The 72,089-nt window shown below is 41.6% G+C and overlaps 1 protein-coding gene across 4 annotated transcripts; it reads right to left on the bottom strand.

Moving 5' to 3' along the window:
* Window positions 1-14,761: 14,761 nt before the first annotated feature.
* LOC117529636 (proteinase-activated receptor 1-like) lies at window positions 14,762-58,316 on the bottom strand. 4 transcript variants are annotated; one of them, XM_034192473.1, is made up of 3 exons: window positions 58,155-58,316; window positions 28,392-29,696; window positions 14,762-14,784 (listed from the first exon to the last, which is right to left on the bottom strand). In XM_034192473.1, exons 1-2 carry the CDS (start codon window positions 58,210-58,212, stop codon window positions 28,435-28,437), a joined length of 1,320 nt encoding a protein of 439 aa, XP_034048364.1. In that variant the 5' UTR covers window positions 58,213-58,316; the 3' UTR covers window positions 14,762-14,784; window positions 28,392-28,434. The 4 variants fall into 4 exon arrangements, with proteins under 4 accessions (XP_034048364.1, XP_034048366.1, XP_034048365.1 ...); XM_034192475.1 differs by lacking the exon at window positions 14,762-14,784 and adding an exon at window positions 14,803-15,887 and having other exon boundaries at window positions 29,518-29,696; XM_034192474.1 differs by lacking the exon at window positions 14,762-14,784 and adding an exon at window positions 14,805-15,821 and having other exon boundaries at window positions 29,452-29,696.
* Between the last annotated feature and the right edge of the window lie 13,773 nt (window positions 58,317-72,089).

Raw genomic sequence — 72,089 nt, 5'->3', positions numbered from 1 at the left:
CTCTGGGAAACTCTTCCCACCCCTGCACAGTTGTACAATGGTTTAGGCCAGACACACAGGCGGCACGCTGCCACACACACACACACACACACACACACACACACACACACACACACACACACACACACACACACACACACACACACACACACACACATGTCCCAAACGGGATCTGACAGAAAGATGAGACATATTTAGTAGGGCTGAAACAACTAATCGAGTTAATCGATTAAACTGATTATTAAAATAGTTGTCAACTAATTTAGTCATCGATTAGTTGCTAAATAACTTTGTTTTACCGCTAATGTTTCGTTTCTTCCATATAATCAACTGAGCTTTGCTTTGAGTCTTGAACCAATGAAGGAGTGCTTCGAGCTGCTGCTTCTTTGGTTTCATTTGTTTTATTTCGCTTTATCTTAATTTTCCCCCACTAAAACCCTGAAGAGCATATGTCTGTGAGGAATATTTACCTTTTTATGTTAAACTGACCTGTTATGGTCTTCTGAAACAGTTGATAGATGTATTTTATAACCTAAAAATGGGACCGATGCTAACACGTTAGCATGTCTATGGTGTTTTCAATGTTAAAGTTAGCATTAAGCTGCTGGCATTTCAGCATGTTTGTGCATTCGTTTTCTGTATAATAATTAATGGCTCAGTGTTTGTTGTCGTAAAAAAGTCAAATGTATTACCAATTATAATTTTTTTTAATTTATATATCAATAATAAAAGCAACAATAATAATAGAGGGTTTTCAATATGTGACTGATTTGTTGCAGGACAGGTGCTGTCTCCATTCTGGATCACAAGGAGGCTGGCATGTGATAGAAAAATAGAGAGAATGTGCGGTTATTACGATGCTTTAAATAATTTTATTGGCAAATAAAATAAAATAAAATTCTAGGAGCAGTGGATTTCTGGTAGCGGCGGATCTCTCTCAGCGCCACGGTGCCGTGAGGCTTCTTCACACCAACTTTGAAGCTTCTGCAATTGTTCGCCAAATGCATGTAGCGTATCACAGCGGCCACCACGTCGTAATCCAGAATGGGCGCGGGACACAAAATTACGTGACCGATACGTCACATGAAAACCCTCTATAGTAATAATAACTAATAATGCTACAATACAGTTTTAGAGGAAAGAGACAAAAGAACCTAATAAAACAAAACACATCAGAAAATATAAAACCAAGTAACAATGAACATAAATAAATATAGAAATAAATAACTGTTTCCTGTCTCCACTTCATTCCTATTTTATTTAATTTTAATGATCAAACCACACCTAAGCTGTGTTTTTACACAAGAAACAATAAAATGCAGTAAACTGCACATTTGTGTCTTTTTTCATGAAAATATCTTATTAAAGATCACATATTACACTTTATTCAGGCCTTTAAAATACTTTTGTGGACTCTTGCTGTAATACACTCAACAAAAATATAACGCAACACTTTTGGTTTTGCTCCCATTTTGTATGAGATGAACTCAAAGATCTAAAACTTTTTCCACATACACAATATCACCATTTCCCTCAAATATTGTTCACAAACCAGTCAAAATCTGTGATAGTGAGCACTTCTCCTTTGCTGAGATAATCCATCCCACCTCACAGGTGTGCCATACCAAGATGCTGATTAGACACCATGATTAGTGCACAGGTGTGCCTTAGGTGTGCTCACTATCACAGCCCCAAGCGGCCATCGACAGGCTGGAACGAGCAGATCACTTCCAAATTTAAGGCTCTGTTGATGCAGGATGTTGTGAGAGAACAGAGAAGTTTCAGAAGAGGTTGGGATCAGCACTTTATCGGCACATTCCACTGTTAAAGGAGGTTTTGTATTGAAAGACGTGCGGACGGATTCGCGCGTCGCGACACAGCTGCTCATGGTGCGGGACAAACAACACCTCCATGTTGGAAGTCTCACAGGACAAGTTGCAACATGCCCAGCTGTTAAACAATTTCTCGGATACTCCCTCGACTGAAAAGCCACTGAAAGCCGTCTGAATCTTTCGAATGATTTCCAACTGGCTGTCTCTAACAGTTTCTGAAAAAAATTTAATGGAGCAAAGCTGCAGTCTCTCAGCCATTTCACTGACAATAAAAATCCGACGAGGGGAGTGGACCAGTGCTCACTCAAAGCCTGCCCACAGGCGAATGATGCAACCGACAGGCGTGGAAAAACTCACGCATGCGCACGAAGGTTCAAGCTTGGCTGATGCAATCGCACATGATTCAAATCCATATAGTTTTTGAAAAAAATAAAAAGGTCGGATACTTTTCTCACAGACCTCGAATAACATCATAACTTTGTTACAAGGTCAAACGTGATTTTGCGTGATAAGGCTTTTAATAATAACTCAAATAATGGCAAAACTCACATGTAAGTAAAAAAAAAAACAATTAATTGAAAAAATAATCAACTGATTGGTTGATTACTTAAATAATCATTAGTTGCAGCCCTAGTGTTTAGGCCACAATAAGACGTCTTTCCTAAAAAAAAAAATAAAAAAAAATCAAAGTCTGGATTTCAAAAAAGAAGAGAAAAAAGGACAGGAAAAGAAAACTAAATGAGGGAAAACAGTTGCTAACCAAATTCTTTGAAAAGCGAGGTGAACTGGAAAACTAGCAATATTGAGTGGTGCAATTTGGTCCCCCAGCTTTAATAAGGGTTCTGACTCCCAGGTGTGACCTAAGGTATACATGGTTTAGACCTGGTTTGCCTATGCATTACAAATTTGGTGTTTGTGTTATTAAAAGAACAGTGGGGGGCGGGGGGGGGGGTCAATACGGCTAGTACCGAGGACCCAGAATTTGGTGCTACGCCCCTGATGACAATGTGAAAAACTTTTTGAGATTTTTGCAAGTTTATTAAAAAATCACATGTACATAAGTATTTACAGCCTTTGCCATGAAGCTCAAAATTGAGCAAAATTGGTTCTGGACTTTAATTTTAACATCTCTGCTGCAGTGCTCGAAGCACCCCCCACTCCAAAAAAAAAAGAAACTGGCAATACTTGGACCGTAGTACCCATGACATTCTGAAATGTTATACTTGTTGAGGCACTCTTCAACAAAATAAATAAGATTTCATATAACATTCAGCTGTGCTTTGTTTAATTCAATATCTATTTATTGAGCATTTTTCAAATATAATTACAGAAACATAATTTTTCCTTTATTCATATAGCTAAATTTTCAACTCACTGGAGTAAGAATTGTATGATTATTCAACAAGAATATCTGTGTTTGGTGAATTTGGGAATACATGGCATTGAAGGAATAATTGTATGTTTATTCAACAAGAATATCTGTGTTTGGTGAAGGCAGAAATACATGGCACTGAAACTAGAATTTCTTCGTTAGCCTTCCAGGATTATCCTAATTAGGTGAACAAGAAGATCCAAGTTGGCAGAACTCTTGTCAGAACTTGTAAACCTTAGTTAACTCAACAACAGTAGGCAAGGTGAGAAAACTCAAAAATGTCTTGCATCACGTTGCCTTCATATTTTACATTTTTTCAGCTTTTTCTTTTTTACAGTGCAGGTGTCTCCTGTTTCCACTGATCATCCTTGAAAGCTGTGGAGCAGGTGTACGAGGTCTATTAGAAAAGAAACCGACCTTTTTATTTTTTTTTTTAAACTACGAGGTCTGTCCATAAAGTAACGGTCCTTTTTATTTTTTTTTTTTAAACTATATGGATTTGATTCATATGTTTTCACGTCAGACAAGCTTGAACCCTCGTGCGCATGCGTGCGTTTTTCCACTCCTGTCGGTGACGTCATTCGCCTGTGAGCACGCCTTGTGGAAGGAGTGGTCCCGCCCCTCGTCGGATTTTCATTGTCTGGAAATGGCGGAATGAAAAGGACTTTTTTTTCCATCAGAATTTTTTCAGAAGCTGTTAGAGACTGGCACCTAGAAACCATTAAAAAATGTATCTGGCTTTCAGTGAAAATTTTACGGCTTCACAGAGAATAAGGACTTTAACTACAGCTTTAAGGACCCCTTTAAGGATGGTCAGTGCGCCGCGCTGCAAGCTGTGACGATGCGGCACAAACCACTGGATCATTTCTAAGCTGATGGCTCTGTGGATACGAAACCGTCGTGTGCTCTTTCTCTGGTTATCACAAGACCTGGACATCAGCCATTTTCTGGCAGATTTCACTTTTAACAAGAGATTTGTCATGGAAAGCCGCGCGGAGGCTTCGCGCGTCATGACTGATTCGCTGATGAAGCGAGACAAAGGAACACCTACATTTCGGAGTGTTAGAGGACAAGTTGGGACATGTCCAGCTCTCCACAAGTTCTTTTATACTCGACTGGTAAGCACTGAAAGCCGAGATAGACATGTCCCAAATTCTGATGGAAAAAAGTCCTTTTCATTCCGCCATTTCCAGACAATGAAAATCCGACGAGGGGGCGGGACCACTCCTTCCACAAGGCGTGCTCACAGGCAAATGACGTCACCGACAGGCGTGGAAAAACTCACGCATGCGCACGAGGGTTCAAGCATGTCTCACATAAAAACATATGAATGAAATCCATATAGTTTAAAAAAAATTAAAAAGGACCGTTAATTTATGGACAAACCACGTATATGGATTTGAATCACGTGCGATTACGTCAGACAAGCTTGAACCCTTGTGCGCATGTGTGAGTTTTTTCACGCCTGTCAGTTGCGTCATTCCCCTGTGGGCAGGCTTTGAGAGAGCACTGGTCCACCCCCTCGTCGAAATTCCTTTGTTTGACTTCTTCCTGAGAGACTGGCGCTGTGCTTGATCAAAATTTTTTCTGAAACTGTAAGGCACATCCAAGTGGACACCATTCGAGAAATTCAGATGGTTTTCGGTGAAAATTTTAACGGCTGATGAGAGATTAAGGAGTGTTACTGTCGCTTTAAGGACTGCCCACAGAGCCGGACGGCGCGCCGCGCCCCGAGCCGCCGTCGTCAGCCTGTTTCAAGCCGAAAACTTCCAAATTTAAGCCTCTGTTGACCCAGGATGTTGTGAGAGAGCAGAGAAGTTTCAGAAGAGGTCGGGATCAGCACTTTATCCGCACATTCCACTGTTAAAGGAGATTTTGTAATGAAAGACGTGCGGACGGATTCGCGTGTCAGCACCCAACCACTCATGGCGAGGTGCCACAGCAAAACACCTCCGTTGGAAGCATTACAGGACAAGTTTGAACATGCCCAGCTGTTAAACAATTTCTCGGATACTCACTCGACTGAAAGCCTTCGAAAACTGCCTGAATCTTACAAATGGTTATCAACACGGAGGTGTTTTGCTGTGGCGCCGCGCCATGAGCGGCTGGGTGCTGACGCGCGAAGCCGTCCACACGTCTTTCATTACAAAATCTCCTTAACAGTGGAATGTCCAGATAAACTGCTGATCCCGACCTCTTCTGAAACTTCTCTGTTGTCTCACGACGTCCTGGGTCAACAGAGGCTTAAATTTGGAAGTTTTCAGTTTGAAACAGGCTGATGACGGCGGCTCGGGGCGCGGCGTGCCATCCGGCTCCGTGGGCAGTCCTTAAAGAAACAGTAACACTCCATAATCTCTCATCAGCCATTAAAATTTTCACAGAAAACCGTCTGAATTTCTCGAATGGTGTCCACTTGGATGTGCCTTACAGTTTCAGAAAAATTTTGATCAAGCAAAGCGCCAGTCTGTCAGGAAGAAGTCAGACAAAGGAATTCCGACAAGGGAGTGGACCAGTGCTCACTCAAAGCCTGCCCACAGGGGAATGACGCAACCGACAGGCGTGAAAAAACTCACACATGCGCACAAGGTTCAAGCTTGTCTGACGTAATTGCACGTGATTCAAATCCATATAGTTTTTTAAAAAAATAAAAAGGACGGTTTCTTTTCTAATAGACCTCGTATGTTTCTATGTTAACCAAAGGTACTGTAAAACCATAACAGTTAGAAAGGAGATATGTACGGCAGATGTGGAGCTACTGTCGATCTCCCTCCGCCCTTTTTACCCGCCTTGCAAATTCCAACAACTGTTTTACACTTTAGCTCAGCTGATTGCTGACGTCACACAACCCCTCGACTTGATTTGCCCAGATGCACCCAAATTCATTCTTGTGGATTTTAATCAGTAGCTCCGGTTACACGGACCACGAGTAATCTGACTGAACAATCAGATCGAACAAGATCAAAACCCCTCCATGTAAACAGCTCCATCTGATTAGATTCGCCCAATCTGATCCAAATTACGATTGGGTCAGAGGAGGTGGTGTAAGCCTGTTTGTAACCCGATTAGCTTCCATGTAACAGGCACGTCGGGTTGTGTCTGTTATGTCACATCACCATGTGACGCTTCCTGCTCTGTGTTCAATAACATGGGGGCGGCAAAACACAGCTGGACTTTACAAGAGATAACACTCCTCATCAATGTATTAAAAGAATTTAAAATAGTGGAAAAGCTCCACGGACGTAAAATTTGCAGCACAGACTTGTTGTGTCCGAAGTCAAAGGGTCAGTTGAGCAAATTAGCTTTTATTTTTTAAATTAGTTTTTATTTTTAAACAGATTGTTGTGGTCCTACCAGTTTCTTATTTTATATATGTATATGGAAGAAAGTTGTATTCACTTTCATTAAAAAGGAGAAAATGTGTTTGTTAGAGTTTTTTTTTAAATTTGTTATCCCTCTGGGGTCCGAGGGCATTTTTTTGGACAGTTCACTCGCCTGGCATAAATGTTTTATTATTGCTGTTAACAGCTCTCCCTGCATCCCACAATCAAATTTTATGTCTCTTTTTTTTCAGGGCAACCTGTGCATTCAGAATATATATGGTTTTGTTGTGTTTTTTGTCAGAGTTGTTCATTGTTGGACCTGAAAAGAACAACTCAGTTAACACAGAAAATAATCACGCAGGAGACACTGAATTTCTTTTCCTGATCAGGAGAGAGCGAACGAGCGTCACCCTCTGCCAACAACCGTCTTGTCTGCTCTGAAGTGCCCTGCCCATCTGCATCATATTTATTCATATAAAGATACATACAAGCATATAAGGGCGACAATATCACAAAACAAGAAAAAGACACAGAGTTATGGCTTTACGTCTTCAGTCTCCTAGCCTTCCCATAACAACGTTCAGCCCTGAACCAGTGTGCTGGTCACACCGCTCTTCCCTCAAGGTTGAACTGTTAATTAAAGACGCACATCTGCGCTTAGCAAAAACATAGCTTTTTAGCAAAACAGTCTGCACATTCACTAAGCCAAAGATCGTCTGTTCACTTTCCCGTGTAAGCAGTTGTAATGATTATTTGAACAGTTCAGTGTATGTGATTGCTTTAACAATAAGTGATTCATTAAAAGAGTAATGGTACATGGACATATATGTATATATTGTATAAAAATAGAGAACAGAATGAAAGACAAGATCAAAGACAGTACATCAAAGTAAAGACATTAATAATCAAAGTATAGACATTAATATATGATAATCATATTGCTGATATATAGAAAACCCTGTCATTTTACAAGTGTAATAAAGGTTTTCAATCAAAAATAGGCAAGGAAAAAGTAAAGCAAAAATAATTTCCCACACACATTTATTCAAAACACACAGCAAACTATAATAACAACTGTTTTGACACTTTATAAAGGTAATTTGAGGTCTTGTGTGAAAGGCCGTAGAACAGAAAGGTTCAAACAATAAACACAAATGCACATTTTGAACAATATATACAAAGTGGTCTATGCATTTTGTTGTCCATTGATATGGTAAACTGATTTATGCAGAGAAAGCAACAGAGTTATCCAGTAACATTCACATGCAAACTAGTGGAACAATCCTGATAGTTACACACTCTTTGTTTGAGCACGTGAGATTGTCATCAGAGGCTCTCCGTCTGCTCCTGCTTTTACTGATTACTGTGCATAATGGCGCAGGATGCACTGAGTATGTACTAATAGTATGTACTCATTGGAGCACCCAGGGGGCTATTCAAACGGGCCAACTAGTAACACATCACTCCTGAAAACAATCTTTGTCTTTTCACGTGAGGTAAATCTGCCCTACGATTGGATTTTGGAAAACCATGTGACGGTGAACCAATTCCGATTGGACACCCACATTGCGCACGTCATCACACAGCTTCTATGAGGAGAACAAAGATGGCTGATGGCTGGCTCGAAAGTCCACGGAGTTAACTTTTCAGCAAAAAAAAAAGTATGTTTCTATCTAATATCATTCAAAAGTTATTTAAAATTTAGTAAAGCTTGGTCTTAGCCGTCGTGTACGACGGAGTCGGCCCCAGAGGGTTAATGGAGATGACCATGTTGGAGAGGAAAGTGATTGGACATGTATTCATTAAGGCCCGGTCCCACTGAGGAGAGGATTAATTGCACATGAATTGAGTATACAAATTACGGACATTCGTTGTCGTCCGCAACAAAATTGGCCAAAAATGGCAAATGTCCCAGAATGAATTACGGATATATTAATAATGTATAGCTAATACATGATGAACAATCATGAAAAGAGAGAGTTCAGTGTGAGTTGCGGCTGTAACAGCAACTATTCCTTTTGTTGGTGTTAAATAAAAGTCCTGAAAGAGAACCGAGGTCCACGGCTGACTTCTCTGCAGCTGGGGATTTACAGTATGTTGTTGGATGGCAGCAGCTAATACGTCTTTGGGGATCCATAACTACATCTGTATGTCTCCACAGCTGGACTGGCACTGACTGGCAGATATGATGATTTCTGCCACATATAGTACTTTGGGTTTACGTGATGTGTTTGTTGTGCATTCGCAGATTGTCCGCAAATCAGATGCAAAGCAGACGTAATACAAACGCTTTATTCGTGGCCAATCTGTATGCATTCGCTACAACTTATTTTAGTCCGTGATGTGGACATGATGGGCACGCAATATATCCATTTTACACACTGTCCCAGTCCACTGCCAAGCCACAATTCCCCGTCAGTTGCAGATATCAGCAGATAACGGCGGAGATACAGCGCATAGCTTGAGTATGTATGGAGTATGTAAGGTGGATGTCATCCACAACCAAAATTTTGTGCAGCTCAAAAATCCTGGCAACAGAAAAACATGCCTCTGCGGATAATTGTGGACGTGTGCGGATGTCAGCCGACTCGTACAAGCATGTTTCATGGATATTGCAGATGTTTAGAGAATATGAGCTAATTTTGTGCACAATTCAGACGCAAATCTTCCTAAACGCCAGTGGGACCGGGCCATAAAATGTCATCCTTGTCCTGCTTCCACTGGAACTGCTCTGCATCCAGACTTGTGGTCCAGGCTCAGGAAATATGCCATCAAAGTGACCAGCGTTCTCCAACCACTTGTTGCTTGCATTGTTGCTCTCATTCTGACAAAAATGATGAAGTGCACAGCAGGTTGTTATCACAGCTGGTGAAAAGGTGAAGTGAAAATCGCTTCTCATCAGTAACACCCTCCACCTCGACTTCAAAATCCCTAAAGTGTTTTCTGCTGTCACACAGAGTGAGCTGAGGTTCACATGAACAGATTTCTCCTCTGGGCAGTGTTGTATAGTAACGAAGTAAAAATACTTCACTACTGTACTTAAGTACATTTTGGGAGACTTTGTACTTTACTTGAGTTTTTTAAATTCAGCTTACTTTCACCTTTAGTTCACTACATTTCCGACCTTAATTGCATACTTCTACTCCGATACATTTTCTATGCGCCATGCCGTTACTTGATACAAAACACACACACACACACACACACACACACACACACACACACACACACACACACACACACACACACACACACACACACACACACACACACACACACACACACAAAAAGTCGTGTTTTCACCCAGAGACACCACTGATTACTACTGACTGCAACGAAGTCAGGCCAATTTGTCATGAGTAATGTCCGATAGGCTTTTTTGCAGTTGCGCACTTGGGGGGTGTTTGTCAAGAAAATTATAATTTCTCTACATTGATTACAGACCTGCAGCGGGTCTGTAATCAACTTTTCTGCAGCGCGGCTTCACTTTGAACCTTGAACCAATCAAAGCAGTGATTCACACGTCGAAGCAGTGCTTCGATCTACGTTTCATGGATTTTATTTCGCTTTATCCTAATTTTTCCCGCTAAAACCCCGAAGAGCATATGTCTGTGAGTAATATTTAATATTTTTATGTTAAACCGACCTGTTATGGTCTTCTGAAACAGTTGATAGATGTATTTTATAACTTGCAAACGGGACAGATGCTAATGCGTTAGCATGTCTATGGTGTTTTCAATGTTAAAGTTAGCATTAAGCTGTTTGCATCAGCACGTTTGTGTTGATTTGTCTTCTGTATAATTAATGGCTCAGCATTCGTTGTCGTAAAAGAGTCAAATTGTAATTTTTTAATTTATTTTTATTCATATATTAATAGCAACAATAATAATAGTCTACATAATAGACAGTAATAGTCAATAATAATAGACTAATAATGTTACAATACAATTTTAGAGAAAGAGACAAAAATAACCTAATGAAACAAAACACAACAGAAAAGATAAAACCATGTAACAATGAAAATGAATAAATACATATAGAAATACGTAAATAACTGTTTCCTGTGAACACCTAGTGAGTATCCTACTCTCGTTTAGGTTTTGAAACCTTGTTTCTGAAGTGTTTTTGTTTGATGTGCACAATTTTCAGTATTTTGACTAATACTACCAGTCATTTACAAGCCGAGATAATGTTTTATAAAAAAAAAAAAAACAGTCCGTTTTTTATTATTAACATTTACTTGTACTTTTACTTCCAATACTTGAGTACATTTAGTTGTACATTACTTGTCATACTTAAGTACAATAAATACTAGATACTTTTATTTGAGTAGCATTTCAATCAGTGACTTGAACTTCTACCAAAGTCATTTTTTTAATGGGTATCTGTACTTTTACTTAAGTGTGATTTTCCGGTACTTTATACAACACTGCCTCTGGGGTCAGATGTGCAGAATTTATGCAGCCTTTCAGCAACCAGTCCAGGAGTTGATCGGCAGGGTCACCACTTATCTGTAGCCGTACGTCTTGTTTTTCACACCCTAAAACATGTTTTTTTTTTTTTATTCTTATGTTTAATGAGTCATTATATCCTTAAGAATAAATGAATCAAATCAAATCAAATCAATTTTATTTATATAGCACCAAATCACAACAAACAGTTGCCCAAGGCGCTTTATATTGTAAGGCAAGGCCATACAATAATTACGGAAAAACCCCAACGGTCAAAACGACCCCCTGTGAGCAAGCACTTGGCAACAGTGGGAAGGAAAAACTCCCTTTTAACAGGAAGAAACCTCCAGCAGAACCAGGCTCAGGGAGGGGCAGTCTTCTGCTGGGACTGGCTGTGGCTGAGGGAGAGAACCAGGAAAAAGACATGCTGTGGAGGGGAGCAGAGATCAATCACTAATGATTAAATGCAGAGTGGTGCATACAGAGCAAAAAGAGAAAGAAACACTCAGTGCATCATGGGAACCCCCCAGCAGTCTACGTCTATAGCAGCATAACTAAGGGATGGTTCAGGGTCACCTGATCCAGCCCTAACTATAAGCTTTAGCAAAAAGGAAAGTTTTAAGCCTAATCTTAAAAGTAGAGAGGGTGTCTGTCTCCCTGATCTGAATTGGGAGCTGGTTCCAGAGTAGAGGAGCCTGAAAGCTGAAGGCTCTGCCTCCCATTCTACTCTTACAAACCCTAGGAACTACAAGTAAGCCTGCAGTCTGAGAGCGAAGCGCTCTATTGGGGTGATATGGTACTATGAGGTCCCTAAGATAAGATGGGATCTGATTATTCAAAACCTTATAAGTAAGAAGAAGAATTTTAAATTCTATTCTAGAATTAACAGGAAGCCAATGAAGAGAGGCCAATATGGGTGAGATATGCTCTCTCCTTCTAGTCCCTGTCAGTACTCTAGCTGCAGCATTTTGAATTAACTGAAGGCTTTTCAGGGAACTTTTAGGACAACCTGATAATAATGAATTACAATAGTCCAGCCTAGAGGAAATAAATGCATGAATTAGTTTTTCAGCATCACTCTGAGCCAAGACCTTTCTAATTTTAGAGATATTGCGCAAATGCAAAAAAGCAGTCCTACATATTTGTTTAATATGCACATTGAATGACATATCCTGATCAAAAATGACTCCAAGATTTCTCACAGTATTACTAGAGGTCAGGGTAATGCCATCCAGAGTAAGGATCTGGATAGACACCATGTTTAAGATTTGTGGGGCCAAGTACAATAACTTCAGTTTTATCTGCGTTTAAAAGCAGGAAATTAGAGGTCATCCATGTCTTTATGTCTGTAAGACAATCCTGCAGTTTAGCTAATTGGTGTGTGTCCTCTGGCTTCATGGATAGTTAAAGCTGTGTATCATCTGCGTAACAATGAAAATTTAAGCAATGCCGTCTAATAATATTGCCTAAGGGAAACATGTATAAAGTGAATAAAATTGGTCGTAGCACAGAACCTTGTGGAACTCCATAATTAACTTTAGTCTGTGAAGAAGATTCCCCATTTACATGAACAAATTGTAATCTATTAGACAAATATGATTCAAACCACCGCAGCGCAGTGCCTTTAATACCTATGGCATGCTCTAATCTCTGTAATAAAATGTTATGGTCAACAGTATCAAAAGCAGCACTGAGGTCTAACAGAACAAGCACAGAGATGAGTCCACTGTCTGAGGCCATAAGAAGATCATTTGTAACCTTCACTAATGCTGTTTCTGTACTATGATGAATTCTAAACCCTGACTGAAACTCTTCAAATAGACCATTCCTCTGCAGATGATCAGGGAAATGAGGGGAAAAAAGCACAGGGTGTAGTGGATATGACATTTTTTCTCTTAAGAAAAGTTTGAAAGGTACCTTTGGCAGGAGATGAGCTCTTAAAAAGGTCTGAATGGCACAAAACACTGGTATCTTGGGCGTTTCTAGGCATTTTGCAACTGATGCTCCAAAATCTAAAAGCTAATACAACTTGCTTTAGTTGAGTAAAGTAAGTAGGAAATGTAAAAAGACCTCACACACAAGGTTTGTTTCATTTAATCATGAAACTGCTTTACTGTCATATTTTGAAATAGTTCATTTTTTAAAATAAATTGTGAGATTTCACAGTGGACTCTACCTAAAAGCCACAGAAAAAAATTTGCAGAAATCATAAAACTGGTAGACATAATGTTATTGATTGTGAGTCAATATATATATATATATATATATATATATATATATATATATATATATATATATATATATATATATATATATATATATACACATATATATATATATATATATATATATATATATATATATACATATATATAAATATATATATATATATATATATATATATATATATATATATATATATATATATATATATATATATATATATATGTATCTGTTGTGCAAATTTAGTGAGAATCCGTGAAGTAGTTTTGATGTAATTCTTTAAAGTCTATATAAAGTTCAATCTTGATCAAGAATCCGGATTCGGATCCAGATCCGGATCACCTCCAAAATTTGTTGGTGTATTCCTTGGCATAATTTGTATGTGTGTTGAAAATTTGGTGAGAATCTGTGAAGTAGTTTTGACATAATCCTTCAAAGCCTATATAAGGCTGGCCGTGTGTGTGTGTGTGTTCGCGCACAGGCGCTTTCAACCTAATGGCCCCAGTGACCTCCCTTTTGGTGTTCGTAGTTATCCTAGTTGGATGTGTAATCACTGGATACAACCCCATACAAAACACAGAATGTATAAATTCCATTATCTGTGGTTGACCATGAGGATCCACAAACAAATACAAGCTTATTATTTCTAATTGTGTTATACATTTCACTCAGTTTGTCCATTAAAATATTAATATTTGATCCAGGAGCTCTATAAACACAGCTTATAATTATATTTTTTGATTTTTTTTTTACATTTAATGGTTCCTGTCTCTGTGAGATCAAATTTTAAGGTTCTCCTACTAACGTATAAAATTATTCATGGACTGGCACCTCCCTACTTAGCTAACCTACGTAAACCCTATGTACCGGCCTGGGCTTTGCATTCTCAGGGTGCAGGACTATTTTGTGTCCCTAGGGTGAATAAGAAGTCTGTGGGTCACAGAGCTTTCTCTTATCGTGCCCCTGTTCTGTGGAATGATCTCCCTGTGTCAATAAAACAGTCAGATTCTGTGGAGACTTTCAAGTCCAGACTTAAGACGCACTTATTTTCCCTTTCGTATGGCTAGCATACTGGCATAGTATGTTACTATGCTTTTTACTCTTTTAAACTCATTTTATTAGTAAACGGAGTGTGCCGCGGCCTCAACTTTACCTAAATTCTGGGTCTTTTAGTGATGTTTAGGGCTAGTGGTCGGCAATCACCTTAGTATTTCCTGTTTTTGTTGTTGCTAAATGCTGATAAATTATACTGTATTTGTTGTCTTTCTGCTGCCTGATTCTCTTTTTTTTCTGTTTTTTTTTTCTGGTCTGCTTGAGGTTTCTTCCTCAAATCATCAGAGGGAGTTTGCTCTGGGGGGTTGGTAAGGTTGGACCTTACTTGTGTGAGGCACTTTGAGGCAAGTTTGTTGTGATTTGGCGCTATATAAATTGAAATAAGCTGATATTAAGTGCTTTTGTTGGCTATCCACATTAAATTAGAGCCTCTTTTTTCTTCTTCTTCAGAAAACGTATGTGATATCATGGAGGGTTTTTGGAGTATTTTATACAGTGGTTTGTAGAATTTGTATGTCTGCTGTTATTTGCTGCTTCATAGAATCATGTAGTTCAGTTTCTGACGTTGTCACACTCGCACTTTATTGTACTGGTTGTTTTTTGCTTCAAATTAAGGCTTTTTGGCTGCTGGAGTATTTGTTTTGGAAATGCTGATCATGTTGGACTTCAGAATTGTTCTGCTGGTGGATCTTGATGAAGACATCGCTGAAATCTTCTGACATCTTAGTGCAATGGATATCTGTCTTTGAAACTGGGACGATCCAAAGTAGTAAACCAGCGGGTCCAGGCAGCAGTTCAGACTTCCCAAACACATGCAGACCAGATATGCTGCATAGGTTCTGGCACGTGCCTTGGAGCCGACTGCACTCTCACCATCAGTAAAGTGCAGGTAGTGCACCAGCAGGAGACAGTTTGTTGGGGTGAAACAGAGCACAAATATCACCAGCACTGTTAAAGCCAACACCAGGGCTCTTGTCTTTCTACGTGAGCGTCCTTCAACTCCATGTGGGACCCTGCTTAGCGTCCAGATGACTCGAGTGTAGGAAGCTGCTGTGATGAGCAGAGGCAGGAAGAACAAGGTGCAGCAGATGGTGATAAAGTAGATCTTATAGTACCATCGGATCTCATCCACACGCTGGATATTGTGGCAAGTGATGATGCCCAAATCTGGTAAATCAACAGTTTGCTCTGAGAGGACGAGGGGCACCGAGCCCGCCAAGGCCAACACCCACATGAACACACAGGCTGTGATGGCAACCTGTGGATGCCTCCAAGACAGAGATTCAATGGGGTAGACGACAGCCAGCAGGCGGTCCACACTGATGCAGGCTATGAGGAGGACGCAGCAGTACATGTTACAGTAGAAGGCTGCCGTGACCACGCGGCATAACAGAGGACCGAGTGTCCAGTTGTTGCCATTAAAATGGTAGAAGATGTTGAAAGGTAGCAGCATGACGAAGAGCAGGTCAGCACAGGCCAGATTCAACATGTAGACCACTGCTGGTTTCTTGGGCTTGATCTGCAGAGCGAAGGTTACTATGGCGATGGCATTGAGAGGGACACTGAGGAGGCAGACGACTGTGTAGAAAGATGGAATGAAGATGGTGGACAGAGGACCAGTGAGAAACAGCACGGCCTCATCTGACAGTATCTTCCCCACTTTTGGCCGTATCTTCTTACTGATGTTGATGTGAATATCAGTGTGATTGTCAGTATCATTGTCAGTATCATTGTCAGGATCATTGTCAGGATCAGGCTCAGTGTCAAGTGTATACTCGAAGGTTCTGTCTGAAACTGGGGAAGAAAGCAAACATAAACAATTAGGAACTCAAATAAGCAGAAATGGATGTCTTGTGTTTCTTTTGATTCTTTTGATTGTACACTCACAGAAATATTTACCCTAACTTTTAAGATTTATGTAATTTGATTACATGACAAATTCCCATTTACTTTTTTTTTTAGATAATTTTAATACAAACCTACCAAATAAACCTTACATGATGTATATTGATTAATCTTATTTATTTGAAATGCATAATACTCAGCTTTATGTATTTAGTATTAATAAAATATAATTACTCTACATCAATAATAATGACATTACCTACCTAATAAATACTGTCATTATTATTGATGTAGAGTAATTATATTTTATTAATACCTACCTAATAAATACTGTCATTATTATTGATGTAGAGTAATTATATTTTATTAATACCTACCTAATAAATACTGTCATTATTATTGATGTAGAGTAATTATATTTTATTAATACTAAATACATAAAGCTGAGGATTATGCATTTCAAATAAATAGGATTTATTACAGTAATGACTATGCATCATGTGAGGTTTATTTGGTAGGTTTGTATTAAAATGATCTAAAAAAAAGTAAATGGGAATTAGTCATATAATAAAATTACATAAATCTTAAAAGTTAGGGTAAATATTTCTGTGAGTGTAGGTTTTAAGCTGCTGCTCATTACTTTATTGATTGATTGATAGATAGATATCTGTTACATATGTCACAGATCTGTCAAACAAGTTGTGTCAGGCCTAATTGATGGTTAAACAGGATAATTTGTGAGCACACTCAGTTATTTGAATTTGGAGATGGAAATTAAACATTAAACATGTTGGACAAAATCTAATGTTGTACAATGAGACCCCTTTAATAATGAGCTGATTTGATCAATGCCTTTTTCATTTTCAGATTTGCTCTTTCAACCTTAAAACCTGGATGAAAAACATCATTAATCAAACATTTTGAAAAGGTTTTCCATGTTTAAGATATCTGTAGGTGGGTTTCAATAATTAATTTTAAGGCCTAATAAATGTTTAAGCACAAAATCTGGGTGCTTAACACACACACACACACACACACACACACACACACACACACACACACACACACACACACACACACACACACACACACACACACACACACACACACACACACACACACACACACACACACACACACACTGGTCAGTTGAAACACTCCTAATGCCATTGTGTTCTCTTGACAATAAACATTTTCTAATTTCTATTTTGGTTAAATCCTTTGAACTGAATCTGAAAGTTTGCACAAACATACATTCTTAAAACTGTTACTGTGTTCTACTCGATTTTTTTGGTGAAACATTTTACACTTAAAAATATTGAGTAAATTATGTAATTTATTTCAATGAAATAAACTCAATTAATTGAATGTGTTTCAGAGATTTTATGAAGTCAGTATAGCTGTTTCTTACTGTGATATATATGAAGTCACTGAATTACGTTTTAGGGTGTATCTAATGTGGTGGTGTACAGAAGATAATTTACAAAAACAAATGTCCAAATGCTTAAACCCGAGTGTGCTGAGAAGCTCCTGAACTGGAGTTATGACCCCACAAGAGGTCAGTCGGCAGAGTTCAAGAACTGAGCGCAAAACACAAACCAAAGTTACGATTCCTCATATGTAGATTTCTATAATTGTATCGGGGGTCCATTCATCTTTCGGGTCTCAAAATGTCTTTCTTTATCAAGTGAGCGAGCCCAGTCAGTTCAAACATTATGTGACTTAATGATACATTTTCAGGGAGTCTTTTTAATGTAACTAATAAAATTATAACCTCCCACATATTATTCACAGAATCAATCTGAAAAGTACTGAGTAGATGAACTTGTCGTTTTATGATATTTCAAAGATTATCTGTGACTGATGTATCTGTAATACAGTTGACTTCACGTTGCTCTAATTGTTAATGTCTTTGATTTTATATTCTGTAATGTGGCTTATTTGTTTTGTACATCAGTAAAATAATTAAAGCAGTTGAAGCAGTCTTACCGTCTGGCTGCGCAGCAGGTGCAGAGACCAAAAGCAGCAGGATTTGGACAAACATCTCTGCTGGAAGTAACAGAAGCAGCTCTAAATCCAGATGTCTTCTGTTCCTGTCACCCTTGAGAATGTTTTTATTCCACTGATGTGGTCCAGACTGTCCCTTGTGTCCACCCCTTTTTGCCACTGGGATGATTCCTGGTCTCACAATTCATTCTGAGGACAGTATACAAAAATACGCCAACCTCATTCCAGTGAAAGTGAGCATTCACTGGGGACATGTTCTGGCTCCTCTATTCTGTGTTTCCATTTATGGATGTTGGGTCCGGCTGTGATGAACAGCAGTTTGGTCGGTTTGCTAGAGTTGGGTTCGTGGACAATGCTGTGAAGTTTGTGGGATCAGTGGTACACTGACTGCAGAAGTTTTGAAGTGTAGAGTTGATGTGTCTGGGTTTGTGATTGTCCTGGATCAAGACCATCCATCCATCCATCCATCCATCCATCCATCCATCCATCCATCCATCCATCCATCCATCCATCCATCCATCCATCCATCCATCCATCCATCCATCCATCCATCCATCTTCTACCACTTAGTCCAATTAAGGGTCGCGGGGGGCTGGAGCCTATCCCAGCAGTCATAGGGTGTGAGATGGGTACACGCCAGCGTGAGGCTGGGTACACCCAGCAAAGGACGCCAGTCTGTCGCAGGGCCACAAACACACAAACAAACACAGACACACCCACACGCACACCTAAGGACAATTTTTAAAGATTCCAATCCACCTAACCCACATGCCTTTGAATGTGGGAGGAAACCAGAGCACCCGGAGGAAACCCAGCAAACACGGGGAGAACATGCAAACTCCACACAGAAAGGCCCCGGGAATTGAACCCACAACCTTCTCGCTGTGAGGCTAACCACTAAGCCACCGTGCCGCCCGGATCAAGACCAAGATCCAGCATTTCATGACCAATTTCTTGAATAAATAGTTTTACAACTGCTTGAGCAGATATGACTTCAGTGCCATTACTGCTTGACCTTAGTGCAGATTTTGATACATAATTTACATATTTACATGATACATATATAATTTTTAAAGCTGATATTTTATTCTCAATATATATTGTAATGTATAATTTTTAGAGTTGGTGTTCTGTTTTTAGTATGTTAAAATTTTTTTATTTGACCATATTTTACTAATTTTATTTGACCATATTTTACTTATCGTGACATTTTACTTATGTTTAATCACTGGGAAATCAGTTCTGCATTTCACTACTGCATATGAATGTATGTAATAACAATAAATAATCTTGCAGGTGTAACGTCTAGCACCATCTGGCGCGACACAAAGAGCATAACAGTCAAACATGCCTGACATAAGTGGCTTCACAACACGTGCACTCTGCATGCACATATTTTCACATATTTGCACCACCTGCAGCAGTATAATGTGAATATAACGCTGTATTATGGCCAGTGAGGCAAACTAAAAACAGAGCGCTCTCTCTGATCTACTTCTGGGATATTCAACAATGAATTAAAGACAAAAAACATGATTATGGTCTATTTGTAACATTGGAAATGACTTATTAGGCTAAATATTTCAGGGAACATTAAAATAATGTAACTCACTACCTGTGACTGAAGGAAGTATCAATAAATTGCGTAAAGTGAAAGAAAGTCTTCTACTTTCTCTGACTTTAATTATATCCCTAATAAAATTAAAAGAGAGCTCATGAAAGATCTCAACACAAAACATTTCTCTCATAAATAAAGAAGATTGTGAGTGGTCCATCTTAATGGTGAGATGAGTTCATGCACTTGAATTATCTGCCTGAACAAATTATTTCTGTGACATCAAAACATGAGTGAGATATTATTTATTGTTTGTTGCATTGATATGTGGGTGTTTACATTAGTGATTTACAGTTATGATCATAAAAGGTGCTATTTTAATAAAGCCCACAGTCACGTCAGCATGTATAACTGTGCACACAGACTGCAGCAAAAATTATTACCACTTAATCTGACACACTAAAACAGCACTGATAAACTTGACAGGACAGGCAAAATTCTCCAGGAGGACCTCTGATGGATTCATCATGTGGATTTATTCGAAATGTATGTAATATGTTTGAATTAACTTTAGAGCCTGTTGATGTGTTGGGAGATTTAAACAACTAAAGAATTCACAGTTACTTCGTTTCTCGCATGTAAATGCATGCAGGTAGAATTTGAATATTACTTTTTCTGCCTTAGCAATTCTTGGATAAACTATAATTATTTAGGTTTTGTTACAGGCTTCAGTCTCCACAACAGTTAATTAATCCTTTAACAAGCCAATAATCCTTTCATTTGCTTTGTTTCCTCAATATCCTAGCTCTGTGTGCCTGCAGCACTCCAGTTTAAAGGGAAGAGCCAATACCACCCTGAATAAAATGAGAAAATTCCCAAACACTAACACACCCAACAACCCCAGCCCGTTTGTGTACAGTGCTGCGCAGTGGTACTCTCCCCAAATCTGCTCTCGTTCTCAGTGCAATCCTGTTTTACATCTGCTGTCAAGGTAGGGGCAATAACATCTTTTATTTTTGTCAGCGCAACAATCTTTGAACACTTTTTTAAAAAACCATTGCAACCAGAATTTCAGACTTAGCACTCCATGGAAACTGCAGTCATGAAAGGTATGAATGATGTTCTCCTTGCTTTGATATTATAATATACTCCATATTGTCATATATATTGTTTTAGCATTTCTGCTCATGTTCTTGTTTGGTTGACATATCTGTACCTGTTGACATCATAGCTGTATAATAACTACTTCTAAATCCTCAGCAGTAAAAAGTGTACCTCAGAGTTCTGTGTTTGGTCCATTGTTATTTTTGATTTGCCATGCAAGTCTTGGATAAATACTAGAAAGTGTTAGAATTACATTTTCCTGTTATGCCAGTGACACTCAGCTTTACAGTAATGCAAATAAACTCTCATATTAGGTTTTAGAAGATTATCTGTCTTCTGTCAAAACGTTGGTGGGAGGCAATTTTCAACTTCTAAACTCGGAGAAGAGAGAGGTGATGGTCATTGGTCTTGCAAGACATAACCACCAGTATGATCAGTTAATATTATCACTGGCTGCATGTGTCATTCGTCATAGTGATGAAGTTAAAAATCTCAGTGGGATCTTTGATCCCATGTCATCTTTTGGCTTGCACATTTGAGGAATTACTAACAGTGTCTTTTTGAATGGCATCATATAGCAAAGATTCAACCGATCCCATCCATGACAGATATAGAACCTTTGGTTGATGCTTATGTTTCACCATGTTCATGTTTCAGAAGTGATTATAATCATGTCTTACTTCCTCATTTGCCACAGACTAGTATTAGAAGTCTTCAGTTGTTTCAGAATGCGCTGCTAGATTTCTTACCAACAGAGGAATTTTTTTTTACCGTATTACCACAGTTTTGCTCAAATAGCCATGTTTCAGGCCGGGTGCAGTTTGCAACAAGCAGGTACATCTCCCTGTAGCTCCAGACCGGTGAACACTTTATGATGTCAAAGATTAATTTGTGTGTATATGTGTGTCTGTGTGTAGTGTGAAAATTGGGAACTGATTTCCGCACTGCAGTGGCCACCGGGCAGCCCGATAAAAAGCCAATACATGACTAACGTACAGCTCAATATAATAAGGTGTGAGGGACACCACATTTACTGACTGTATAAATGTTAGTCACAAAATCTAACGTACCTCAGGAAGTGTGCTGACGAGCGTGAGACCTCACCCCCTCCTCTTTCACAGACCGTGCATCAAACCCTGGACGTTCTCTGCATCCACTGATGATGAGATGGCTCCCGAGACGACGATCTCACCCGTCTGGTCACAAGGTCGAGTCTCTGGCAAATACACACTGTATACTCCAGTCTTAAATGCCACCATGTTCCAATCCATATAGATGCACCACAGCTGTGAGTCCTGACGAGCCGCAGGTGATCAGGGTGAGGTCCTGATAACCTCAGCAACACAGCCACTCAGTCCCAAATGCAAGCCACCTGGAAGGAAAAACAAAAGACAGAAACAAAAAGGCAGCCAGGCCCCCCAGCCATACAACAATCTGCAATGGACTAATGAATCATCCAGCTGCCAAACCTTGACTGAGATTGTGATGGATGCTATCACTACAGTCTAATCTTAATCCAAATTCAACTTGGCTTGTTAATGGTTTGCAATCATCATTATGGCCCTGTATCCCACATATTGTTAACTGAACAGTCACTACTGGAATTATTCCTTCTCGGTTTTAAAAACTGCTCTGGTCACAGCCCTTCTTACCAAACCCAGTGTGCTGAGAAACTGTAAATTTGTTTCTTAGCTACAGTTTCTTTGTTTTGCCATTTTTGGCTCTCCCTCTTCCCAAATGCTATGGGAAACTTTGTCATTTACAAGATGTTTGTTCCCATGGCTCCCGAGTCAACAGTGACTACATTTACATGCCATCAATACTCGGGTTAAGGTCAATATTCCGGTTTCTGAATCATTAGGAATAACCCGTTTGCATGCTTAAGCAGACAGAGTTACTCCTGTATACATGGTCAATGGTATCATTTGGAATATCCCCATCTAAACAGCGACACATGGACAACGTCCAGACGCACAGAGAATGTCATGACGCAAATATGTGTCATTTCCGTTTCTTCTTCCTCTTTCTACCCTCAGTAAAAGACATTATATTCATGTCTTTCACGATGCTAAGTATTCGGTTTCCTCCTTGCTCCAAAAGTGTGGTGCTGTGCTGCCGCATCTGGATTTTCCCATGCTTGTTTACCTCTGCTTCTGTGGTGTCCCGTGAGCTGCTCGCACCCACATACAAGTAGTTGCCTGTACTCAACAGACCAAGATTCCTTTGTGGATAGGACATGCGCAGAACACAAAACAATGTCCTTTTCTATGGGGATATCCTGATGCGCGTTTATATGACCTGATATTCCAGGTTAGGAAAAGGACTAACCCAGCGTCATATTCGGGTTTTTTAAAAATTGGAATATGAGCATATTCGGATTTTTTGTGGGTGTGTACCATGGTCGTGTGCAACCAGGTTATTGCTAATATTCTGGTTATGAAAGGGTTATTGGCTGCATGTAACGTAGTCATTGGTGTTTTTACTGAATTTAAGTGAAGGCGTATTTTGTTGGCAAGTGCTTGAAATTTATTTTTGCATTTCTGACTGTGTCATAGATCACATTGAGACTCCCCCCCGACTTGGGCGAAGGATGCTGGGAAGCACACGGCAACAACCAATGAAAACTGAGAGGTACGGTGACTTCAACGGGCTGCTTGCTTGAACAAAACAAATCAAGATGGGGGTAAATGCCCTGAAACAGCTTATTTCTGTATATATCTATTTTATTTCTCATATATTTTGTAAAAGTTAGCAAGAAATAAACACTTTTAAATCTAAAAATGCTGTTTTTGCAACCAGATAACATACTGAAGTGATTTACAAAATGTGTTCCAGATGTGAGCCTGCATGTCCCATGTATGCGCATCACACAAGGACAAAGGACATTTCCAGTAATTCAAAACCTCGTGCATGCACACATACTCAACATCCTTCTGGGAATTGAAATATCCTGGGAATTAAAATATTTTCTATGGAAGTCCCACCAGGTCAATATGTTTTCTTTATTAAAATGAGCCGTAACTTTGCAGCAAATGTGCAGCATAGTGATCCATAATGCTTACACTAGAAACTAAATTTGGCCAGTTTTGTGAAATTTGAAAGGCTGTACAGCTTTAATGAATTAACAACAACAAAAAAAATTCTCCATGCAAAACAGTTGGTTATTGGGGGTCACCCAGGATATTTACAGATCTTGGGAAAGACCAACACACACTCAAGACATCATCATGGGGAAGACGCGGACGTGACGAGGAGAAATGTTCCAACACGCACCTCAAATAAAGTGCATCCATGCAAGATAATTTAATTAAGTTGGGGGTACATACAGTAGTGTTCAGAATAATAGTAGTGCTATGTGACTAAAAAGATTAATCCAGGTTTTGAGTATATTTCTTATTGTTACATGGGAAACAAGGTATCAGTAGATTCTCACAAATCCAACAAGACCAAACATTCATGATATGCACACTCTTAAGGCTATGAAATTGGGCTATTAGTAAAAAAAAGTAGAAAAGGGGTTGTTCACAATAATAGTAGCATCTGCTGTTGACGCTACAAACTCAAAACTGTTATGTTCAAACAGCTTTTTTAGCAATCCTGTGAATCAATAAACTAGTATTTAGTTATATAACCACAGTTGTTCATGATTTCTTCACATCTGCGACGCATTAATTTTGTTGGTTTGGAACCAAGATTTTGCTGGTTTACTAGTGTGCTTGGGGTCATTGTCTTGTTGAAACACCCATTTCAAGAGCATGTCCTCTTCAGCATAAGGCAACATGACCTCTTTGTTGTGTGGGCCGCTGAAGAGGAGGTACTGCTGGCCCACAACCAGAGGGCGCCCTGCCTGAAGTGCGGGCTTCAGGCACGAGAGGGCCCGGAGCAACCAGGAGTGACAGCTGTCACTCATCATCACCAGCACCATAAAAGCCAGGCAGCAACTCCACCTCGCTGCCGAGATATCATCTACCAACTAGGTAATATTCTCTGCTGTGTCTGAACGTTGACTTACGTGTGATCTGTTTGCAGCCGTTGTCCTGTGGTGCCCTGTCAGCTGGGTTGGCGGTCAGTGAGAGTGCCGATGTCTTCGTCTCTCACTCCAACCAGATAAGTAGTAACAGGAGCTGCTATCGTGTTCCTATTTCGGAGGTGGAGGTGCTCCCTCCCGGAGGAACTGTTTCTGTGAGTGAGGATTTACTGGGTGTGTATCCACACACCCACCATTAACTGTCCCTGCCAGCAGTACCAGGTCTGACAGCTGGAGACGGTGGCCACCTGGAGATTCAGGACTTGTCGGCTCCGGTGTTCTTCAGATCCGTTGGTGGTGGAAGCCGTGTGGGACCCGGCTCTTCCCTGGATGGACGTCTTCTATCCTCGAGCCTGCCCACACGTCACTTTTCGTATAATTGACTATCATTCTCAAACTGCATTTGTCTGTATTCCGTTGTGCACAGTTTGCAACATTAAATTGTTATATTTTGGCTTATCCATTGTCCGTTCATTTACGCCCCCTGTTGTGGGTCCGTGTCACTACACTTTCCCAACACTCTTCAAGTATTTTGACATATCCAAACTGATCCATGATACCTGGTATGCGATATATAGGCCCAACACCATAGTAGGAGAAACATGCCCATATCATGATGCTTGCACCACCATGCTTCACTGTCTTCACTGTGAACTGTGGCTTGAATTCAGAGTTTGGGGGTCGTCTCACAAACTGTCTGCGTCCCTTGGACCCAAAAAGAACAATTTTACGCTCATCAGTCCACAAAATATTCCTCCATTTCTTTTTAGGCCAGTTGAGGGGTTCTTTGGAAAATTGTAACCTCTTCTGCACGTCTTTTATTTAACAGAGGGACTTTGCAGGGGATTCTTGCAAATAAATTAGCTTCACACAGGCATCTTCTAACTGTCACAGCACTTACAGGTAACTCCAGACTGTCTTTGATCATCCTGGAGCTGATCAATGGGTGAGCCTTTGCCACTCTGGTTATTCTTCTATCCATTTTGATGGTTGTTTTCTGTTTTCTTCCACACGTCTTTTTTTTTTTTTTGTCCATTTTAAAGCATTGGAGATCATTGTAGATGAACAGCCTATAATTTTTTGCACCTGCGTATAAGTTTTCCCCTCTCCAACCAACTTTTTAATCAAACTACGCTGTTCTTCTGAACAACATCTTGAACGTTCCATTTTCCTCAGGCTTTCAAAGAGAAAAGCATGTTCAACAGGTGCTGGCTTCATCCTTAAATAGGGGACACCTGATTCACACCTGTTTGTTCCACAAAATTGACAAACTCACTGACTGAATGCCACACTACTATTATTGTGAACACCCCCTTTTCTACTTTTTTTTTTTACTAATAGCCCAATTTCATAGCCTTAAGAGTGTGCATATCATGAATGCTTGGTCTTGTTGGATTTGTGAGAATCTACTGAATCTACTGGTACCTTGTTTCCCATGTAACAATAAGAAATATACTCAAAACCTGGCACTATTATTATTCTGAACACTACTGTATATAGCCCTAATCTAAGATCCCCAGGCTCTATTTTACCCCCACCCGTGAGCAAAACCCAAGATACCTCAACTCCTCCATTAACTCCGTCCATCTTTTTCCGACAGAGTATCATGGTCTTGGATTTGGAGGTGCTGATCCTCACCCCAGTCACTTCACAGTCAGCCTTGAATCTGCCCACTGCACATCAGAGCTCACACTCTGAAGCCAACAGAACCATATCATCCACAAAAAAACAAAACAAAAAAAAAAACACGTTCTGTTCTATGGACCACAACCAATCCTTGTTTATTGGAGAAATGTTTCATTATGTCTATCGTTAACTCTTGTTGTGGATATAGCTGAAGTCAGAGTAGAGGTCGGTCGCTTTATACATAATTTATTGTCATTTCATTCCATCACGGGAGAGGCTGGTCATTCTCGAGCATTGGGTTTGATATGACTTAATTTTTCCAACATTTATCCTGATAAATAATTTCCATTGTCCAAAGGACACCGTAATGATGTTCTCTTCCTTAGTTTATTGTTGAATTACACTGAACATGATGAGAGACAGAGCAACAGATAAATATGAACTGTTTTCTCCCTTCTCCTGTGATATGTATGTGTGTGTGCGTTTGTCTACAGTGGCCATAATACACCACTACATTCATATTACATGTGCAGGCAGAGTGTGTGCACGTTGTCAAGCCTCTGATGTCAGACATACCTGACAAATGGATGGCGCTGGACTTCAGACATCAAAGGCACAAATACACAGTAAAATCACCAGTGTAAAACTAATGCTGACAGTGTTAAATTAACACTGACAGTGTACATATGGTCCCACTCTGACCAGAGCAGAACCATATCTACACTGGCAATGTTAATTTAACGTTGATGATTTTACTGTGTACAGTATTTTCTGGTGATGGAAATATATCAACATACCAGCTCTGCACCTGAACACACCAGAAACGGGTCTGATTAAATGCCATAAATGCACACAGCTCCTACTTTGGGTGCACAGAGCTCGAATTATGCATTTCATGGACAGTGGAAGGTGCACAATCCCACATACATAGACTGACTCTCAACTATTATTATTATTTTACCTTGAAATTCATGTATTTCTCAGAGTTCCTTTAGTGTCTGTGCTAAAAATCATTTCTGTGTTGCTCTTCTTGTTCCATTTCTCACCAGCATGGTGTAGCATTGATGAACTGTACCAACACAGATTGCCTTGTTCTTCATGGAGTCAGTCAATTTGATTGTTCTTGCTTTACTTGTGTTAAAACATGAGCAAAATAATTGCAGACAGTGGGTGGTAAAATAAAACATTTTTAAAAGCAAAACATGATACACAGCTTCACAGTGCCTGAAAATATTCCTACATTAGTGCAAATACATAAACAGGAAAAACAAAAACAAAACAAAGAACAGTTTCTTTCAGTTAAAAACGTTAATCTGTTGCTACATTCAAAACTTTCACACATAAAAAGGTGTACAGACAAAAGCACTTCATGTGATTAAATGTTTACCACAGTTTCCCAGAAATACTTTGTTATTTCAAATTTCCTAATTTGAAATTTCCTAATCAGTGTCTGTTAGCTGCTGTGGACTCAACCATGTCTTTTGAAGTGTCTCATTTCAAATATCTGAGATAATATAGCTTGCTGTGCGGTTAACTGCAGTGCACCAACCAAGACGTCTGTGCTCCAGTATTTCTGTCGAGTAAAATTTTGCTATTATTTAATTTGTATGTCAACACTAATTAGCAGGTATAAGTTGCTTGGTGACACGCATGGTGAAACTGTTACAGAGGCAATATGTCAGTCATACTTTACTCACACTAATCCAATCATTATGAAAACTGGCACAGAGTCCACAAACATATGCATTTACCAAACACCCAAACCAAATTTAGTCTGTTAGCCTTAACTGGTTTGGTAACTTCAAGATGGCCGGGGGGGGGGGCAGGTGTTCAGGCTTCATTCATCCCACCCACCCAGGTTGACCACACTACCTCTTTACTCATTTATATGTTGGCTGGAAGTTAGGGGGACCCAGTCATCACAGAGGGTTTGTCCAGTATGCAGTCTGCAGTTTCAGTGGATTGTGTGTTTACTGTTTTATAAAACATGCACATGCAGTTGTTCAGTTTTTGACATTGTCACACAAGTAGTTTATTGTACTGGCTGTTTAGTTCTGCTTCAAACGAATCATGTTTGGCTATTGGAATATTTGTTTTGGAACTTTTTACAATGCTGGACTTCAGAATTGTTCTGCTGGTGGACCTGGATGAGCCTGATGATGAAGGCATCTCTGAAATCTTCTGACAGCTCAGTACATTGGACAGTTGTCTTTGACATTGGGATGATCCAAAGTAGTAAACCAGGGGGTCAAGACAGCAGTTCAGACTTCCCAAACACATGAAGACCAGATATGCTGTGTAGGTTCCATCAGGCACATCTTGGCCGACTGCACTGACCCCATCAGTAAAGTGCAGGTAGTGCACCAGCAGGAGACAGTTTGTTGGGGTGAAACAGAGCACAAATATCACCAGCACTGTTAAAGCCAACACCAGGGCTCTTGTCTTTCTACGTGAGCGTCCTTCAACTCCATGTGGGACCCTGCTTAGCGTCCAGATGACTCGAGTGTAGGAAGCTGCTGTGATGAGCAGAGGCAGGAAGAACAAGGTGCAGCAGATGGTGATAAAGTAGATCTTATAGTACCATCGGTTCTCATCCACACGCTGGACATGATGACAAGTGATGATGCCCAAATCTGGTAAATCAACAGTTTGCTCTGAGAGGACGAGGGGCACCGAGCCCGCCAAGGCCAACACCCACATGAACACACAGGCTGTGATGGCAACCTGTGGATGCCTCCAAGACAGAGATTCAATGGGGTAGACGACAGCCAGCAGGCGGTCCACACTGATGCAGGTTATGAGGAGGACGGAGCAGTACATGTTACAGTAGAAGGCTGCCGTGACCACGCGGCATAACAGAGGACCGAGTGTCCAGTTGTTGCCATTAAAATGGTAGAAGATGTTGAAAGGTAGCAGCATGACGAAGAGCAGGTCAGCACAGGCCAGATTCAACATGTAGACCACTGCTGGTTTCTTGGGCTTGATCTGCCGAGCGAAGGTTACTATGGCGATGGCATTGAGAGGGACACTGAGGAGGCAGACGACTGTGTAGAAAGATGGAATGAAGATGGTGGACAGAGGACCAGTGAGAAACAGCACGGCCTCATCTGACAGTATCTTCTTTCTGATGTTGGTGTGATTACTGGTATTAGTGTTCAAACGCCTCTGATCAAATCTTGAATGATTTTCAGCATCAAGTGGATCAAAGTAATGTTCGACGTCCAGTTTGTCTGCATCCTGGTCGAATAAACTAAAGGAAAAGGTTCTCACTCCCGCAGTGCCTGGGGAAGAAAAACAAAGAATTATGGATTCAAACAGAAGTGCAAGTCTGGTGTTTCTTTTGCTGCTGTTGTGTGTTGGGGGGTGTGGCTGGATGTTTTGGTGTTCTTTTCTTTTCTTTGCTCCTCAGGTGGCATGGAAACTGATTTGTCTGTGGAGAAGGTGCTGGCTGAAGAATCCTCACCCTCATCAACATCATGTGAAGCACCTGTGACTGGTGCTCACATGCAACCTTAAAGACTTTCAGCTGAAGCAGATAATTGGATGGCGTTCTGCTTTTAAGGCATGTGTGATTCAAGCAGAACTGCCGGGAACACGACCTTGTGATGTTCGTTTGTGAGACGCTGAGGACCGCACCTGGGTTTGACACATCGAGCCCGTGAAGCAAGGAAGGGTGAGGACACATGCTGTCAGCACACATTAAAGGTAATTAAGTATGTGACTAATTGTTGATAGTAACTTGGTGTTTTGTTACATAGTATACTTGAATTGTGATGAGAATTGTGCAGTTTGCTTCTCACTGCTGTGGCGTGCAGGATAAGTGATCCTCCACTTGTTGTGAGAAGCTGCTCATTTGCATAAAGATAAAAAGTACAGACCTGAATGTGTTGCTGATGGCGTGTGTCTTTTGAAAGATATTGTTGTAACTGCTGACTTACCTCACATCTTCTTTGCTTCACAGAGAGTCAGTTTGTCGTGTCCACCTGGGGGGTGTCTGGTGGTAGTGGGTCCAGGAGCGCCGGACTTCTCTCCTTGCGGGCGCTGGAGAGCGTGCCAACAGTCACTCCTCCAGAAGGACGTTGGTTTTGGTTTTGTACATTTTATTTAGGCACAGGTGAAAAATAAATTGTTTTTGTTGTTGGAACCGCTTTCTGGTTATTTTTAGCACTGGGTTCTGTCTCACGCAGGTTCGCTCCTCAATCCGCGTCGACACATAACAGTAGGAGGTCGTGTTCCCGGCAGTTCTGCTTGAATCACACATGCCTTAAAAGCAGAACGCCATCCAATTATCTGCTTCAGCTGAAAGTCTTTAAGGTTGCATGTGAGCACCAGTCACAGGTGCTTCACATGATGTTGATGAGGGTGAGGATTCTTCAGCCAGCACCTTCTCCACAGACAAATCAGTTTCCATGCCACCTGAGGAGCAAAGAAAAGAAAAGAACACCAAAACATCCAGCCACACCCCCCAACACACAACAGCTGCAGGCAGTAAGTTTTAAACCACTGCTGATACCTTATTGTTTCTACTCTGGTTGTTGTTTGGTATACTGAACACAACAACATTAATTCAGAATCAGAAACAAATTTATTGTCAAGTAAGTTCACACATGCAAGGAATTTAGTGTTATTTGTGCATAAACAATAAGAAAAGAAAAGAAAGAAAAATACTTCAAGAAATAAAAGAGTCCAATAGGCAAAACTATACTTAAAGTTTTACTGAAAACATTGGAAACACTGGGCCTCAGTGTCATACCAATCATACCAAAAAAAGTACAAGAAATTTAAGAGAAATTCCTAAAAATATTCTTGCTACTGAATGTAATTTCGAGGCTCCTGGACTGGAGCCAAGAATCACAAGTGGCCAGCCAGCAGACTTCAAGAATGACTGCAAAACACAACCAAAAATGGGATATGAATGACATAACACTGCTCTCATCGAGATTTCTATTATTCAGAGTTATGTTCTTCTATCAGTGGTCCATTCTTCTGCCAAACCTCTAAATTTCTTTTTTCAGTGAGTGAACCTGATCAGTGCTAAATATCACACGAGTGAAAGAGATTGAATGCCCATTTTTAGTTAATGTCGTTATGAAAGTGATAAAATTATAACCCAAGAAATAAATCATAGACACTACTGGAAAAAACCTCCAACTTTTTATCATATTGACAGTAAACACAAGTTCAGTTGGAATACCCTCTCAGGCCCCTTTTTTAACTGAGAAAAATCCCATTTAAAATGGGGATTTAAAGAGAAAAAGGTCTTGTTTTGTTGTATGTTTGGTTGGAACACTTATAGGCAGCTGACATAAACAGACTGAACAAGCTCATCAGGAGAGCTGGCTCTGTCCTGGCAGTTGAGCTGGAGTCTGTGTTGGAGGTGTCAGAGAGGAGGATGCTGAGGAAGCTGCTTTGCAACACCTCCCACCCTCTGCATACCACACTGACGTCCTGTTAGAGCACCTTCAGTTGTAGACTGAGACCACCGAGGTGCACCACAGAACTCCACAGGAGGTCTTTCCTACCTGTGGCAATCAGACTGTATAATTCCTCCCCCTTCTGCAGGATGAATACATAATGAACAGAGTTATTCAACTTACAAGCAATATTGTCAAATATCTGTGCAATATATCTTCCAGTCATTTTGCATAAATTTGTTGTACTTCTTGTACTTCATTTTATCATTTTAGGTGCTATTCTATACTTACTTTCTGAACTTGTATTCTAGTTGGCTTATTTTTTAATTTCTATTTAACGACTAACACCTTCTGTAATTGTGTATTTAATTAACCATTGTTTACTATTTCTGTACTCTAGCAAAATAGTTTCCTTTTGGATCAGTAAAGTTGATCTCTATCTTAATCTTTATAAGTTGGGAACTACTGGGCACAGAAAAAATATGCACACCCTTGGAATCAGCAGATCAACGTGCTGGTTTTTGGCTATAAAAACTACAGCACCCACAGAATGCATACAGCACTTAGAACTCTATACAACTTATAACTCTGAATCCAAAGGGCATAGAAAAAAAATCTGAGTTGATTTGATTTGAATTTATTTGGGAATAAAAATACTGCAGAGGATAACGCAAGAAAGCTTCCGATATAGATGCTTATTTACAGTGTGGTCCTTGAAAAAGAAAAAAAAAAAAAAAGACATACACAGAAATGAAATCCAGTAATAGAAAAAGCTCGACAAAATGTGCTGCGGAAATATGGGGGGGGGGGGGGGGGGGGGGGGGTTAATTTGATCGAAGCATTTGATCCACTGTCAATTTTGCAGGTTTTCCCACCTACAAAGAATGTAGAGGTCTGTAACTGTGAGAGACAGTCTTAAAAAAAAAAAATCCAGAAAATCACATTGTATGATTTTTAAATAATTAATTTGCATTTTATTCCATGAAAAAAAGTATTTGATCACCTACCAACCAGCAAGTATTCTGGCTCACACAGACCTGTTAATTTTTCCTTAAGAAGCCTCTTATTCTGCACTCTTTACCTGTATTAATTGCACCTGTTTGAACTTGTTACCTGTATAAAAGACACCTGTTCACACACTCAATCAATCACACTCCAACCTGTCCACCATAGCCAAGACCAAAGAGCTGTCTAAGGACACCAGGGACAAAACTGTAGACCTGCACAAGGCTGGGATGGACTACAGGACAACAGGCAAGCAGCTTGGTAGAAGACAACAACTGTTATGATTATTTATTAGAAAGTGGAAGAAACAGTCTGGGATTCCATGCAAGATCTCACTTTGTGGGGTAAGAATGATTCTGAGAAAGCTCAGAACTACACAGGAGGACCCGGTCAATGACCTGAAGAGAGCTGGAACCACAGTCACAAAGACTACATTAGTAACACATGATGCTGTCATGGTTTAAAATCCTGCAGGTCACACAAGGTCTGCCTGCTCATGCCAGTACATGTCCAGGCCCGTTTGAAGTTCACCAGTGACCATCTGGATGATCCAGAGGAGGCATGGGAGAAGGTCATGTGGTCAGATGAGACCAAAATAGAGCTTTTTGGAATCAACTCCACTCGCCTTGTTTGGAGGATGAGAACAAGCCCAAGGACACCATCCCAACCGTGAAGCATGGGGGTGGAAACATCATTTTTGGGGGGTGCTTTCTGCAAAGGGACAGGACAGACGCAGCGTATTGAAGGGAGGATGAATGGGGTCATGTATCATTAGATTTTGGCTAAACAACCTCCTTCCCTTAGTAAGAGCATTGAAGATGGGTCGTGCTGGGTCTTCAGCATGACAATGACCCCAAACACACAGCCAGGGCAACTAAGGAGGGCTCCATAAGAAGCATTTCAAGGTCCTGGAGTGGCCTGGCCAGTGTCCAGACCTGAACTCAATAGAAAATCTTTGGAGGGAGCTGAAACTCCATGAAAACTTGGTCAAGAACTACAGGAAACATCTGACCTCTGTAATGGCAAACAAATGTTTCTGTACTCATTCTTGTGTCTATGAATGTACAAGTGGCTCTACTCTATTTTACTCTTCTATTCTACTCTTCCTTTTTTAGCTATACCTTAGTATACACTAGTAAAGTTCTCCTCAGAATTGGTATATATTATAGAGACTTACCTTACTGAATTTCATGAACCAGACAATAATACTAGGAAAATAACAAACAATAAAAGTAATAAAAGGGTATTCTTGAGCAATAGCTCTAAGCAATTCACATACAGACCAAGCAGCTAGTCAAGAAAAACAACAACAATAATCAATCAATCAATCAATCAATTTTTTTTATATAGCGCCAAATCACAACAAACAGTTGCCCCAAGGCGCCTTATATTGTAAGGCAAGGCCATACAATAATTATGTAAAACCCCAACGGTCAAAACGACCCCCTGTGAGCAAGCACTTGGCTACAGTGGGAAGGAAAAACTCCCTTTTAACAGGAAGAAACCTCCAGCAGAACCAGGCTCAGGGAGGGGCAGTCTTCTGCTGGGACTGGTTGGGGCTGAGGGAGAGAACCAGGAAAAAGACATGCTGTGGGGGGAGCAGAGATCGATCACTAATGATTAATGCAGAGTGGTGCATACAGAGCAAAAAGAGAAAGAAACAGTGCATCATGGGAACCCCCCAGCAGTCTACGTCTATAGCAGCATAACTAAGGGATGGTTCAGGGTCACCTGATCCAGCCCTAACTATAAGCTTTAGCAAAAAGGAAAGTTTTAAGCCTAATCTTAAAAGTAGAGAGGTGTCTGTCTCCCTGATCTGAATTGGGAGCTGGTTCCACAGGAGAGGAGCCTGAAAGCTGAAGGCTCTGCCTCCCATTCTACTCTTACAAACCCTAGGAACTACAAGTAAGCCTGCAGTCTGAGAGCGAAGCGCTCTATTGGGGTGATATGGTACTATGAGGTCCCTAAGATAAGATGGGACCTGATTATTCAAAACCTTATAAGTAAGAAGAAGAATTTTAAATTCTATTCTAGAATTAACAGGAAGCCAATGAAGAGAGGCCAATATGGGTGAGATAATAAATGGACATTAATAATATAAAAAGATTCCTTGACTGAGTGCACCTGCCACTTAGAACTCTATACAACTTATAACTAATACTTATAACTTTGAATCCACAGGGCATAGAAAAAAATCTGAGTACACCCGCACCCCCCCCCCCCCCCCCCCAAAAAAAAAATAACATGCTCAGTGAACATAGTACGGCCACATGAATAAATTGTGCTGATCCAACAAAGCAAAGTTAAGTTGATATGTAACTGTACTATTTTTAAAAGTAGTTGTAACTACCCTATTAATTTAAGTAACTCATAATCATATCAAACAAGTGCAAATGGGCCAAAAAAAAATTACATCAGTGTGTTACATTTACCCTTACAGGGCAGGAGTGGTGGCCAAGTAGTAAGTGCAATTGGTTTCAGTGCAAAAGGTTCCCGGTTCAAACCCCACCCCTGCCACATTTCTCCACGTAATGTGGAGATGTGTCAGGAAGGGCATCCGGCATAAAACCTGTGTCACTTCAACATGCAGCTCCACCTTGGATTTGCTGTGGCGACCCCGAGTGCAAACAAGAGAGCAGCTAAAGTGGCTTACTTTTTTTTGTTACAATTACCCTTACAAATTTAGTTGGCCTGAACAATGGTAATTAAGTAACAGTAACACAATTTCATCATGTTGACCCAAAAATTAGCATTTAGGTCATTCAACAAAACTGTTTCTGGCTAAGATAACACATTTTACTTGGGTGGAAATACTTAATAAAGGAATGTGTTGTGTGGGCCGCCAGAAGAGGAGGTACTGCTGGCCCACCACCAGAGGGCGCCCTGCCTGAAGTGCGGGCTTCAGGCACGAGAGGGCGCTGCCGCCACGGACACAGCCGGGGATTACAGCTGTCACTCATTATCTCCTGACAGCTGTCACTCATTCATGCTTCATCAACTTACTCCATAAAACCCGGACATCATCTCCACCTCATCGCCGAGATATCGTCAAACCGTTCAGGTAGTATATTCTCAGCTGTATTCAGTAGGTACTACTGCACTCGTTATTGTGTTCCTGTTTTGGAGGTGGAGGTGTCTTACACACCATTAAGGAACTGTCGCTGCTTGTATTTGCTGGGTGTGCACACACCCATATCTTATTGTCTCTGCTCCCTGCCAGCAGTACCAGATCCGACCTCCGAGGGCGGTGGCCACCTGGGGACTCGGGACTTGGCGGCTCCAGTATTCTCCGGGTTCGATGGCGGAGGAAATCGTGTGGTTCCGGTTCATCTCAGGACAGACGTCTTCTATCCTCGAGCCTGCCCACACGTCACCCTTGTGATTGACTGTGCAAAATTTCACATTCCTCTGTGTTGTGCTCATTCACAACAGTAAAGTGTTTATATTCGACTCTTTCATTGTCCGTTCATTTACGCCCCCTGTTGTGGGTCCGTGTCACTACACTTTCACAACAGAATGTACTGGTTGATTGTGACGATGGAGGAAAATCGGCATAAAACAAAATGATCATGGTCAATAATCAGTTTATTTCTGCTAAGGAGCTCTGCCTGGAAACATTTAATTACAGTCATTCTGCCTCTCGCCACTTTGGACTGGAATCGGATCCAGATCCTTTTTTTAGTGACAATATCAAGCGACATTGCAATTATTTCACAGAAGAACAATTTAATGATTATAAAATCAATGATGGAGATTTTTCAATAATACATTTTAACAGTAGAAGTCTCTCCCGGAATTTTTCAAGTATAAATGATTGTTTGATAACATCCAAGTGATTGCTATATCAGAAACATGGTTAACTGATGTCAATCAAAATTTAGTACAGCTGGATGGTTATCAATTGTTTCTGGTTAATAGACAGATGAGAAGAGGCGGAGGTGTGGCATTGTATGTAAGGTCTGATTATAACTGCAAACTAGTCAATAACATGTCATATAGTTGATAATAATATGGAATGTGTTACAGTCAAAATTACATCTATAAATTCAAATAATACGGTTGTTAGTTGCATATACAGAGCTCCTGGAGCAAATATCGATACCTTTGAAGAAATAATTATGGGAATGTACAACAAAATTAATAAGAATGCACATTTATTCATCTGTGGTGATTTTAATATTGATTTTCTAAATCTCACAATCATCCACAAACTACCTCGTTCATAAATTTATATTCTTTGGGATTATTTCCGACTATCATTTGTCCAAGTAGAATAACTTTGAACTCAACAACCCTTATAGATAATATCCTAACTAATGTCATATCTGGTAATCTCAGTGCGGGACTACTGGTAAGTGATATTAGTGATCACCTGCCAGTGTTCACTGTTTTTGCATCACATGGTCGAGTGTTTCGAAAGGATTTTAAAAGGTTGAGTAGAAAAGTCACACCAATAACTATTGACAATTTAAGGGAGGATTTACTATGCCAGAATTGGAATGAAGTTTATGTTGATGATGTTGATGAATCCTATGATGGTTTCATTTCTATTATTTCCAAGTTATATGATAAACACTGTCCTCTTGTTGACAAAATATACATTAATTGATACAGCAATAAACCATGGATAACCAAGGGACTTCAGAGGGCGTGTAAAAAGAAGAATTTACTGTATAAACAATTTATAAAATTAAGAACAAAGGAAGCTGAAAGTAAATATAAAATATATAAGAATAAATTAATTTATATTATGAGATTTAGTAAGATATTATAGTGAGTTACTTGTTAAAAATAAGAATAACATAAAAAATACATGGAACATTTTAAATGAAATAATAAAAAAGAACAAAAATGTTAGAGATTATCCTTCTTTTCTTCTGATAATACTGTGATTGATGATAATGAGTCCATTGCTGACCATTTCAACGAATATTTTGTCAATGTGGGGAAAAATCTTGCTAGTAATATTGATTCATCGAGCACCAACTCTTGGGAAAATAAGATAACATTCAATAAATCTGTGTCAATGTTTATTGGTGGAACTAATGAAAAAGAAATAATTGATCTGGTGCATAATTCCAAAAGCAAGAAATCAACCGACGTCAACAATCTGGATATGGCTTTTTTGAAAAAAATTATTGATTGTACAGTAAAACCTTTCTGCTACATTTGTAATATCATTAAGTTCTGGTAAATTTCCTTCTCAAATGAAGATAGCTAAAGTAATACCTCTGTTTAAAACTGGTGACAAACACACCTTTTCCAATTACAGACCTATCTCACTTTTACCACAATTTTCCAAAATACTAGAAAAAAATTTTGTAAAAAGACTGAATAATTACTTACTAAAGCATGAGATACTCTGCGAAGAACAATATGGATTTAGAAAATCTAGGACTACTTCACATGCATTGATGGATTTTGTGGAAAATATAGCGACTGCAGTTGATAATAAACAATATACAGTAGGTATTTTTTTTTAATTTACAGAAAGCGTTTGACACTGTTAACCATTAAATATTACTAACCAAATGACAGAAATATGGAATCAGAGGACTGGCATATGACTGGATAAATAGTTATTTACATGGTTGGTCTCAGTATGTTCAATATAACAACATTGACTCTGAACTCCGGGAAATTACGTGTGGGGTGCCCCAGGGTTCAGTGTTAGGTCCTTTGTTATTTATACTGTATATAAATGATATACAGTATACCTGTATAACCTCCTGGTTCTCTCCCTCAGCCCCAACCAGTCCCAGCAGAAGACTGCCCCTCCCTGAGCCTGGTTCTGCTGGAGGTTTCTTCCTGTTAAAAGGGAGTTTTTCCTTCCCACTGTAGCCAAGTGCTTGCTCACAGGGGGTCGTTTTGACCGTTGGGGTTTTACATAATTATTGTATGGCCTTGCCTTACAATATAAAGCGCCTTGGGGCAACTGTTTGTTGTGATTTGGCGCTATATAAAAAAAAATTGATTGATTGATTGATTGATATAAGTTGGGTGTCAAGAGCACTGAGGTGTGTCCTTTTTGCAGATGACACAACTGTGTTCTGCAGTGGTGATAATCTTGAACAGCTTCTGGATACTGTGGAAAATGAATTGGATAAATTCAAAGCTTGGTTTGACGCTAACAAATTGTCACTCCACCTTGGAAAAACTAAATGTATTATATTTGGAAATAAACTTGTACCTAAATGTAAAAATGTAACCATTAACAATATGGAAATAGAGACAGTAACTGAGAATAAATTCCTAGGTGTTATAATTGATAATAAACTCAGCTGGAAACCACATATAAATTACATAAAATCGAAAATGTCCAAATCTATTGGCATCATGTACAGGGCCAAGGACATACTGTCACAGGAACGGTTACTTACTTTATATCATTCTTTAATAGTGTCACGATTTTGGCCAGCTCTGGGCTTCAATCCCTATTTTTCCTCCTTCTTTTACTCACCGTCTGCCCCAGCTCTGTTTTAATAGCCATTTTTCTTGGGTTTATTGTGTTTTATTTTGCTTTGCTTCTTTGCTACTTTTATACTTTAGCCATTGTCCGGTTTTGTTCAGCCAGTTTGTGTTTCCATTGTTTACCATTTGTTTATTTTGTCCATCTCATTTGTGTTATCAGTTATGCAGTAGTATCATGTTTTGTTTTCTGTTAATTATTAGTCTTTGTTTGTTTTGTCATCTGCTTGTATTCTTCAATCATAGTCAGCTCCAGTTCAGTTTTGTCTTAGTGTTTATTTTCCGATTCAGTTCTTATGTAATTTATCTGTTGGGAAAGTGTAGTGACACGGACCCACAACAGGGGGCGCAAATGAACGGTCAATAGATGAGCCAAAATATAACAATTTAATGTTGTGAATGTGCACAATGAACATACAGACAATCTCAGAATATCATAACAGTCAATACACAAAGGTGACGTGTGGGCAGGCTCGAGGATAGAAGACGTCTGTCCTAAGAAGAGCCGGAACCACACGATTTCCGCCGCCCCAGAACCTGGTGAATACTGGAGCCACCAAGTCCCGAATTCCCAGGTGATCACCGTCCCCGACTGTTGGATCTGGTACTGCTGGCGAAGAACAAAGACAGTCAAGTGTGGGTGTGTGTACACCCAGTAACAACAACGGTGGGAATGCCACCTCCACTTCTCACTCAGAATGCTGAGGTATTTACAGTGATCCCTCAGAGGAAAAGAGTGCCGTCCTGCACTCACTCAGCCTCCACAAGAAGAGGGACCAGTACTCCTGCAAACACTCACAATATACAGCTTATTAGAAACACAAATGGCTGAGGATATTACCTCCAATGAAGTATGATATCTCGGCAACGAGGTGGAGATGACGTCTGGTCTTTATGGAGTGAGATGATGTTGAGTAGATGGGTGACAGCTGTCAAGAGGTAATGAGCGACAGCTGTCCCCCGGCTGTGTCCATGGCGGCAGCGCCCTCTCGTGCCTGAAGCCCGCACTTCAGGCAGGGCGCCCTCTGGTGGTGGGCCAGCAGTACCTCCTCTTCTGGCGGCCCACACAACAGGACCCCCCCCTCAACTGGCGCCTCCTGGCGACCGACCAGGTTTGTCGGGGTGTCGGCGGTAGAAGTCGGCCAGGAGGGCCGGATCCAGGATGAAGCTCCTCTTCACCCAGGAGCGTTCTTCGGGTCCATACCCCTCCCAGTCCACCAAGTACTGGAACCCCCAACCCATCCGACGGACGTCCAGGAGCCGGCGCACCGTCCAAGCCGGCCCCCCCGTCGATGATCCGAGCAGGAGGGGGCGCCGGTCCGGGAGCACAGAGGGGTGAGGTGTGATGAGGTTTGATACGTGACACGTGGAAAACTGGATGGATTTGCAGTGAAGCCGGGAGTTGGAGCTTCACTGCGGCAGGACTGAGGACTTTGAGGATCTTGAAGGGGCCAATGTACCTGTCCTGGAGTTTCGGGGAGTCCACCTGGAGGGGGATGTCCTTCGTGGAAAGCCACACCTCCTGCCCGGGCTGGTAAGCAGGGGCCGGGGATCGCCGGCGGTCTGCATGGGTCTTCGCCCTCGTCCGGGCCTTCAACAAGGCAGAGCGGGCGGAGCGCCACACCCGACGGCACTTCCGCAGGTGGGCCTGGACCGAGGGCACACCGACCTCTCCCTCCACCATGGGAAACAACGGGGGCTGATACCCCAAACACACCTCAAATGGGGAGAGGCCGGTGGTCGAAGACACCTGGCTGTTATGCGCATACTCGATCCAGGCCAGATGGTTACTCCAGGCCGTCGGGTGTGCGGATGTGACGCAGCGGAGGGTCTGTTCCAGTTCCTGGTTGACCCGCTCTGCCTGTCCGTTCGTCTGTGGATGGTACCCAGACGAGAGGCTCACGGTGGCCCCCAGTTCCCTGCAGAAGCTCCTCCAGACGTGTGAGGAGAACTGGGGACCACGATCTGAGATGATGTCGGAGGGTATCCCATGCAGACGGACAACGTGGTGGACCAGGAGGTCTGCTGTCTCCTGGGCTGTTGGGAGCTTCGGGAGGGCCACGAAGTGGGCCGCCTTGGAGAAAGGGTCCACTATTGTGAAGATGGTGGTGTTGCCCTGGGACGGCGGGAGGCCCGTGACGAAATCCAGGCCGATGTGGGACCAGGGGCGATGAGGCACCGGCAGCGGCTGGAGGAGTCCTTGGGCCTTTGTGTGTACTGCCTTGCCCCTGGCACAGGTGGTGCAGGCCTGGATATATTCCCGGACGTCTGCCTCCATAGACGCCCACCAGAAGCGCTGCCGGACAACTGCCACGGTCCTTCGCACCCCTGGATGACAGGAGAGCTTGGAACCGTGACAGAAGTCCAAGACTGCAGCTCTGGCCTCTGGTGGGACGTACAGACTGTTCTTCGGACCTGTTCCTGGGTCCGGGCTCCGTGCCAGGGCCTCCCGGACGGTCTTCTCCACGTCCCAGGTGAGGGTGGCCACGATAGTGGACTCAGGCAGGATGGGCTCCGGTGGATCCGACAGTGCAGTTTTGACCTCCTCTTTCGTGTACCCGGGACAAGGCATCCGACCTCTGGTTCTTGGTCCCGGGGCGATAGGTGATCCGGAAGTCAAAACGCCGAAGAACAGTGACCAGCGGGCTTGCCTGGGGTTCAGCCGCTTGGCGGTCCTGATATACTCCAGGTTCCGATGGTCACTGAAACCGTGAATGGCACAGACGCTCCCTCCAACAGGTGTCTCCACTCCTCAAGAGCCTCTTTCACCGCAAGGAGTTCTCGATTGCCGACGTCATAGTTCTGTTCAGCCGGGGTCAACCTGTGTGAAAAGTAGGCACACGGGTGAAGTACCTTATCGGTCTCTCCGCTCTGGGACAGCACGGCTCCTATCCCTGAGTCAGAGGCGTCCACTTCAACCATGAACTGGCAGCTAGGGTCGGGCTGCACCAAAACTGGCGCAGTAGAGAACCGTCGTTTCAACTCCTTGAATGCGGCTTACGTCACCGATCGACCAGGTGAAGGGGACTTTTGGAGAGGTCAGGCTGTCAGGGGGGCTAACTACCTGACTGTAGCCCTTAATGAGCCTCCTATAGAAATTAGCGAAGCCGAGGAAATGTTGCAGCTTCCTACGGCTTGTTGGTTGGGGCCAATCTCTCACCGCCGCAACCTTGGCCGGATCAGGGGCGACAGAGTTAACAGGAGATGATAAACCCCAGGAAGGACAAAGACGTGCGGTGAAACTCTGCACTTCTCGCCCTTCACAAACAGTCGGTTCTCTAACAACCGCTGCAGGAACCTGACGTACATGCTGTACATGGGTCTCAGGATCCGGAGAAATAGATGAAGAATATCGTCCAGATATATGAAGATGAATCGGTGCAGGAAGTCCCGCAAGACGTCGTTAACCAAGGCTTGGAACGTCGCGGGGGCGTTGGTGAGGCCGAACGGCATGACCAGGTACTCAAAGTGACCTAATGGGGTGTTAAATGCCGTCTTCCATTCGTCTCCCTTCCGGATCCGAACCAGGTGATACGCATTTCTAGGATCCAGCTTAGTAAAGATTTTGGCTCCATGCAGGGGGGTGAACACGGAATCTAACAATGGCAACGGGTATCGGTTGCGAACCGTAATCTCATTCAGCCCCCTGTAATCAATACATAGACGAAGTCCGCCATCTTTCTTGCCCACAAAAAAGAAAACCTGCCCCCATCGGGGAGGTGAAGTTCCGGATCAGCCCGGCAGCTATGAGTCCCGGATTGTAGGTCTCCATTGATTCGCGCTCAGGTCGTGAGAGGTTGTACAGCCTGCTGGACGGGAACTCAGCGCCTGGAACCAAATCAATGGCACATCATACGGACAGTGGCGGGGAAGGGTGAGTGCCAGATCCTTACTGAAGACGTCAGCAGATCGTGGTACTCAACCGCACTGCCGTCAGATTGGGAGGGACTTTGACCTCCTCGCTTAGCCTGTGAACCGGGAGGAACCGAGGATCCTAACACCCCCGATGGCAGTTTCGCTCCACTGAACCACCACCCCAGATGGCCAATCAATCCGGGGATTGTGCTTCAACATCCATGGGATGCCCAAAATCATGCGGGAGGTAGAAGGAGTTACAAAAAACTCAATCTCCTCTCGGTGGTTTCCAGACACCACCAGAGTTACTGGTTGTGTCTTGTGTGTGAGTAAAGGGAGGAGGATGCCATCTAGTGCCCGCACCTGCAACGGCGAAGGAAGCGCCACCAGAGGGAGCCCTACCTCCCTTGCCCATCTGCTGTCTAGCAGATTCCCTTCTGACCCCGTGTCCACCAGTGCTCGGGCTTGAAGGGTTAAATCCCCGCTCAGGATTGTGACTGGGAGTCGTGTGGCAATTTGTGTGTGTCTCACTTTAATGTTTTGACCCCCCCTTAGCCCAGTCTCTAAGGGCGAGTGTTGTCGTTTTTGGCCGTTTGGGGGCAGTTTCTCTGAGTGTGCTCAGTTGAGCTGCAGAGAAAGCACTCTCCACGGATCAGCCTCCCCATTTTGGCCCTGTGCGTTTCCCTAACAACGTCAGCAGGGGGAGCTGTTGCCCCACAAAGCGCTGCGGCTGTGGAGCGTGGGGAGGGCGGCCCCTTTTCGAACCCGGAAGGGAGAGGGCAGCGCGTATCCGGTCACGTCCTTCGCCTTGCTCCCGACGGCGTTCCTCCAACCGATTGTCTAACCGTATGACGAGATCGATAAGCCCATCTAAATCCCGCGGTTCCTCCTTAGCTACCAGCTGCTCCTTCAGAACCAACGACAGTCCGTTTATGAAGGCGGCGCGGAGCGCAACGTTATTCCAGCCGGACCTCGCAGCCGCGATGCGGAAGTTGACTGCATAAGCGGCTGCGCTCTCGCGTCCCTGTCTCATTGACAGCAGCACGGTTGAAGCGGTCTCTCCTCTGTTAGGGTGATCAAACACTGTTCTGAACTCCCCCACAAAACCCAGTGTATGCTGATAACAACCGTGAGTTCTGTTCCCAGAGCGCCGTAGCCCAGGCGCGTGCTTTACCCCGAAGCAGAGCAATCACATAAGCTATTTTACTAGCATCTGACGCGTACATGACGGGACGTTGTGCGAAGACAAGTGAACACTGCATAAGAAAATCCGCGCACGTCTCCACACAACCTCCGTACGGCTCAGGAGGGCTTATGTATGCTTCAGGGGATGGTGGGAGGGGTTGTTGAACCACCACTGGAACGTTTATATCCTGCACAGGGTCGGCAGGAGGATGAGCCGCAGCAGCGCCCTGAGCGCTCGCCGCCATCTGTGCGGAGAGAGCCTCCACCCTGCGGTTCAGGAGGATGTTTTGCTCAGTCATTTGATCCAACCGAGCCGTAAAGGCGGTGAGAATGTGCTGCAGCTCACCAATCACGTCTCCTGCAGACGCCTGCGCTCCCTGCTTTCCCATTGGTCATTCAACAGCCGGGTGACGCCCCTCGGAGTCCATGACGCTGGCCGAGATATCCTGTTGGGAAAGTGTAGTGACACGGACCCACAACAGGGGGCGCAAATGAACGGTCAATAGATGAGCCAAAATATAACAATTTAATGTTGTGAATGTGCACAACGAACATACAGGACAATCTCAGAATATCATAACAGTCAATACACAAAGGTGACGTGTGGGCAGGCTCGAGGATAGAAGACGTCTGTCCTAAGAAGAGCCGGAAGCACATGATTTCCGCTGCCCCAAGAACCTGGTGAATACTGGACGCCACCAAGTCCGAATTCCCAGGTGATCACCGTCCCCGACTGTCGGATCTGGTACTGCTGGCGAAGAACAAAGACAGTCAAGTGTGGGTGTGTGTACACCCAGTAACAACAACGGTGGGAATGCCACCTCCACCTCTCACTCAGAATGCTGGGCCAGCAGTACCTCCTCTTCTGGCGGCCCACACAACATTATCTTCTGTTATCTACTGGTTCGCTTTTTGTTCTCATGTTCATGCTTCGTTCTGGTCTTGTTCATTATGGTATTTTATTCTGTTCTTAGTTGCTGTTCATGCTCGATTCTTAGTCCTCTGTTTCTGTTTGATCTCTGTTCTCAGTTTGCCCTCACGCCCATCTGTTTTGGTTCACTTCACATCACTGCACCTGCCTCGTATCTTTCACTCACACTCTTGCCACCATGTGTCTTTGTCTATTACATCACTCCACTCTGTGCTTCCCTTCCTTCACTATCTTGCACAGTGTTTAATCTTTGTCCAGTAGCCACACCCCCTTTCTAGAATCTTCCCTCCACACATGCACCTTGTTACCTAATCAGTCTGCACATGCACTTCGTTTACACCACCTGTTATTTAAGCCTCCACAGTCTCACAGCTCACTGCCAGATTGTTGTCTTTGTACACTTTCCAGCGCCCATCACAGTCCTGTTTTTGTCTTGCCGTGTACCGAACTTTGCTCTGTTACCTCGACCTTGCCTTTTGCCTCATCCCAGATGTCGGTGTTTGCTAGTGCCTCTGACCCCTGCTTGTTTTTGACTGCGCCTCAGCCTGATCCTGTTGGTACCTCTGCCACGGTGACTGACCAAATGTGTGCCGAACCTTTGCCTGAAATAAAGACCATGTTTTCTCTTTCACCTAAGTCAAGTCTGGGAGTCTGTATTGCGGGTCCAGCCGCCCCGGGTGACGGGCTCCTGCCCGTCCTGACAAATAGCACCATATATGACATATTGTATTGAGTCTTGGGGGTAACACTTACAAATCAAACACCAATCAAATATTTCTCTTACAAAAACGTGCCATTAGAATAATCTGTAACAAACATTATCTTGAGTCAACGCATTCTCTGTTTACGACTTTAAATTTATTGAAATTCAGAGATTTAGTGGATTACATCACAATACAAACTTTGTACAAAGCTAACAACCAAGCCTTACCACTTCATGTCCAGAACCTGTTCAAGATGAGGGACTCTGAATATAGTTTACGAGGATGTGCTGTATTCAAGAAGCCTCCTATACGCACTAATGTAAAGGGTTTTTGCGTTTCAGTTAAAGGGGTTAAGGTTTGGAATGAATGTCCTGTTGAAATTAGATTATGTGGTTCTTTAGTTTGTTTTAAGAAACATTATAAAAATTTTATAATTTCCGGATATAATGAAAAATATAATTGAATTAAATAACATATAAATATGATGTACGAGGTCTATTAGAAAAGTATCGACCTTATTATTTTTTTTCAAAAACCATATGGATTTGAATCACGTGTGATACATCAGACATGCTTGAACCCCTCGTGGGCATGCAGAGTTTTTTTCACGCCTGTCGGTTACGTCATTCGCCTGCGGGCAGTCTTTGAGTGAGGAGTCGCCCCACCCTCTCGTCGATTTTTTCATGTTTAGGAATGGCTCAGAGACTGCTGCTTTGCTTGATCAAAATTTTTTCAAAGCTGTAAGGCACAACTGAGTGGACACCATTCGATAAATTCAGCTGGTTTTCGGTAAAAATTTTAACGGCTGATGAGAGATTTTGGTCTGGTAGTGTCGCTTTAAGGACAGCCCACGGCACATATATGTATATATATATGTATATATATATATGTGTATATGTATATATATATGTATATATATGTATATATATATGTGTATATGTATGTATATGTGTGTATGTGTGTGTGTATATGTGTGTGTGTGTGTGTGTACTATATATATTTTACTTTTGTGGTAAAAGGGGTGGGTGTTTAAGCTTTTGCTTCTGCCTACACCTTTTCCATCACACAGGTTCACTGTCCTATTTGAGTTGTTTGTTATTGTTGAGTCTTTGTGATAAATAAATTAATTCAATGCCACCGGTGTGCATCCTTTCACCCCTTTTGTTTGTTCTGTACACAAACGTGCCGGAGCAAGCATACGGGGCCTCATGCTATTAAATCTGCTGATGAATTAGTCATAGTGTCACTGCTGCAGGTTGATGGCGAACAGCCAAAACAATGAGATTTTTTTTTTAGTTTTTATGAAAGTTTCTTTTGCTACTCCTCCCACGTTTGTTCAAACTTCACAAAATGTGGCAGCACAATGTTAGAACCAAGCCACAAAAAAGGTAGCAAATCTTCTCATGATTTTTATATATATATATATATATATATATATATATATATATATATATATATATATATATATATATATATATATATATATATTCAATTCAATTCAATCAATTTTTTTATATAGCGCCAAATCACAACAAACAGTTGCCCCAAGGCGCTTTATATTGTAAGGCAAGGCCATACAATAATTATGTAAAACCCCAACGGTCAAACGACCCCCTGTGAGCAAGCACTTGGCTACAGTGGGAAGGAAAAACTCCCTTTAACAGGAAGAAACCTCCAGCAGAACCAGGCTCAGGGAGGGGCAGTCTTCTGCTGGGACTGGTTGGGGCTGAGGGAGAGAACCAGGAAAAGACATGCTGTGGAGGGGAGCAGAGATCGATCACTAATGATTAAATGCAGAGTGGTGCATACAGAGCAAAAAGAGAAAGAAACAGTGCATCATGGGAAACCCCCCAGCAGTCTACGTCTATAGCAGCATAACTAAGGGATGGTTCAGGGTCACCTGATCCAGCCCTAACTATAAGCTTTAGCAAAAAGGAAAGTTTTAAGCCTAATCTTAAAGTAGAGAGGGTGTCTGTCTCCCTGATCTGAATTGGGAGCTGGTTCCACAGGAGAGGAGCCTGAAAGCTGAAGGCTCTGCCTCCCATTCTACTCTTACAAACCCTAGGAACTACAAGTAAGCCTGCAGTCTGAGAGCGAAGCGCTCTATTGGGGTGATATGGTACTACGAGGTCCCTAAGATAAGATGGGACCTGATTATTCAAAACCTTATAAGTAAGAAGAAGAATTTTAAATTCTATTCTAGAATTAACAGGAAGCCAATGAAGAGAGGCCAATATGGGTGAGATATGCTCTCTCCTTCTAGTCCCCGTCAGTACTCTAGCTGCAGCATTTTGAATTAACTGAAGGCTTTTTAGGGAACTTTTAGGACAACCTGATAATAATGAATTACAATAGTCCAGCCTAGAGGAAATAAATGCATGAATTAGTTTTTCAGCATCACTCTGAGGACAAGACCTTTCTGATTTTAGAGATATTACGTAAATGCAAAAAAGCAGTCCTACATATTTGTTTAATATGCGCTTTTGAATGACATATCCTGATCAAAAATGACTCCAAGATTTCTCACAGTATTACTAGAGGTCAGGGTAATGCCATCCAGAGTAAGGATCTGGTTAGACACCATGTTTCTAAGATTTGTGGGGCCAAGTACAATAACTTCAGTTTTATCTGAGTTTAAAAGCAGGAAATTAGAGGTCATCCATGTCTTATGTCTGTAAGACAATCCTGCAGTTTAGCTAATTGGTGTGTGTCCTCTGGCTTCATGGATAGATAAAGCTGGGTATCATCTGCGTAACGATGAAAATTTAAGCAATACCGTCTAATAATACTGCCTAAGGGAAGCATGTATAAAGTGAATAAAATTGGTCCTAGGCCAGAACCTTGTGGAACTCCATAATTAACTTTAGTCTGTGAAGAAGATTCCCCCTTTACATGAACAAATTGTAATCTATTAGACAAATATGATTCAAACCACCGCAGCGCAGTGCCTTTAATACCTATGGCATTCTCTAATCTCTGTAATAAATTTATGGTCAACAGTATCAAAAGCAGCACTGAGGTCTAACAGAACAAGCACAGAGATGAGTCCACTGTCCGAGGCCATAAGAAGATCATTTGTAACCTTCACTAATGCTGTTTCTGTACTATGATGAATTCTAAAACCTGACTGAAACTCTTCAAATAGACCATTCCTCTGCAGATGATCAGTTAGCTGTTTTACAACTACCCTTTCAAGAATTTTTGATGAGAAAAGGAAGGTTGGAGATTGGCCCTATAATTAGCTAAGATAGCTGGGTCAAGTGATGGCTTTTAAGTAATGGTTTAATTACTGCCACCTTAAAAGCCTGTGGTACATAGCCAACTAACAAAGATAGATTGATCATATTTAAGATCGAAGCATTAAATAATGGTAGGGCTTCCTTGAGCAGCCTGGTAGGAATGGGGTCCTAATAAACATGTTGATGGTTTGGATGAAGTAACTAATGAAAATAACTCAGACAGAACAATCGGAGAGAAAGAGTCTAACCAAATACCGGCATCACTGAAAGCAGCCAAAGATAACGATACGTCTTTGGGATGGTTATGAGTAATTTTTTCTCTAATAGTTAAAATTTTGTTAGCAAAGAAAGTCATGAAGTCATTACTAGTTAAAGTTAATGGAATACTCAGCTCAATAGAGCTCTGACTCTTTGTCAGCCCGGCTACAGTGCTGAAAAGAAACCTGGGGTTGTTCTTATTTTCTTCAATTAGTGATGAGTAGAAAGATGTCCTAGCTTTACGGAGGGCTTTTGTATAGAGCAACAGACTCTTTTTCCAGGCTAAGTGAAGATCTTCTAAATTAGTGAGACGCCATTTCCTCTCCAACGTACGGGTTATCTGCTTTAAGATACGAGTTGTGAGTTATACCACGGAGTCAGACACTTCTGATTTAAAGCTCTCTTTTTCAGAGGAGCTACAGCATCCAAAGTGTCTTCAATGAGGATGTAAAACTATTGACGAGATACTCTATCTCCCTTACAGAGTTTAGGTAGCTATTCTGCACTGTGTTGGTATATGGCATTAGAGAACATAAAGAAGGAATCATATCCTTAAACCTAGTTACAGCGCTTTCTGAAAGACTTCTAGTGTAATGAAACTTATTCCCCACTGCTGGGTAGTCCATCAGAGTAAATGTAAATGTTATTAAGAAATGATCAGACAGAAGGGAGTTTTCAGGGAATACTGTTAAGTCTTCATTTCCATACCATAAGTCAGAACAAGATCTAAGATATGATTAAAGTGGTGGGTGGACTCATTTACTTTTTGAGCAAAGCCAATAGAGTCTAATAATAGATTAAATGCAGTGTTGAGGCTGTCATTCTCAGCATCTGTGTGGATGTTAAAATCGCCCCACTATAATTATCTTATCTGAGCTAAGCACTAAGTCAGACAAAAGGTCTGAAAATTCACAGAGAAACTCACAGTAACGACCAGGTGGACGATAGATAATAACAAATAAAACTGGTTTTTGGGACTTCCAATTTGGATGGACAAGACTAAGAGACAAGCTTTCAAATGAATTAAAGCTCTGTCTGGGTTTTTGATTAATTAATAAGCTGGAATGGAAGATTGCTGCTAATCCTCCGCCCCGGCCCGTGCTACGAGCATTCTGACAGTTAGTGTGACTCGGGGGTGTTGACTCATTTAACTAACATATTCATCCTGCTGTAACCAGGTTTCTGTTAGGCAGAATAAATCAATATGTTGATCAATTATTATATCATTTACCAACAGGGACTTAGAAGAGAGAGACCTAATGTTTATAGACCACATTTAACTGTTTTTAGTCTGTGGTGCAGTTGAAGGTGCTATATATTTTTCTTTTTGAATTTTTATGCTAAATAGATTTTTGCTGGTTATTGGTGGTCTGGGAGCAGGCACCGTCTCTACGGGGATGGGGTAATGAGGGGATGGCAGGGGGAGAGAAGCTGCAGAGAGGTGTGTAAGACTACAACTCTGCTTCCTGGTCCCAACCCTGGATAGTCACGGTTTGGAGGATTTAAGAAAATTGGCCAGATTTCTAGAAATGAGAGCTGCTCCATCCAAAGTGGGATGGATGCCGTCTCTCCTAACAAGACCAGGTTTTCCCCAGAAGCTTTGCCAATTATCTATGAAGCCCACCTCATTTTTGGACACCACTCAGACAGCCAGCAATTCAAGGAGAACATGCGGCTAACATGTCACTCCCGGTCCGATTGGGGAGGGGCCCAGAGAAAACTACAGAGTCCGACATTGTTTTTGCAAAGTTACACACCGATTTAATGTTAATTTTAGTGACCTCCGATTGGCGTAACCGGGTGTCATTACTGCCGACGTGAATTACAATCTTACCAAATTTACGCTTAGCCTTAGCCAGCAGTTTCAAATTTCCTTCAATGTCGCCTGCTCTGGCCCCCGGAAGACAATTGACTATGGTTGCTGGTGTCGCTAACTTCACATTTCTCAAAACAGAGTCGCCAATAACCAGAGTTTGATCCTCGGCGGGTGTGTCGTCGAGTGGGGAAAAAACGGTTAGAGATGTGAACGGGTTGGCGGTGTACACAGGGCTTCTGTTTAGGGCTACGCTTCCTCCTCACAGTCACCCAGTCAGCCTGCTTTCCCGGCTGCTCGGGATCTGCCAGGGGGGATCTAACGGCGGCTAAGCTACCTTGGTCCGCACCGACTACAGGGGCCTGGCTAGCTGTAGAATTTTCCACGGTGCGGAGCCGAGTCTCCAATTCGCCCAGCCTGGCCTCCAAAGCTACGAATAAGCTACACTTATTACAAGTACCGTTACTGCTAAAGGAGGCCGAGGAATAACTAAACATTTCACACCCAGAGCAGAAAAGTGCGGGAGAGACAGGAGAAGCCGCCATGCTAAATCGGCTAAGAGCTAGTAGCTACGCTAACCTAGCGGATTCCTAAAAACACGCAAAGTGAATAATGTGTAAATAATTTAGAGGTGATTCAGCAGAAGGAGTGCTTTAGTTAAGGCACGTAAAGATTACACTGGGAAACAAATCGTAATCTAGATAACTAGATCAATCTAACTGCGCAGATTAAACAGCTAACAGATACAGAAAAACACCGCTGTGCTCCGGAACAGGAAGTGATACAATACCGCAGTGAGAGCCAACCACCAGTAGAGGCAAGCAAGAGGATATATATATATATATAATTTTTTTTTTTTTTTTTTTTTTTTTGCTGCAATTGACTGTCAAAGTTGAGTCGGTGTGAATTATTTCATTAAATCTGCAATAGCTCATGTGGACGTATGCAAACACTGACATAAACTGGCCACTACCATAAACGCAACAGTAATGTGCACCACATTGCGTTGCTTCTCAAAAACATACTTATATACCACAAGGTGGTGCTATAATAACACTTTTACCTTTTGCCGAATAAGTGCTGAACCATATGACACAGAATCAAAGTTCTTGGATATTTGGGTTTCATAGAGTGTTCTGGATTTAAGAGCATCAGTATCACCTATTTGGTAATGCTATTCACTGGATTTGGCAGTGAAATATTTAATCAATTTGAATTGTTTCAAAATGTGTTTTCCTACTCCTTTGAAATTTGAATTTTCAACAAATGTGGCCTGTACAATATGGACTTAAGAAAAATCTGACATGCAGCAACCTGACCGGGTGCAGTAGACTTTTGGCAATAATTTGTTAACCCTGTGGTCTAAAATCAAAATTCTGTGATCTGTATTTCTTTGAAGGCTATGTGTCTAACCACATAGGCCACGCCCATTTTTGTTTTAATTTTTATATTTTGCTACACCTTCTACATTGAGGCATTGATGTCTTTTCCTGGTTCTCTCCCTCAGCCCCAACCAGTCCCAGCAGAAGACTGCCCCTCCCTGAGCCTGGTTCTGCTGGAGGTTTCTTCCTGTTAAAAGGGAGTTTTTCCTTCCCACTGTAGCCAAGTGCTTGCTCACAGGGGGTCGTTTTGACCGTTGGGGTTTTACATAATTATTGTATGGCCTTGCCTTACAATATAAAGCGCCTTGGGGCAACTGTTTGTTGTGATTTGGCGCTATATAAAAAAATTGATTGATTGATTGATTGATCCTCATTCTTAATTATAATAATAATATTAAAACCTGGGACATACAATGTTTGAATCTATCCAAACAAATGCTAAGAATTGAGTTTCTCCTCACTTTACCACAGTTGCCTGCCAAAGTGGGTGAAGTTTTTTCTTTTTTTTTTCAGATAAATCTGCTATAGCCCACAAATGAATTACTGTATTGAAATCAAACATTGTGGACTTGATCACTGTATAGACATATGCAAAAAAAAAAAAAGATATACAAAATGAACTGATGGGGGCAGTAAAACCACCACAATATACTTTTGGCAATAACCACTGCATGGAGCCGCCAGCCATAAAGAGAACACGAAGACGAGAGAGGAGGGTTACAGATGTTTTGAGCATGTGACAGAGCATGGACTTTTTATTACATGTGAAATTCCTTATTTATATATATATATATATATATATATATATATATATATATATATATATATATATATATATATATATATATATATATATATATATATATATATATATGCATGCATGCATGCATGCATATGTATCACACACACAACCCCAATTTCAATGAAGTTGGGACGTTGTGTAAATTGTAAATTAAAGCAGAATACAATGATTTGCAAATCCTCTTCAACCTATATTCATTCAACCTATATATTGAATACGCCACAAAGACAAGATATTTAATGTTCAAACTGATAAACAAATGGATGCCTGCAACACGTTTCAAAAAAGCTGGGACAGTGGTATGTTTACCGCTGTGTTACGAGGTATCTTATAAAACTAACTGGCAGTTTTATATAATAAAAAAAAAAACTATATGGATTTGATTGACATGCCATTACACCAATTATGCTTGAACCCTCGTGCGCATGCGTGAGTTTTTTCGCGTGTCAGTGACGTCATTTCCCTGTGGGCAGGCCTTGAGTGAGATGTGGTCCCGCCCTCTCGGCTGAATTCCTTTGTTTCACACGCTGCTCGCGTTGCTTTATCAAACTTTTTTCTGGACCTGTGAGGAATATCCGAGTGGACACTTTTCGAGAAATTAAGCTGATTTTCGGTGAAAAGTTTAACGGCTGATGAGAGATTATGGGGTGTTACTGTCTCTGTAAGGACTTCCCACGGACCGGGACGTCGTGCAGCACTTCCAGGCGCCGTCGTTGGCCTGTTTCGAGCTGAAAACATCCTAATTTAAGGCTTAATTCACCCAGGACGTCGTGAGAGAACAGAGAAGATTCAGAAGAGGCCGGCATGAGGACTTTATGCGGACATTCCACTGTTTAAGGACATTTTTTAATGAAAGACGTGCGCGCAAATTCGCCGAGTCATTTCCGTGACGACTCGGTGAATCTGTGTGCGCCGCGACAGGAAAAACACCTCCGTGTTGAAAACCATTTGTAAAATTCAGGCGGCTTTTGATGGCTTTCAACAAGTGAGTAACTGAGCTTGGGCATGTTCCAACTTGCCCGTTAAGGTTTCCAACACGGAGGTGTTTTTCCTGTCACGACCCCCCCGCGCTCGGGTCCGGCCCGACACGCGACTCTGCCCACACGTTCTTTCATTACAAAATGTTAACAATGGAATGTCCGAATAAACTCCTCATGCCGACTTCTTCTGAAAGTTCTCTGTTCTCTCATGACTTACTGGGTCAACAGAGCCTGAAATGTGGAAGTTTTCAACTTGAAACAGCGAGATGCTGCCGCCTCGAAGCACAGATCGCCGTCAGGCGCCGTGGGCCGTCCTTACAGCGACACTACCAGACCAAAATCTCTGATCAGCCGTTAAAATTTTTATCGAAAACCAGCTGAATTTATCGAATGGTGTCCACTCAGTCGTGCCTTACAGTTTTTGAAAAAATTTTGATCAAACAAAGCAGCAGTCTCTGAGCCATTCCTAAACAATGAAAAAATCGACGAGAGGGTGGGCGACTCCTCACTCAAAGACTGCCCACAGGCGAATGACGTAACCGACAGGCGTGAAAAACCTCTCGCATGCCTACGAGGGTTCAAGCATGTCTGATGTAATCACACGTGATTCAAATCCATATGGTTTTTGAAAAAAATAATAAGGTCGGATACTTTTCTAATAGACCTCATCCATCACCTTTCCTTCTAACAACACTCAATAAGCATTTTGGAACTGAAGACACTAATTGTTGAAGCTTTGTAGGTGGAATTCTTTCCCATTCTTGCTTGATGTACGACTTCAGTTGTTCAACAGTCCGGGGTCTCCGTTGTCGTATTTTGCGCTTCATAATGTGCCACACATTTTCAATGGGCAACAGGTTTGGACTGCAGGCAGGCCAGTCTAGTATCCGCACTCTTTTACTACGAAGCCACGCTGTTGGAACACATGCAGAATGTGGCTTGGCATTGTCTTGCTGAAATAAGCAGGGACGTCCTTGAAAAAGACGTTGCTTGGATGGCAGCATGTGTTGCTCCAAAACCTGGATGTACCTTTCAGCATTGATGGTGCCATTACAGATGTGTAAGTTGTACATGCCATGGGCACTAACACACCCCCATACCATCACAGATGCTGGCTTTTGAACTTTGCACTGGTAACAATCTGGATGGTCTTTTTTCTCTTTTGTCTCGAGGACACAATGTCCATGATTTCCAAAAACAATTTGAGTGGACTCATCAGACCACAGCACACTTTTCCACTTTGCGTCTGTCCATTTCAAAGGAGCTCGGGCCCAGAGAAGGCGGCGGTGTGTCTGGATATTGTTGATGTTTGGCTTTCACTTTGCATGGGTTTGCATGAGTTTTAACTTGCACTTGTAGATGTAGCGACGAACTGTGTTAACTGACAATGGTTTTCTGAAGTGTTCCTGAGCCCACACGGTAAGATCCTTTACACAATGATGTTTGTTTTTAATGCAGTACCGCCTGAGGGATCGAAGGTCACGGGCATTCAATGTTGGTTTTCAGCCTTGCCGCTTACGTGTAGAAAGTTCTCCAGATTCTCTGAATCTTCTGATTTTATTATGGACTGTAGATGATGGAATCCCTAAATTCCTTGCAATTGAACGTTGAGAAAACTTGTTCTTAAACTGTTGGACTATTTTTTTACGCATTTGTTCACAAAGTGGAGAGCCTCACCCCATCTTTGCTTGTGAATGGCTGAGCCTTTTGGGGATGCTCCTTTTATACCTAATCATGACACTCACCTGTTTCCAATTAACCTGTTCACCTGTGGAATGTTCCAAACAGGTGTTCTTTGAGCATTCATCAACTTTCCCAGTCTTTTGTTGCCCCTGTCCCAGCTTTTTTGAAACGTCTTGCAGGGATCTATTTCAAAATGAGCAAATATTTGTACAAAAACAAAAAAGTCTGTGAGTTTGAACATTAAATATCTTGTCTTTGTGGTGTATTCAGTTGAATATAGGTTGAAGAGGATTTGCCAATCATTGTATTCTGTCTTTATTTACATTTCACACAACTTGGTCCCAACTTCATTGGAATTGGGGTTGTGTATATACGAGGTCTGTTAGAAAAGTGTCCAACCTTATTATTTTTTTCAAAAACCATAAGGATTTGAATCATGTGTGATTGCATCAAACAAGCTTGAACCCTCGTGCGCATGCGTGAGTTTTTCCACGCCTGTCGGTTGCATCATTCGCCTGTGAGCAGGCTTTGAGTGAGGAGTGGTCCAGCCCCCACGGCGGATTTTCATTGTCAGGAAATGGCGGAATGATTTGGGCTTTTTTCCATCAGAATTTTTTCAGAAACTGTTAGAGACTGGCAGCTGGAAACCATTAGAAAAATGTATCTGGCTTTCGGTGAAAATTTTATGGGCTTTACAGAGAATAAGGACTGTTACTACAGCTTTAAGGATGGCTTTAAGGACGCTCGGCGAGCCACGCTCCGTGCCACCATCGAGAGCCACAAACCACCGGATCATTTCTAAACGGATGGCTCTGTGGATCCGAGACAAGTCGTGTGCACTTTCTCTGGTTATCACAAGAGCTGGACATCGGCCATTTTCCGGCAGATTTCACTTTTAACAAGAGATTTTGTCATGGAAAGCTGGGCGGAGGCTTCGCGCGTCACGACCGATTTGCTGATGGAGCGAGACAAAGGAACACCTCCGTTTTGGTCTCACAGGATGGCTTTGAGATGGCGTTCAGACAGCTGTCAGTGTTTTTTCCATTGAGTGATTATCCGAGAAACTGTGGATGTGCCTGGACATGCCAGAACATGTCCCGTGAGGCTTCATCACGGCGTTGCTTTGCGCCAAGCGGCACCGCCGCGACGCGCGGAATTCCTCCGCACGTCTGTCTCAATGTGCCGAAAAAGTGCTGATGTCCATGTCTTTTCACAATTCCTGTGCTAGTCAGACAACGTCCCGGATAAAACACAGCGTCCAGTTTGGAAATGAACGGCACATTCCACTGTTACAGGAGTTTTTGTCATGGAAAGAGGAGCGGAGGCTTCGCGCGTCGCGGCAGTGCCGCATGGCACACAGCAACGCCGTGATGAAGCCATCCGTTTAGAAATTAAGCCATCCATTTAGAAATGATCCGATGGTTTGTGGCTCTCGATGGCGGCACGGAGCGTGACGTGCCGAGGGTCCTTAAAGCTGTAGTAACACTCCTTATTCTCTGTGAAGCCCGTAAAATTTTCACCGATTAAATTAAGTGAAAGGTGCTTGGCCTCCTTCAGTCACTGCTTGCAGATATATTAAAAAATTCAGATTATATGAAAGAATATTCAATTATATGAAATTATTTTCCATTCATTTCTGAACATCCTGAAATAGAAAATTCAAGGGATAATTTTGACTAGAAGACAGATTGTTGCCTTAACTTTTACATACATTATATATATATATATATATATATATATATATATATATATATATATATATATATACACACACACACACACACATCTGCTTGAACACTGTGAGCTTGAGGTACATGATTAGTAGGAAAGTAAATTTTATTTATGTAGCACTTTTCACAGATTAAAAATCACAAAGTGCTTCACAATTGTGACTTCAAACGTGACTTCAAATTGTAGAATCATTTCGTTTTTGGATAGACACACACATATACATATTATTTAGTCATTTATGTATTTATTTGTTAGTAAAATAAGTATAAGATAGTTGAAGCAGTCTTACCGTTCGGCTGGGCGGCAGACACAGAAAACAAAAGTAGCAGCAAAGCCTGTAAAAACATCTCTGCTAAAAAAGTACAACACACGAACTGGTCTAAATCCAAGCGTCCTCTGTTCCTGTTGCACTTTGTAGCTTTTTTATTCCACTGATGTGATCCAGATGGTGTCAAAGTTCAGACGAGCCGTCGCCGCCTTTTCCCGCCCCGCAGTCTGCACGCGCACACAAAACATTCCTACACATGACGTCATTTTGACCACTGATCTCATTTACAAATGTCCCTCAATCAATGACACAAAACAAGGTAAACAAGGGAGATTTAAATAAAACTTGGTTAAATTAACTGCAGCGCGCATTCACAGGTATCGTACGGATTCCCAGATAGGTTTATTTTATTTATTTTTATTATTAAGTGCCTCTGCCCTTAAATAAAGGTTATAATAATAATAATAATAATAATAATAATAATGATGGTGATGATAACCTGTAAAGTAATCCCAACACAATAAAGTTAATCTTATTACTCTGTTTTGTTTTTTGTTTTGTTTTTTTTGTTTGTTTGTTTGTTTGTTTTTATAATAGCACACATAAAGACAACTGAAAAATGTCAGTAAAAATGATACTGTTGGAGAACTCTCATGGAAAGGAACAACAACAAAAAATTCTACGTACCTTTTTTAATCCTGTCAGATTAGGTCACAAATGAATAATAATAATAAAAAAAAACATAAAAAAAAAAAAACTAGGCCAGAAAACCACATTTTAAAATTTGATTTGATTTTGATTTTATTTTATTTGTATAATAATGTAAAATCAAAAATATATTAAAATGCAGGGTAACCCAAAAAAGCAACAGATGCACTTGTTTCCATCATGGCCCAGTATAAAATAAAGTGTGATTGGTGCAGTACATCTACAAAGGATGCAAGATGCTTCATTAATTAATTCTCGTCTTCAGAGTCCCATGATCCTTTGTGCACATGGGGGGTTCCAGTACCACAGTAACATAGCACAGAGATTCATTGTTTCCTTGCAGTTATTGGGACATAAAGACCTTCTGGAATGGGAAGATTGATGTCACATAATTTGCGTGTGATTCATCGTGGGATTTAATCATAATAAAAAAAATCTATATAAACATTAACTTTGTATATTTGAATACCTTCAGTGACCACATTTCATCCTTATTTTTCCTTGTGTGTGAGGAGCTTGACCTGGAACCCCGCCCCCATGTGTGCAAAGGATCATGGGTCCATAAAAGAGTACATTCCCTTTGTATGAACAGCAAAAATGTAGATGAGGGAGTGAGTTAGTCCATCCCAACCATGTTGTGTAGGACATTACTCAAAAACATGCCACTCACAGAATTTAAGAAAGAGTGAATAATGTGGATAAATTGATTAGATTGTGGTGAATTTTGATACACCAGATAAATCCTGAAGTAACTTTGTTTTACCAATGTACTATTCCACAGAGTCCATAGATTTGCCTCTCACATTAGTATTAGTCAACAAGCAGAGTTCAGATAGCAGCTGGTAGCAGAAACATGATCCCCTGCACACAAACTATAGAATGGGAAAGTAAAACTGTAATAATGAAAGAATAGATAGAATGTGTGTCTGGGAATGGTGTCAATATGTTTTGTCATTACTATAAATAAAATAATTAGTGTTCATAGACCAACCACTTAAACTGCTGCTTCCATTCACTCCTACGTTTTTGTTTAAGAGTCACCATTTGTGTTTCTGGCTCAAGTTGTGTAATCATGTTAGCAGTTTATGTAAGGTTGGTAAAGCCATACTTGAAAATACCACAGATATCAGTACTCGTTAGTCAGTGAAGAGTACAACTCTCACATAGAACTGTTTGGTAACAGTACCATTATTGTATAGTTTAGTGTGTTTGTAGCTTTTTTAACACAAAGACGTGAACGATTGGAGTGTCTGCAGAACTATACAGTAGGAATTTGAATTATGGAACTTGCAGCATGTTGGCCACATGTGATAGTTGATAGCCACAGAACATCTTTTTAAGGCCAGGGGCTACTGGGCCATTGTTAAGGGAGAACTATGCAACTTTTTTACCTTAATATTATAGTTTGGGAGTCATTGTAATCACGAAATTACTTAATTTGGGGCAACTTATAACAGGAAACCAGCCTTGCAACTTCGGTGTCCTTTGAATGAGAATGGAAGTTGAAGGCACTGACAAGCTAACAGCTATAAGAACAAGCCAATAAATTCTTTATTTCTTACATGTTCATCGTCTTGGCAGAGCCAGCAAAAAAGCAAAGAAAACCATTGTTGGAGGAAGCGAGGAAGAGAAAAAGAGTGTGTGACCAAACGAGGGGTCCCACACGAGTCAACCTCAGTCGGGTTTTCTCGGAATGGAATGGAAGAGCTGAAAGCTAAAGAAACGTGCCAAACGGATACAGACGTGGCATTCTTGCTGTTGCACTTGTAAGTATGTTGAGATAAACTCGCTGTTCTCTGTGTATTTCTGTGTATTGTTGCTTTTTTGACATGCCTCCATGGATTGTGTTCGCCAGCTTCATTGAAAACAAATGCAGATGGACAGAGCGGAGGGGGGCGGGGGGCTGGCAGTGAGTTTTTGAGACTTTTTTGTGATATATGTACTCCAAGCTGTAGGGGGTACGCTCAGGAGAGAAGAATGCAAAAACAACTCAAAAACAAAATGAGAAAGCTAGATTTTCATGATGCCTCTTCACCCCATGAAATCCATCATCTTCATGCTCAAGGTCCAAGAAAACATGCCACTTTAAAGCAATGACAGACAGGGGCACTGGCAGGGATTTTGGGCCTGTGATTTTCAGCCCATTTTGGCCGCATGAAAAGAAATGTTACTGGGCCACCCCCATATTATTTTGTCAGTATTATAAGTGTATTAGGGGCCTTTCTGGGCCCCTGGCATTCATGGGCCCCTAGAATCCTTCTCCTTATTCTCCCCTTTTTGGCACCCCTAATGACAGATGAAACACTGATTGGTTTAAATCACATTACACCCAAAACACACCCATAATTAGGTTTGGAAACCCTTGATGCTAAAATGATTCCTTTTACACTGAGTTTTGAGGGCATAATTTTGAAAATTTCAATAGAAATTTCTTATTTTTTTTATTATTCATATTATTGTTATTGTAATTTGAAATCAAAATTCAAATGGAGAAGCTGAAGGGTTCACTAACTTTCGAGCACCACTGTCTCTTGTCTGTATTAGTGTGTAATGAACACTTTAGGTGCAGGAGACCCTTCCAGACCAGATTCAACCCACAAAACAAGAGCTACAAACAAAACCAGATGAACAATAAAAACAAAACGACCATTGATAAACACTTTTACTTTCTCACAAATTTCCAGTCGTAATATATTTTTCTAGAGTATGAATCACAATTTTTTCAGTAGGATGAGATTTATAATCTGGTGTGATTTACATGAAAAATCACCAGTTTGTTATCAGTAATTGTAATCAGCATAACTATTTGGTATACCTGGACTTTCCCAGGAATAAATGTACTTAACAAAATATACTCCAATAATAATAATAATAATAAAAAATGCCAATAGTAAGAAATACACAACAACAATGCCCACAACATCCAATACCCTGTGTTCCTGAAAAGCTCCAGGGTCAGACAAGCAAGACACATCAGCATCAGAAACACAACAAACATGGAAAAACAGGGACATATCAGAGAAGACAGCAGTGGAAGATTGTATTAAGGACAGGGTAGACATATGTCTTCCAAAGAAGAGGACTCAGATCAGAAACAGTGCCTGTGATCTTACACTGGATAAATAGCAAGAGACAGGGGCATGGAACTAGGTTGTGTAAAAGAACACTAGGGGAGAAGGGTTTGGGATCAGATACAGGTTTTTAGAAGAGATTAGAAAAGTCATGTGAAAATATTAAGAGGTCAGTCTAAAGAAGTGGTGCAAATATTTTTTTCCAAGGCCTATTTGGTAACTTAGAGTTTGCCTAGATGCTGCAATATTGGCAAAATGCATTTTTATGATCACCAGTTTGAAAATCCAACATGGTGACTATATCGGTATACTGGCCACTGGTTTTCTGAATGCTTAATTTTGTCAAAAATATATAATTTCCCTAACACCTCAAATAAATAAATAAATAAATAAAATCCAACAAAATTTACCTGACCCTACCTGAGTGACCTGACAAGAGATTGTGGGGGAAGTGTAGCCACAGCTCAAGCAAGACACAACTTCAGGCAAAAAGGCATGAAAGAGACTGTTATCAATGGCAGAATTTTTTGAAGAGATGTTATATCCAGAATCTTTTTAAATATTTAATGCATGCACAGACCAACTATACCGCTGCCTATGCTTAGGTCTACATTTTGGTGGATAACTTCTTCCACCATTGTAATGTTTGATGTTGTCAGAAACATCCAAGAGGGTATGCAGTGCCATCTAGTGGATGTTGTGACTGACAGTCATGCCATCATGCAGGACATGTGGAAGTATGTGGACAGTGACAGTTACATCATTTGAAGTGCACTGATAGATTTGCATATATATATACAACATAAACAAGATGTACAACCCCAGTTCCAATGAAGTTGGGATGTTGTGTGAAATGTAAATAAAAACAGAATCCAATGATTTGCAAAACCTATTTAACCGATATTCAATTGAATACACCACAAAGACAAGATATTTAATGTTCAAACTGATAAACAAATGGATGCCTGCAACACGTTTCAAAAAAGCTGGGACAGTGGTATTGTTGTTGTGCAAATATTTGCTCATTTTGAAACAGATGCCTGCAACACGTTTCAAAAAAAGCTGGGACAGTGGTATGTTTACCACTGTGTTACATCACCTTTCCTTCTAACAACACTCAATAAGCATTTGGGAACTGAGGACACTCATTGTGAGTGTCATGATTGGGTATAAAAGGAGCATCCCCAAAAGTCTTAGCTGTTCACAAGCAAAGATGGGACGAGGATCACCACTTTATGAACAACTGTGTGAAAAAAATAGTCCAACAGTTTAAGAACAATGTTTCTTAACGTTCAGTTGCAAGGAATTTAGGGATTCCATCATCTACAGTCTATAATATAATCAGAAAATTTAGAGAATCTGGAGAACTTTCCACACATAAGAGACAAGGCTGAAAACCAACACTGAATGCCCGTGACCTTCCATCCCTCAGGTGGCACTGCATTAAAAACCAGCATCATTGTGTAAAGCAGGGGTAGGCAACCTGTTCCAGAAAGAGCCATGAGGGTACAGGTTTTCTTTGCAGCCACTGACTCCACCAGGTGATTTTACTGATTAATATCACTTTGAGCAGATGGAATCAGTTAATCAGTGAAATCACCTGGTGGAGTCAGTGGCTGCAAAGAAAACCTGCACCCTCATGGCTCTTTCTGGAACAGGTTGCCTACCCCTGGTGTAAAGGATCTTAACACGTGGGCTCAGGAACACTTCAGAAAACCATTGTCAGTTAACACAGTTCCTCGCTACATCTACAAGTGCAAGTTAAAACTCTACCATGCAAAGTGAAAGCCAAACATCAACAACATCCAGAAACACCTCCACCTTCTCTGGACCTGAGCTCATTTGAAATGGACAGACGCAAAGTGGAAAAGTGTGCTGTGGTCTGATGAGTCCACATTTCAAAGACCATCCAGATTGTTACCAGTGCAAAGTTCAAAAGCCAGCATCTGTGATGGTATGGGGGTGTGTTAGTGCCCATGGCATGGACAACTTACACATCTGTGATGGCACCATCAGTGCTGAAAGGTACATCCAGGTTTTGGAGCAACACATGCTGCCATCCAAGCAACGTCTTTTTCAGGGATGTCCCTGCTTATTTCAGCAAGACAATGCCAAGCCACATTCTGCACGTGTTACAACAAACAGCATGGCTTCATAGTAAAAGAGTGCGGGTACTAGACTGGCCTGCCTGCAGTCCAGACCTGTCGCCCGTTGAAAATGTGTGGCGCATTATGAAGCAAAAAATATGACAACAGAGACCCCGGACTGTTGAACAACTGAAGTCGTACATCAAGCAAGAATGGGAAAGAATTCCACCTACAAAGCTTCAACAATTAGTGTCCTCAGTTCCCAAACGCGTATTGAGTGTTGTTAGAAGGAAAGGTGATGTAACACAGTGGGAAACATACCACTGTCCCAGCTTTTTAGAAACCTGTTGCAGGCATCCATTTCAAATGAGCAAATATTTGGACAAAAACAATCAAGTCTATCAGTTTGAACATTAAATATCTTGTCTTTGTGGTGTATTCAGTTGAATATAGGTTGAAGAGGATTTGAAAATCATTGGATTCTGTTTTTATTTACATTTTACACAACATCTGAACATCATTGGAACTGGGGTTTGTAACTTGTCCATGAGTGCATGTGTAAGCTGCTGGTGAAATGACAACTGCATCGCGTGTAAACTAACAATAATACATGCGTTCGCTGGATGGCGGGTGTAAGACAGAACCAAAGCATGACATTTTCCACCAATTCTGTTATTAAAGAAAATCAGATGTTTTGTGTGCGTTGCTTGGATGTTTTCATGAGGCCAAATGTGAAAGACAAGTGTGTGTTTTCAGTTTGTCTTAAAGCTGAAAAGTGAGGAGGCCGTGGCGTCCGGATGACGTGGGAGTGGTGTGACTCATCATCCTGTGTCAGCTCCATATCCGCTGGAACTCAGTATCTGAGTGAACACAGATCAGCTTGAAGCCATTTCCTCAAAAATGAAGAACATTTGTCCAGCCCTTTTACTTTAGTCACATGTGCTTCACTAATGATGTCAAAGATTAAAATGGACACTTAAAAAAAAAACAGCAGCAAAAAACAAACAAAAAAACAAACAAAAAAAACCACACATTTTCAAAATCCTCATTTTTCGATAGTTTGTGTTGATGTAGAGTTAGTATGGTGGCCCTGAAGTGCAAAACACAACAGCAAATCGCACAACACAACAGCAAATCGCACAACACAACAACAAATCGCACAACACAACAGTAAATCAAATCAAATCAATTTTATTTATATAGCGCAAAATCACAAAAAACAGTTGCCCCAAGGCGCCTTATATTGTAAGGCAAGGCCATACAATAATTACGGAAAAACCCCAACGGTCAAAACGACCCCCTGTGAGCAAGCACTTGGCAACAGTGGGAAGGAAAAACTCCCTTTTAACAGGAAGAAACCTACAGCAGAACCAGGCTCAGGGAGGGGCAGTCTTCTGCTGGGACTGGTTGGGGCTGAGGGAGAGAACCAGGAAAAAGACATGCTGTGGAGGGGAGCAGAGATCAATCACTAATGATTAAATGCAGAGTGGTGCATACAGAGCAAAAAGAGAAAGAAACACTCAGTGCATCATGGGAACCCCCCAGCAGTCTAAGTCTATAGCAGCATAACTAAGGGATGGTTCAGGGTCACCTGATCCAGCCCTAACTATAAGCTTTAGCAAAAAGGAAAGTTTTAAGCCTAATCTTAAAAGTAGAGAGGGTGTCTGTCTCCCTGATCTGAATTGGGAGCTGGTTCCACAGGAGAGGAGCCTGAAAGCTGAAGGCTCTGCCTCCCATTCTACTCTTACAAACCCTAGGAACTACAAGTAAGCCTGCAGTCTGAGAGCGAAGCGCTCTATTGGGGTGATATGGTACTACGAGGTCCCTAAGATAAGATGGGACCTGATTATTCAAAACCTTATAAGTAAGAAGAAGAATTTTAAATTCTATTCTAGAATTAACAGGAAGCCAATGAAGAGAGGCCAATATGGGTGAGATATGCTCTCTCCTTCTAGTCCCCGTTAGTACTCTAGCTGCAGCATTTTGAATTAACTGAAGGCTTTTCAGGGAACTTGTAGGACAACCTGATAATAATGAATTACAATAGTCCAGCCTAGAGGAAATAAATGCATGAATTAGTTTTTCAGCATCACTCTGAGACAAGACCTTTCTAATTTTAGAGATAAATGCAAAAAAGCAGTCCTACATATTTGTTTAATATGCGCTTTGAATGACATATCCTGATCAAAAATGACTCCAAGATTTCTCACAGTATTACTAGAGGTCAGGGTAATGCCATCCAGAGTAAGGATCTGGTTAGACACCATGTTTCTAAGATTTGTGGGGCCAAGTACAATAACTTCAGTTTTATCTGAGTTTAAAAGCAGGAAATTAGAGGTCATCCATGTCTTTATGTCTGTAAGACAATCCTGCAGTTTAGCTAATTGGTGTGTGTCCTCTGGCTTCATGGATAGATAAAGCTGGGTATCATCTGCGTAACAATGAAAATTTAAGCAATGCCGTCTAATAATACTGCCTAAGGGAAGCATGTATAAAGTGAATAAAATTGGTCCTAGCACAGAACCTTGTAGAACTCCATAATTAACCTTAGTCTGTGAAGAAGATTCCCCATTTACATGAACAAATTGTAATCTATTAGATAAATATGATTCAAACCACCGCAGCGCAGTGCCTTTAATACCTATGACATGCTCTAATCTCTGTAATAAAATTTTATGGTCAACAGTATCAAAAGCAGCACTGAGGTCTAACAGAACAAGCACAGAGATGAGTCCACTGTCTGAGGCCATAAGAAGATCATTTGTAACCTTCACTAATGCTGTTTCTGTACTATGATGAATTCTAAAACCTGACTGAAACTCTTCAAATAGACCATTCCTCTGCAGATGATCAGTTAGCTGTTTTACAACTACCCTTTCAAGAATTTTTGAGAGAAAAGGAAGGTTGGAGATTGGTCTATAATTAGCTAAGATAGCTGGGTCAAGTGATGGCTTTTTAAGTAATGGTTTAATTACTGCCACCTTAAAAGCCTGTGGTACATAGCCAACTAACAAAGATAGATTGATCATATTTAAGATCGAAGCATTAAATAATGGTAGGGCTTCCTTGAGCAGCCTGGTAGGAATGGGGTCTAATAGACATGTTGATGGTTTGGAGGAAGTAACTAATGAAAATAACTCAGACAGAACAATCTGAGAGAAAGAGTCTAACCAAATACCGGCATCACTGAAAGCAGCCAAAGATAACGATACGTCTTTGGGATGGTTATGAGTAATTTTTTCTCTAATAGTTAAAATTTTATTAGCAAAGAAAGTCATGAAGTCATTACTAGTTAAAGTTAATGGAATACTCAGCTCAATAGAGCTCTGACTCTTTGTCAGCCTGGCTACAGTGCTGAAAAGAAACCCGGGGTTGTTCTTATTTTCTTCAATTAGTGATGAGTAGTAAGATGTCATAGCTTTACGGAGGGCTTTTTTATACAGCAACAGATTCTTTTTCCAGGCTAAGTGAAGATCTTCTAAATTAGTGAGACACCATTTCCTCTCCAACTTACAGGTTATCTGCTTTAAGCTGCGAGTTTTGTTATGTGTCGGATGCAGCCCGGAGAACTGACCAGCGTTTGAAAGACCCAGTATAAAATAAGCAGAGCACGGTACAAAGGATAACAGAGTTTAATGAACATAACAGTGCTGTGAAAAAATATAAAAGTGCGCGGTCTGGCGTGGTGGTTTTGCGGTGCGCTCCCAGCAGCGCTAACGGTCCGGAGCCAGAACCAATTCGGACCCAAGGACCCCGCCGACACCCCCCAGGTGGCCGCGACAAACCGAGTCTGTGAAAGAAGGAATCATTATGTGAGTCCACACTCAACACACAGAGAGAATGCTCAAAGGTGCACAAACAGCAAACACTTCCTGGCTTAATTACTAATCAGCTTCCCACCCTGCAGGCATGGAACACCCAGTTCACAAAATTCCACTGCAGTGGAAGCTGATTACACGACCAACATACAGCTCAATATAATAAGGTGTGAGGGACACTACATTTACTGACTGTATAAATGTTAGTCACAAAATCTAACGTACCTCAGGAAGTGTGCTGACGAGCGTGAGACCTCACCCCCTCCTCTTTCACAGACCATGCATCAAACCTGGACGTGCTCTGCATCCACTGATGATGAGATGGCTCCCGAGACGACGATCTCACCCATCTGGTCACAAGGTCGAGTCTCTGGCAAATACACACTGTGTACTCCAGTCTTAAATGCCACCATGTTCCAATCCATGTAGATGCACCACAGCTGTGAGTCCTGATGAGCCGCAGGTGATCAGCCTCAGGTGATCAGGGTGAGGTCCTGATAAACTCAGCTACACAGCCACTCAGTCCCAAATGCAAGCCACCTGGAAGGAAAAACAAAAGACAGGACAAAAGACAGAAACAAAAAGGCAGCCAGGCCCCCCCAGCCATACCACAAGTTTGTGAGTTATACCACGGAGTCATTCACTTCTGATTTAAAGCTCTCTTTTTCAGAGGAGCTACAGCATCCAAAGTTGTCTTCAATGAGGATGTAAAACTATTGATGAGATACTCTATCTCACTTACAGAGTTTAGGTAGCTACTCTGCACTGTGTTGGTATATGGCATTAGAGAACATAAAAAAGGAATCATATCCTTAAACCTAGTTACACCGCTTTCTGAAAGACTTCTAGTGTAATGAAACTTATTCCCCACTGCTGGGTAGTCCATCAGAGTAAATGTAAATGTTATTAACAAATGATCAGACAGAAGGGAGTTTTCAGGGAATACTGTCTTCAATTTCCATACCATAAGTCAGAACAAGATCTAAGATATGATTAAAGTGGTGGGTGGACTCATTTACATTTTGAGCAAAGCCAATTGAGTCTAATAATAGATTAAATGCAGTGTTGAGGCTGTCATTCTCAGCATCTGTGTGGATGTTAAAATCACCCACTATAATTATCTTATCTGAGCTAAGCACTAAGTCAGACAAAAGGTCTGAAAATTCACAGAGAAACTCACAGTAACGACCAGGTGGACGATAGATAATAACAAATAAAACTGGGTTTTGGGACTTCCAATTTGGATGGACAAGACTAAGAGTCAAGCTTTCAAATGAATTAAAGCTCTGTCTGAGTTTTTGATTAATTAATAAGCTGGAATGGGAGATTGCTGCTAATCCTCCGCCTCGGCCCGTGCTACGAGCGTTCTGGCACTTAGTGTGACTCGGGGGTGTTGACTCATTTAAACTAACATATTCATCCTGCTGTAACCAGGTTTCTGTAAGGCAGAATAAATCAATATGTTGATCAATTATTATATCATTTACTAACAGGGACTTAGAAGAGAGAGACCTAATGTTTAATAGACCACATTTAACTGTTTTAGTCTGTGGTGCAGTTGAAGGTGCTATATTATTTTTTCTTTTTGAATTTTTATGCTTAAATAGATTTTTGCTGGTTACTGGTGGTCTGGGAGCAGGCACCGTCTCTACGGGGATGGGGTAATGAGGGGATGGCAGGGGGAGAGAAGCTGCAGAGAGGTGTGTAAGACTACAACTCTGCTTCCTGGTCCCAACCCTGGATAGTCACGGTTTGGAGGATTTAATGTTGTGAAAGTGTAGTGACACGGACCCACAACAGGGGGCGTAAATGAACGGACAATAGATGAGCCAAAAAGTAACAATTTAATGTTGTGAAACGTGCACAACGAATATACAGACAACCTCAGAATATAATTACAGTCAAATCACAAAGGTGACGTGTGGGCAGGCTCGAGGATAGAAGACGTCTGTCCTGAGATGAACCGGAACCACACGATTTCCTCCGCCACCGAACCCAGAGAATACTGGAGCCGCCAAGTCCCGAATTCCCAGGTGATCACCGTCCCCGACTGTCGGATCTGGTACTGCTGGCGAGAACAAAGACAGTCAAGTGTGGGTGTGTGTACACCCAGTAACAATAACGGTGGGAATGCCACCTCCACCTCTCACTCAATATGCTGATGTGTTTGCAGTGATCCCTCAGAGAAAAAGAGTGCCGTCCTGCACTCACTCAGCTTCCACAAAATAAGGAACCGGTACGCCTGCAAACACTCACAATGTACAGATTACAGATAAACACAAAAAGGCTGAGGATATTACCTACAATGAAGTATGATATCTCGGCAACGAGGTGGAGATGATGTCTGGTCTTTATGGAGTGTGATGATGAAGAATGTGTGACAGCTGTCAGGAATTAATGAGTGACAGCTGTCACTCCCGGCTGTGTCCGTGGCGGCAGCGCCCTCTCGTGCCTGAAGCCTGCACTTCAGGCAGGGCGCCCTTTGGTGGTGGGCCAGCAGTACCTCTTCTGGCGGCCCACACAACATTTAAGAAAATTGGCCAGATTTCTAGAAATGAGAGCTGCTCCATCCAAAGTGGGACTGATGCCGTCTCTCCTAACAAGACCAGGTTTTCCCCAGTAGCTTTGTCAATTATCTATGAAGCCCACCTCATTTTTTGGACACCACTCAGACAGCCAGCAATTCAAGGAGAACATGCGGCTAAACATGTCACTCCTGGTCCGATTGGGGATGGGCCCAGAGAAAACTACAGAGTCCGACATTGTTTTTGCAAAGTTATACACCGATTCAATGTTAATTTTAGTGACCTCCGATTGGCGTAACCGGGTGTCATTACTGCCGACGTGAATTACAATCTTACCAAATTTACGCTTAGCCTTAGCCAGCAGTTTCAAATTTCCTTCAATGTCGCCTGCTCTGGCCCCCGGAAGACAATTGACTATGGTTGCTGGTGTCGCTAACTTCACATTTCTCAAAACAGAGTCGCCAATAACCAGAGTTTGATCCTCGGCGGGTGTGTCGTCGAGTGGGGAAAAACGGTTAGAAATGTGAACGGGTTGGCGGTGTACACGGGGCTTCTGTTTAGGGCTACGCTTCCTCCTCACAGTCACCCAGTTGGCCTGCTTTCCCAGTTGCTCGGGATCTGCCAGAGGGAAACTAACGGCGGCTAAGCTACCTTGGTCCGCACCGACTACAGGGGCCTGGCTAGCTGTAGAATTTTCCACGGTGCGGAGCCGAGTCTCCAATTCGCCCAGCCTGGCCTCCAAAGCTATGAATAAGCTACACTTATTACAAGTACCATTACTGCTAAAGGAGGCCGAGGAATAACTAAACATTTCACACCCAGAGCAGAAAAGTGCGGGAGAGACAGGAGAAGCCGCCATGCTAAACCGGCTAAGAGCTAGTAGCTGCGCTAAGCTAGTGGATTCCTAAAAACACACAAAGTGAATAATGTGTAAATAATTTAGAGGTGATTCAGCAGAGGGAGTGCTTTAGTTAAGGCACGTAAAGATTACACTGTGAAGCAAATCGTTATCTAGTTAACTAGATCAATCTAACTGCGCAGATTAAACAGCTAACAGATACAGAAAAACAGCACTGTGCTCCGGAACAGGAAGTGATACAATACCGCAGTGAGAGCCAACCACCAACATGACTTAATAAGAGCACGTACGTTTTCACTAGCGGCGCTTATATTTTGAAAACATGTAAACCTTCCGGTTCACAGGACAGGACGGACCACCGTCCAATCAGCAACAATTTGTGTCACCTGAAGGTACCTACCTTTATCGTTTTGGTTAATGTTGTCGTTTCTCTTTTGCTGTTGTGCTGTGTGATTTGCTGTTGTGCTGTGTGATTTGCTGTTGCGTGATTTGCTGTTGTGTGATTTGCTGTTGTGCTGTGTGATTTGCTGTTGTGTGATTTGCTGTTGTGCTGTGTGATTTGCTGTTGCGTGATTTGCTGTTGTGTGATTTGCTGTTGTGCTGTGTGATTTGCTGTTGTGCTGTGTGATTTGCTGTTGTGTGATTTGCTGTTGTGTGATTTGCTGTTGTGCTGTGTGATTTGCTGTTGTGTGATTTGCTGTTGTGTGATTTGCTGTTGTGCTGTGTGATTTGCTGTTGTGTGATTTGCTGTTGTGTGATTTGCTGTTGTGCTGTGTGATTTGCTGTTGTGTGATTTGCTGTTGTGCTGTGTGATTTGCTGTTGTGCTGTGTGATTTGCTGTTGTGTGATTTGCTGTTGTGCTGTGTGATTTGCTGTTGTGTTTTGCAC

The sequence above is a fragment of the Thalassophryne amazonica genome, chromosome 17 (assembly GCF_902500255.1).
Source record: "Thalassophryne amazonica chromosome 17, fThaAma1.1, whole genome shotgun sequence".
Lineage (NCBI taxonomy): Eukaryota > Metazoa > Chordata > Actinopteri > Batrachoidiformes > Batrachoididae > Thalassophryne > Thalassophryne amazonica.
This window is presented reverse-complemented; position numbering and strand designations above follow the sequence as displayed.

Bases quoted from the DNA above. Each gene is read 5' to 3' on its own strand.
- LOC117529636 (XM_034192473.1), bottom strand. From the start codon at position 58,212: ATGTTTTTACAGGCTTTGCTGCTACTTTTGTTTTCTGTGTCTGCCGCC. The intron at 29,697-58,154 runs GTAAGACTGCTT...TTTCTTCCCCAG, and splicing joins GTCTGCCGCCCAGCCGAACG to GCACTGCGGGAGTGAGAACC.